We start from the raw sequence: 58,348 nt of genomic DNA on the forward strand, positions 1-58,348 counted from the left end.
GAAAAGCCTCCCTGACCAGAGTGAATCACCCTAATCACGAGTACTCTGATGCTGCCGGGTAAAACCATGTTGATGGCTCGCAATAAACTCTGTAAAAGCTGAAAAGTCTGAGGGCTGCCGGAGAGCTTTGAAGTAAGATCTCACCTCCTCACCTACCGCCATGTCACATCTCCTCTTGTTTTGTTCTTATTAGGGAGCCAGCAAACACTTCAGGCACATCAGCCAGAACTAAGTAAAGGAATAGTTCAAAACCTCCGCTGCGTACCTGAGTGTGTGTATTTGTTTATCCTTGTCATACGTATACGGCTAACAGGGCGCCTTGTCAGCCAGCAACAATGCACAATTTCTAAATTGCATCTGCAGAGCTCAGCTTCCAGCTTGTCAAAGCTTGTGACCTAGAAAAGGCGGCAAAAAAAACAACAAAGTTTTTTGGGTCAGGAGCTTTTACCAACGACGGTCTCTCCCCCCCTTTCTCAGGTAAGCATGCAGAAAGGATTCTTGGACTGGCAGGTATACGCAGGAGGGCCAGTTTTAGAAGGCATCAAATATTCATGGGAGTCTACGAAGTGCTGGCCAGGATTCATGACCCGCAGGTATACGTTGCTGCCTGTGCTCCTGTATCACCGTGTGGCTGCATAGACCCTGAGGGGCTGGAATCTTCATAGTGGTATGATTGGTTATGTGTGTGTGTGTGTGTGTGTGTGTGTGTGTGTGTGGGGGGGGGGGGGGTCGAGGCTCCCCTGCGCTTGGAGCCGTCTTTTGGGCACAGTGATGTTATATCATGTGTCAGGCTGAGAGTTCATTGCTCCCACCAGTCGGCAGAGTGCTTCATTTGTTCATGAGGTGTTTGCTCAGGTGTATTGTCTCTTGGCTTCAGACTGGACAGGAGGACATTCAGGTCATCATATCCCATTAACGGAACGGGAGCTGGTCCTGCGAGGGCCTCAGTGGTGTGTTCAAGAAACTTCTAGCCATCTGATTCTCCAAAATGAAGCCAATGAGAGAGAGAGAGAGAGAGAGAGAGAGAGAGAGAGAGAGAGAGAGAGAGAGAGAGAGAGAGAGATCTCATCCCTTTCCCCACCCTCACTATTCACCCACACCTCTCGTCTTTTTTTCCCCATATCTAGGCGACTCCAAACTCCAACCCAGTTTAAGTAATTGATGGAGTGGAGGAAGGAGACATTCACTCGGTAGAGCAGCTGCTGTCAGCCAACAGGGTTGTAATAAGGAAACGTCGCCCGAGGGGGATCGAAGCAGACACGAGAGAGCAGCAGCGGAGACGAGGAGAAGGCGAGGAGAAGAGGGGGGGGGAGACTGCTTCAGGTGTCGAACGAGTCGCGATGGAGGCGCGCGGCGTGCGTGATTAGAGGGGAGCTCACCGCTTCTGGAAAGCGCTCGCTTTGTTAAGGTGGATTACAAAGTGAAAAAAAAACCCAAAACAAAACGCCTTAGTCTAGCTTTCTACTTCACGTGACTGGATTACCTCAGAACCATGAACGTGTCGCCTCCGGACCGCAGGAAAAACGTGCGGGAGCTGGCTTTGGAGATCGGCATCCGAGTTATGCTTTTCGGAGTTTTTGTGTAAGTATGCAAAGTCTCGAAAATCTGTCATTTGTGCGCCCTGGCCCTGGCGGTGTCATTCGGTTGATGTGACTGTCGTTACCCGTGTGCCTTTTTACATGCTTGAGACACCGAACTGCTGCGTTCAGGGTCGTTTGCGGCGGTTTGTGGCGCTGGCCGGCGGTCCCCCGTGTTGAGCCGCGGAGCTGGATACATCGCTGCTAAACGACCAGGACAGTATAGACAGACGCTGCGGTAACAGGTTGCAAAAAAAACAAAAACAAGTTTCACTTCACGTCACGAATCAGCGCGACACTATTATTTGATGACTCACATTATATCCCAGATTATCACAGCGGCTGGTTAGAGATGGTTAGAGAGACAGAGGCGGCTTCTTCGACCACTTCACTCCACAATAAATAGATCTAATTGAAGCAGCCCAACACAGACACATTGAGATCTATGTACAGTACTTTTTTTTTTTTTTTTTTTTTTTGGCAGCATACACCTTGCGAGAAGGTTGTGCCTCTCAGACGCACCCTTCAAAAACGAACAGAAATATAAATTATGAATTTGTCTAGCCTGGAGGCGCTAAGCATTGTTTGCATCACGATTGTGTCATATTTATTTATTCTCTGCTTCATGTGATCTGATAAAAAAAAAAAAAGCCCCGGGTCTCCTGTTGTCTGAACTGACTCACACATCGCTGCTCTTTCATACCATCCGTGGGAGAAAAAAAGAAGAAGAAAAAGAAGAAGAAGAAGAAAGAAGTCAAAAAACCAGCAACGCTGTCTGCATAGTCTGTGTACACACTGTCGTTAACATCTGTCCTCGGGCTACGTGGTCCAGCTGTATGTGTGCGGGTGCTGTCACCCTTTAAAATGATTGCAGAGCCAAGAAGAGCGTTGATGCTGCATGGTGCACGGTGTTATGCACGGAGGGGGGGGGGGGGGGCCCCCCTGGAGGGATAAGACCAAAGCATGAACCGTGCCTCACTCATGCAGACCCGTCTGCGAGACTCTCTTTGTGGCTGATTTGTTATTGCGTTATACGGAGTGCTCCAAGCCACACAAAAAAAGAGAAGAAATTTCACACAATATCATCATCATCATCAACTCGCTGCTGTGCTGCCACAGAAGCCCCTGTCACAAAGTCCTTGATCGCTGTAATGAATTGAGTTTTACTCACGAAAGCACGCTGAAGGCTCCTATGCCGAATTTGCCAAGTAAACTTGAGTAAACTTGATCTGCTTTGTACCTACGAACTGTACAGTATATGCCCTCATTAAATGAACTGATTGTGGTTCCATTTCCTCAGCGTGACACAGACATACTGGTGAAACACAGAGCCACCAATTCCAAATTTGATTTTGTGGCTAATTGTATTTTTGGCCTCTGTGCTCAAGATTGAGGGGCTTTCATCTTTGATAGCAAAAGAGCTATCATATGTTTTGACAGAGGGAGTGGTTGGTCTAATAGATAGGGACTGATTGTTGAGCTATAGCTTTCTGCCTGAGGGATCAGAGAGCGAGAGCTGCTCTCTGGCCCTGTGGGGCAGCGGTCCCCTGTTCTTGTTACACCTAGTAGCCCGAGGTGAAGGCAGGATAATTGGGGTCAACCAGAATTCTTTTTCTTCACTGGAGGTGTAAAGGACAGTCTTGTGTCCGCTGCTTAGTGTAGATGTAATATCCCTGTTTCCCTTGTCTTTCCTTGGCGTCAATGCTCATTTAAAATCCTGCTTCTACCGTTAGAAATTCATCTTATTGCTTTCTACCTCTGCAGCTCAGTATTACATTTGGAAGAAAAAGAAGGAACCCATTTTTCATTCGCTGTTCATATTCCATCATATTTGTGGACATGTACCGAGGGTTGTTGAAATTGAGTTCCTTAATCCTTTAGTTTGGGCTCACGAGCAGATATGGAGGCATCAGAAAGGCGTCTTCAACAAGAGATACCTGCAAGTTCTGCCATTTTTTTGCTCTTTGCATCTAATGTAATAATTCTCGTTGGTCACACAAACTGTTCTTGTTTCTCTCCGCCACATCTCTGCACCACCGTTTACGTATAAACCAAAGTGCCCTGAATTCCCTACATTATTCACAGACACATTTCGTCAAAGATGACTAGCCTTTGAGGGAATATAACTTTTTTATTTGGCCTTGCTTGCCAAGCTGCCTGCCTGTTCCAGGCCTCAGGAGGTGCACTGACCTTAAGCAATGGGCCAAGTGTGTGACGTGAGGTCGACCCTGTGCCATCAAACAGCTAACGCCATGCAGTCATAGCTTAGTGGGCACTCCAGGAGTCACACATCTAACCAGTAGCAAAGCAAAAAAAGTTCAATCTAAATGGAAATAGATCTTTGACATTCAACAAAATGGTGTGAGAAAAAGATAAAGATATTTTTCTTCTCAACACAGAAAGCGAGGATAATGAGATGGGTGCTCTTTCACTTTTCTTGTAAGCCGGAGCAAATCAAGCCAGAGCTTAGGCAAAATACCCAAGAAGTCATTTCTCCCTTGAGTGGTCGTGTGGCTGAGCTCGTGTCCTAAATCAATCAACGCAAGTGTTTGTGCCTTAGCACGTGGGTGGACACTTGAATAAGCCAGTACATATTAGAATATTGTCTAAAGGGAGAACAGGAGACAAAACAAGAGGACGCAGGGACGAAAGGAAACAGACGTAGGTGATAGATAAGACAGAGGGCGTTAGCAGGATCCGGATTGTTTTAAGATTTGATAAATTAAAACCCCTCTGAGAACTCTAAATCAGTGCCATCTAAAAGCTAAAAGTTTGTACACAACTGGATAGAATAGATTCGTTCATTCAAGTTTGGACTCTTGTATCGCAGAGAATTATGGTGACCGAGGAGGAATTTTGTTTATTACATGTATTTGCATTGAAGCATGCCAAAAAAGACGAGCGAGATACACTCCGACATTGACAATGTTCTTGGAATTTTAAGGATAAGGATTTAGTCTGAAACAACACTGGTCATCCCTCAAAACAGAGTTCGGCTCACTGCGAATCATCCCCTCCTCTCAGAGGACGGCTTAGGAGCAGCCCTGGGATACGGCCCAGAGCCTTGGCAAGTCTCAGAAAGCCCTGTGAGATGTTGGGGAAGAGTAGAATGTCAAGGTCTCAGGCTGTTTAAGAATAAGCGGATTGTTTAGAATGCATGTTAAGGATGGGGGGCATTCTGGTTTTTCGAGGAGAAAGTCTCTTCGTAAAGGATCGGTCACAGTGTCATAAGGGCCTCTGCTGCTGATATGAACTTAAAAAGGTATTTCTGATCAAGCAGAATGTTGCAGTCATTTCTGCTATTGTTATTGGATTAGTGATGAAAACGTTAACGTTGAAATGCTTACGATTTCAGCGGTGGATTTGGCGACAGTCATGGTTATCGTGGTGACAGTTTTAATGGCACAACAAGCACTCGTTGAGCAGCTACTTAGTCAGAAATACAACAGGAGGGCAACTGGTATGTCTGTTCACTGTGCAGCCAAACTACTGATGCTTTCATCAAAAAAAATCCCTTCAAGCCCTTCATCAAACAGCTCACTGTGGCTGCTCCCTCTTGTTCCATTAGCTGTACCCCCGTTTGCAAAATCTTAAAACGATCGGCTGATGAAATAATATAGAAAACGAAACGTGTTCAGTGCTAACCACAGTGGCAAATACGTTGCGTTGTCTTTGATAGCCTGTAAAGAAAGCAAACAGGAAACAGTGACTTTTACCTGTTCAAGTAAATCCCTAGTGCTTAGGTGGACAATCTCAATTCAGTGCGGGAATGGCGGACTCCGCCGCTGTCAATAAAAACTGCAATATATTATTTATGCATTGAACAACTATTGCAGGAAACATGCGACCTGTTTGATTTCATAAAAACCTTAAGTATTCTTAAACATTTACCCAAACTTCACTCACAGCATTTCTGAACAAAGTCCAGTGGTTTTTAATATAGGATGATAGTAAAGACATTTCCCTGAGAGAAAAGGTTCAGCCATAGGCCACAGGTGTGAGTGCCACTTTAAAGCTCTATTAAACAGTGTTTAATATGAATCCCTGTAAAAGGGTTGCTAATACTTACAATCACCATCTCCCAAAATAGGCACTCCACTCTGCAGCCCTAAAGCTTTTAGCTTTTTAGCTATATGGTTTAGTTCCCAATGGCTCCCATACCCATGGGCAAAATCTCCAAGTAAACAAGATCACGTTAATAGAAAGAGCTGAAAATGAGCTGCTGAGGAAGAAAGTACAACATCAAGCATCAGGTGGTGAGAATAAGGACTCCAATGTATACTTGTGTTGCTCACACATCCTCTGTCGCTTTGATTCTGCTGGTCTGCTGCGGTCAGAAATGAAGAGAGTAATCTGATGCTCGTTTGTGTGACTATTCCGGTGCATTCTCCCGCTGCGTTTCTTAATTTTGGCAGCCAACATCTGAGGCACTGAATCACAGGTCATCCAACCGGTAACCCTCATCATCTCGGAGATGAAGTAAAAATTGAGATCGCAGGCTCGACTGTGGCTGGAGCGACGTGGAAACACATTTCGGATCGGATGCCGTTGACACAAATTGACCAGAGACGGCGGGGTAACAATGACCGTAGAGACTGCGGCCTCCAGGAATGCCCATTCATTTGATCTTCGTCTGAAGGGGCACAGAGCCAACATTCATTGCTGTACTTCATTTTGCAAAATCAACCTGATTAATTACTGAGTAGCCTTTGAAAAGCGGCAGTCTGTTCAGGTACATCCAATTAAACCAAACAAAAGAATAATTGGAGTACAGGTGAAAGCATGAGGGGAAAATACAAAAAGGATTTGTTTAGTGACCACGATGAATTAAGAATCCGAGTAATGGAGAATAGATGGGGAAAAAAATGCAGAAACAGAAAATGACCAAGGCGGAGAGAGAAGAATATTTATGTGAAGAAAGGATGGACCGAGCTGTTTGTGTTTAGCAGAAGAAGAGCATGGATCAGCAAACTCTGCAGGTGCTGTGGCAGAAATAACCATTATTCCAATGAGAGCAGAGGCAGCCGACTATCACAGCAAGACCAAGGATTTCCTAACAGCCCAGTCTGTCACCGCCCTAAGCTACTCTGGCATTTCATTCCCCGCAATCGTTTGATCAGCTCATTATGTCTCGCTGTCCCTGCTGTCATCTATCCAACCCCATCTCTTTATCCCTCCACGGGCATCCGATCGCTCAGTTACTCTCCGTGTGTTCTTTTCACCATTTCATCTTAAAGGGAAACTGTGTTTACTGCGGTTGCCCTGTAGGTCAACTTATCCATTAGATGGCGAAATTATACCGTAGGAAGAAAAATAATTCCTCCACTATCATTGGATGCATAGCCTTGAGTTTATGTTCAGATGTTCATGTCCCTGATGTGATCGTCAATACTTTGGTCCGTAACTAAATACAGGCTGAGTTGTGCTTTGTGTTAAGTCCTAATTAGCATATCTTTAATGTATTACGCATAATAGCATATGCTCTATATTCATGCCGGGTTGCTCTTTCCATAATAATATACTATAATTCATATGTAAACTAGAAAGATGCGCTTAGTAGACTGCAGATCTCCGCCAGTTGTGTCTGCCAACAACCACGGCTGTATTATGTGATTGAGTGCGTTAAGACAGCCAGAGGCTGTGAAGTGAAGTGAAACAAACTTCATTCAAACCCAAAAACGAGCGGCAATGCATGAGGCCGTCAGCTCAAAGCCATCGTGTAAGACATTTCGTACAATCTTGCAAACTTGCTGCGAGTGTGGGACAGGTAATAGAAGTCTTGAGAAAGTGTGAGTCACGACGACTATGAGAGGTACTTGAGCACGCAGCCAATTGATCACCCAAAATATGACGCAGTCTGCTGCAGCAGAGTGCGAGATTAGCCATGGACAGACGATGAGCTGCACGTTCGCTCACTCACAGATGCACACAACTGATCGCATGATCCTCCTGGTGGCAAAAATTAATATTATATTATATATATAGTCTTCAAAGTAACTAATAACTACAGCTGTCAAATGAAATAAAGTGAACAGTGCAGCATTTCCCTCAGAAATGTTTGGAGTAGAAGTATATAGTGGAATGAAATAGAAAAACTAAAATAATGTACTGTATCTCAAAACTTTAAAAGCACAGTACTTGAGTACAGTTATCACCACTGCTCGCCGAGTTGCAACTCTACACTCAGGTGCCAGTTTATAAGCTTCATGATGGTGCAGCTGTCTGCATTAGTTTTACCTGAGTGTACCTAATGATCTGGAAACTGAGAGCATAGACTCGCCGAAAATAACACGTTTGGTCAAAAGACAGATTCGGGTCAATATGAAATGAATCAAAGCAAACATCTTTGCTGTGAGTTCATAACATCACATCTGAAGAAGATTTCCTCTCTTATCGCAAAGAGTTGTGGAAGAAATCACAACCGATTCCCTCATTTGTGTGGCGTAGTCATCAGTCAGGCGTAGAATTATTATTTTCTCACATTTTCTGGCAGTCTTGACCCAAATCTATCCGAACGCCCTGCCCACAGAGCTCGCATTACAAAGTGAAATGAATGTAATGAATCAGACGCCGCCATTGTTTACAGGGGGGCATTCATCAAGAATCCAGTCATTCACACTACAGTCACAGTGAGGGTTGTGCTTAGGCTGATGGGCTTTAACTAAAATGGCATTTTCAGCTGTTTACAATCATACACTAACATTTTACAATGCTGATCCTTTGGCAGAAGTGAAGAATAATAGATATCGTTTAAACAACTCCAAGCCCAGAAGATGTGAATGATGGCAATAATATTATATAGACCAACTGTCCGATATTATGTGCTGTAGCCAATCCATTTGTCTAGAAATGTCCTGGGAAAAATGTCCCCAATTATGATGAAATATTTAAACCGCAGCTGGTGCTCAGCGGGCGGAGGCTGAGCTGAGGGGGGAACGTTGTAGCCCTCGGCGGTGTGGGCGGCGTGTGAAAGGGACAGTTCCCGCACTGCTTTACACTTCCTACCGTCGGGATATTTCTATTCTTATCCATTCTCAGTCTCTCTCTCTCTCTCTTTCTCTGTCTGTCACCTCCTCCCTCCATTGCCCCTTTCTCAGGTATTTCCCTTAGATCGGCCCCATTACTGTCATTTCCAGCTTCATACTCTTATCTGTAAAAAGACAGACGAGGGGCTGAGGAGATGAAAGAGCCTTTGTCCAACACACACGTACACACAAACACACATATGTCTCCTGGGCCAAATCTCTAAATATATAACAAGCATGCCTCTTTCCATCTGGAGAAGCCTTCATTTTGTCCGTGTGTGTGTGTGTGTGTGTGTTTGTGTGTGTCCCTCTCAGGCCCCTGGGTTTTGCTGTCAGACCAGACTCTTTCCGTGGTTTCCTAAGTTTAGACGGTGTAGTCATAGCTTTTTTTTCCCCCACACAGCAAGGTGAATAACATGCAGCAAACACTTTATGTTACGGTCGCCTAGAGGGAAGAGGTAGAGACACAACTCTGGCAACTTGTTTAACTAAAAGGTCACCAGCCATTGTGTTTTGAGTTCATTAAATTTGCATCAGCTTCACGTTTGCCGAACGCTGGGAACAGACGCGGGCGTTATTGACAAATGGAAAGACGAGGCCCTCCACGTGCAACAGCTCGTTATATTTCGACCCACGGACGCAGGTTTTTAGTCTTGACAGCAGCAGGAGGAAGCTTGAACAGCGGACGGCGCACCGGGTAACAGCTCGACAATGATTGTGGTTGTGTAATAAAGGCGAACTCCAAATTCTCACGGTGGCTTCTCAATGATGACGTCGTTGCTGATCAGAGCTCTGTGTGGGTGCGTACGGACGGGGCTCGACTGACATCTCTCTTTGTCTTTATTAGCTTGGTTGGCTTTATCATACTCATTAGTGTAATTCCCGCATAGCTTCGCCCACCTTCAACCAGAGCAAAGGTCCAGTCAGACAGAATATCTGAAAACCTGTCGGGGGGGGGGGGGGGGGGGGGGGGGGGGGGTGTACAGGGCCTTTAGGCTACACCGTATAAGCTGTATGATACATGAACCAAAAGGGTTTTTAGCTTGCGTATCCTGTCTGTGTGTTCAGATTCATCTGAGTCATGACTCTGCGGCACACCTACAAGAACATCCTGCTGTTTTTAGAACACCATCATGCACCTGTCCCTTTTACCTTGCAAACTATCTTTATCTCACCTTTTCCCTCCACGTCCTTACTGCAACCCCCTCACAGTTTGAAAACACCTGGTTTAAAGCCAAGGTCAAAAGTCAAGACTTTCATCTTTTTAGCCGACAGCACATGTCTCTGTCTATTGGGAGACAATATTCTGCATGTGTCTGACAATAAAATAAGGAGCTACAAGCCCCACGTGGCTCCACCCAGCTGTTCCCTAACAGAATTAAAGAAAGCACTTGCAGGGCCGTGATTCATCCTTACATCACTGTACTTGCATGTGCAGTGGGAATATTTTTATATCAGCGGGCATTGTTTATTTGCTCATGCCGAATTGTGCAAGCCCTGCGGCTTCTAAATCAACATCACCGTCCTCAAGATAATGAGAAAAAAAAAAGATCAAGATGACATAGGGATTTTCTGGAATACAAATCCAAATGGTAGCCAGACTCATCCCAGAGAAGAGTGCTTGGGAGAAATCAAACAAATAACCAGGAATAATAGGATGAGAATAGGATAATTCAAGCCGTGGCCAAAGAAACTCAAACAGCCCGAGGATAGAAGAGTGAGAGTCTCACAGAGAGAGAACATTCAATATATACACATTCTAGATCAGCGGATTTTTGTTTTTGTGTTTGTTCACGTTTCTGAGGAAAAGCCAGTATTTGTGTTTCGGATTTTCTGTGTAATTTTGTTGTGTGTGTGCACAAAATGCATACACGGTTACCCGTTTATGTGTGTGTGTGTGCATCTATTAGTGCACCTTGGCTGCTGATGCTGCTAATGACCAGCTTCAGCACTCTGCAGACGCCGTTGAGGGTTGTGTATGTTCACGCTGGCTTTGAACGAATAAAGACCACGAGGCCGGAATCTCTCTCGCCCGTTGCTGTCGACTCTGACATTTCACTGGGATGAGCAACGAGCATGACAGCACTGATAAATGTCGCCGTTGTGTCCCAGGCCAATATTTGTGTCCAACACCACTGCCAGTGTGAGTGATCAGGGTGTCCATGTGTACATCTCACTACCTCCCTCCCTTGCTTTGTCTTTTCTCCAACACTCCAAACACAGTTAACTTATGCCTTAACTTAATAAACTACACACACAAGCAAAGGCACCCACATGCTCAACCGCCCAAGTGTAGTACCTTTTGTTGAGATTTGAAAACACTCTCTGTAAAAAGAAAACGATAGTGTTTGCTGTTATATATTTTACGGTATATTTCCGTGATCAGCAAAATGGTTAGTACATTTAACAGTGGTAAAATGTATTTAAATAAATGCAACTTTTTTATTTTGGCTGATATATTTACAATGTTTCACTGTTACTAAACTGTATTCTACCTATTTAGAGTTTACGCTCTTTTACTGTCATGGTATGACGTTTTTTTTGCCGTGATCAGTGCACCTTTAGGTGATACCACAGATGTCAATTATTCAGCCTGCAGAATTCGTAATGTGCGCCGGAGCAGGTCTGTTTTTTTATGTTTTTATAATCATCAATTTCAAAAGCGAAGCGAATGAAGTGACAAAAAAACGATTTGTCCTCCAGATTTAAACAATTCAAAGTTAACTGATTTATACATAACTCCCTTGTGTATTCAACTTCCGGTGATTGCGGTTTATCGAAAGGTTGCGGGATAATTACAGAGTGAGCGTAGCTGGAATAAAATGAGATACAGCAGGTGCACATTGTTTGATTATATCCCAGTTATTAAAGGAACAATCCACCATACAACAAATCAGCACTGTTAACCAGCCTGTTAATGCATCTTGTTTGTGCAACAGGGGAGTTTGACTGCAGAGTCTCGATCTAAAACATCAAGTATTACTGGCAGTTACTAAGAATCTGGCTTCTATCTAGAGAAGCTAATCTTTAAATCACATGAATAGACTGAGATGACATCGTTTTGAATAAATGTTTGCCTAAATAAAATGAAATGTTGGCCAAACCAGAGGCATTTTAAGGATGCTGTGGAATATATGACCTATACTGTAATTCATAGTGAAAGCAGTAGAGTTCAGCAATCTTGGGAAGAAGTCTTATTTGCTTTCTTCCAGAGAGTTAGATGATGAGATTGATCATACTCACCACCAGTCCGAGAGGGAAAACATATGAAACGAATGGCTTCATGTATATGAGATGCAAAGTCAGGTACAGCAGAACACTGAACTACAACACTTCATTACAGAGCGACTCCTGTGCACCGCAGAGCTTTATATGAGCACCCAAGGGTGACAGTTTCATCCACTGTATACAAGAGAGAGAGAGAGAGAGAGAGGGAGAGAGAGAGAGAAAGCTCACCATATCTGATGAGCCGACTCCAATGGGCGGGTAAAGTTGATGCATTTACTCAGCAGGCTCAATGAATATGAGCCTCGGACCTGCGGAGCGTTTGACAAGCCTGCTGGCAAATCATCTGCTCTTAGCAGACCTGGCTCGATTCTCTCCTGCTGTAGGCTGGAAACTTATCTCGCTATGACACCCCACACATCACCATCATGCTTCCTTAATTCCCCAATCCCTCTTGTGTCCCCTCGGCCATGTGCTGCCAGCTTCAGACCGCTGCGTTTCCTAATGCCGGTCTCCAATATGAGCCTCTGACCTTTCTCCACGTGTCTCCGGAACCGTTATCGCGAACAGACACCCGTAGTCTGACCAAGCCAGCCCTCGTTTCATTCTCATTATACATACATGGCTTCTTTAACACACATTCTTGAAATTAGCCGGTGTGAATGGGTAATTAAAATCAAAATGACCCTGCATTTTCCACCAGAGTGTGTAGCGTGACAAGAGAAAGGATGGCTTTTTTTCCTTTTTTTTACTCGCCCATTTTGCCAATTTGAGAAGGGATATCTCCAGGGAGGCCGGCGCTATAGCTGAGTGTCACTCAGCATCTCCCCCCCCCCCCCCCCCCCCCCCCCCCTCCCCTCTTCCCTGCCTCTGACAGGACCGTTGCTGTGCATTCCTCACACGTTCGGCAGAGGCCGGGACTGTAACCGCCAACACAAACAGAGACGGAGAGAGAGCGGCGACGTGACATTTATTGCACTCGCACAATTCCGACTTGCAGAGTACAGAGTACAGTACGCGACGCCTCTAGGAAAACACATAATGTCTTCTTGAACGCCTCGCATTAATTATGCGGATCGAATATGATCACATTAGCTATGCAGTTTGCTTGTGTGGGGAGTTCAGATGAGGATATGAGTATAAAGAGCGTAGGTGTGTGACTTCATTTGTTGGCTAACAATGTAATGTACCCATTAGTTTCTTTTTTTTTTTAAGCCCTCAGTCCTCCGGTCTCACTGTCTCCAAACTTCAGCCTTCAAAACCCATCTTAATAACCAGTCTCTCAGCCTGACCTCCAGGCTCAATAACTTCTGTTTCCACAAATTCCCCTGCAGGGTGGTCCAATTCTATCAGGAAAAAAAAACAAAAAACGCAGCCTGAAATGTCATGAGGTCTCTGTAATCCAATGGGAATCCTCCAGGTTGATTGTTACTAGCCTGATTTGAAACCGCCGTTCCTAAAAAGCGCTCTTATCCCCAGGCCCCCCCCCGCAATCATCACCACACATAAGTGCACATTAGCTGTCAAGGCAGCAGTGCTGTGCTCTGGTCTTCGGGTCCGATATGAATGAAATAAAGCGACATAATGAAATCAAGAACGTATCCTCGATCGGTCGGCTCCTCTCTTTCTCCACTGTGACCCACCTCTAATCGAATTGCAGCAGCGCTTTATTAAATCACAGATACCCCAGTTGTCTTTATTTTAATCCAGCCGTGCCAGAGGAGTTCAATTTGATTTTGCAGGAAAAGTATTTCTTCTTCTTTTTTTTTTCTGCGTGGAGTAAGAAAGGGAAACTTAAGCAAAAACCTGTGCTGTGCTACTTTTCCCCTTCCAGCAGTGTTGACTGTGTAAGATAGGGATTTGTCAGAAACCTCGGCTCACCTGCCGCGACTCCCATCCACCAATCATTATGAACTTCTCTTTTTGAGGTTGAAACATTGTGACAGCACATTTCTCAGAACGCAGAACTCCGTAAAAGCTGACGTGAGCTGATGTGCTCCGTGAAAATGTACCTATTTAGATATGCCTAATGGACTTATGGGTAAAAAAAAATGTGTTTCTGATTCACTTTACTAGGTTAGTACAACACAGAACAAAGTATTCCAGAAAGTGTACTTGGGGAATATGCTTATTTGTTAGTTAAGAAGATCAACACCACTCTCCACTAGGTGTTTTTTTAAAGGTGCATATTTTGTTACCTTTGGACAGAGCCAGGCAACATGTTTCACCCTTGTTTTTATGCTAAGCTAACAGACCACCAATAGAAAAAGAACAAGCTTATTTCCCAAAACGTCAACCTGCTCCTTTAATACCTTTTACTAATATTCCATTAGAATAATGTTGACTCATAGTATCTTAGTACTTATCCTGAAGGCCATCCTGCCCCTCTGGTTCTTCATGCAAACATATGCACTGTGTTATGATCTTCATACCATAGCGTCGTCAACACTAAACATCAGTGTTTATAATTTATCCACGCAGCCGGCCAACAGTCCGCTCCACCATTCTCTCTCTTCATCACTTATTATTTCCGCTTACATCTCTCCTCACATTTCTTCCGATACATATTTGTTTGTTTTTTTAGACGTATCGAGGCCCAAGCTCTCAACATCCACCACTGACCTTTTTAGCTTTTATTGACCAGCCCAATTCTTCAGCTGGATTTAATGGCGGGTAAGAGGAGGAATGGGAATTTACCAGCCGGTAAACGAAGCAGAAGATGCAGTGAACAGAGAAGGATGGGAATTTCCCTCAGGGCTCGACACATGCTCTCATCCTAATAGCTTGTAAATCTCATAAGTCACTTTTTCAATAGCGCCTTGCTCGATGATTTAATGACTGGAGTAATAAGTAGGAAGGGGGGGGGGGGGGGGCATGGCAGTGATGACTGCCCACCTCTGATATGGAGAAGATGAAAAAAATTAATTTCAAATTCCGTCCCCACAATCTGGCAGATGGTCGGCTGCAAGTCTTCTCCCCTCAGTCCCTGAGCTGAACACACGCAGCTCGCTCCTGGATTGCCAAATGTGCGCCTCGCGAGAGAGCAAATGCAATCAAATGTGAACGCGCACAATGCCGGCCGAGCCATCCCTCCTGGATGTGTCTCTGGGTTGCATCAGGCACCGTGGCAGTCGTCACAACCTGTGAACCGCGCCGGTGGCAAATGCAACAAGGCGAGGAAAACGGCTTAACCTCACCACTTAGGGAGGGACACGACGAGCCCCCGAGCTGACTATTGAGACATTCCAACGGACCTCTTGTACCATGTATGGGGGCTCTGAGCCCCCCTGTGTCGTCGGACGTGACAAAGCTCCACCGGTGTGAGCGACGCAGTGCTCAAGCTGCTCTGTGGCCTCCTGCACTTGTAGATAAATTCTGCGTGACGGCAGTTTAATAAGTGGCTCTCTGTGTTTGGCTCAGACCGCTATAGCAGATATAATGCGATCAATATTGATGAATGCTCAGCTTCTGTTTGGATATATCTGTGATAGGCTGAAAACAAACACACACACACACACACACACACACACACACACACACACACACACACGCACGCATACACACACACAGCCAGTGAGCCAAAAGATTACTTTCAAACTTAGATTTGTGAAAACGGGAGCTTGCCTGAAGTTAATCCAGCTAAAGCTATTCCACTCTTCTGTGTGCATCATTGCTCCACAGCATCTCTAACTAATTAAGGAGGAATTTCTTGACTTTTGTTTTTTTTTTTCCCTTCTTTTGTCACGCTGGCACAGCAGAGGAAATGTATTCCCAAGGACAGAGCCACAGATTCTGCCCACGGTGCATTGCATATCAAGCGCTCTCCAATCAGCTGCTCGCACTGGTCTCTCCACGCTGTTGTGTGCTGAATCTCCAAAAGTGTTTCAGCGATTCAGTTTTATTTCCTTGGCTGTGGCTCGCGCTCACCAGATTTAGAACTGTGCATCTGGCAGAGATGGATTGGAATTGGTGATGATGAATTGGCCCAAATTGCAGAGCTTTTTGATGAAAAGGGAACGGGGAAGAGGCAAAAATCGGAAACCCTTCCTGAGTTAGAAAAGGGGTCAGATGTAAAGATTTAAAGCCTAGACTAAAGCACAGTCATGGGGGTGTGGATGTGAATGTACTGTGCGCTATCAGCGGCTATCGCAACATCTTCACATACTCAACCACAGAGCCGCTAGGATGCCGGTTAATCCAGAAAGTTGTGGCCCCTATAGAAGTCGTTATGCCATCGCTCAATAATGTCTCTACACAGAGCAAACAGAAGCAGATAAAACAGAACGAGGTGCTCCCCAGACAGCCAGCAGGCGGTGCTGAGTTCAGGGCTTTTTTGTGCGCCTCCGTTTTTATGAGCACTTAGAGGGCTCATCTATTCTGGCCAGAGAGCAGGTGAGAGGGCCGTAGGTCTCACTGGAGTACTGATTAGAGTTTGCCTTTGTAGAATTTCTTTACACACTTCTTACTCTGCATTTTGGAGAGACATGGTGGGTGTTGAATTCTTTATTTCCTCTCATCTCTGTCTCTTCTCTGCAGCTCCATGCTCTCATGGCCATCTGCAGAAAGTGTTGAAAGGAGGTGCAGATGTAACAGGAAATAAGCCACAAGCGAAAAACCATGTAAAACAAAATATCACTTCGGCTGTTATGTTACATTATTGCCTTGTCTTAATGTGCCAGTTGTGTGTTTGTTTCTGCTGTACTGCAGCCCACCATCACCTTCCACCCCCTCCGTCTCTCTCGTTGAATCAATGTGATTACATCCCAGCCGGATAAATTGGGGTTCACGCTGTGTACGTCGTTACCTCTCCGATCTCTGACATTAGCTGCGCTAATGTGACGGTAATCCCCATTGTCCTTCCTTCCCCGCTCAGTCAAATGCATCCTCTTGTCTCCAGCCTGTAAATGCTGCACTCCCCCACCGCTTTCATCTCAGCCTGTAAATTACAACGATAGTCAAATTTGTTTCCACAAAGGCCAAAGCCCTGCTATCCACGGATGAAAGCCTTGATTAATTCCAACTACGTTTCGGAGCCTGGAGCCCTCAAAGTGCACCGAAACCCCCACTGGAGTATTTCTTTTAATAAAGTCCACGCCTGGAAGAGAGGAGATGAGGCAAAAAGAAACTCGAGCCACGGCAAATCCTTTGAGGGCGGTATTGATTTGTTGCAGGAGATTGGATACAAATTCTCCAAAAAGTAGGAGGAATATTATTACATGTCCGACAGGCATTTTAATTTTGACCTTATGAAAGGGATCATCCCCAGCGAACACGGAGATGGTGAAAACATCTGAAAATAGTGAAACTTCAGGAGTGTATTGCCATCTGTAGCTGCATCCTCTTATCAAAAATGGGGGTTTGATTTCATGAAAATCTTCAGCAATATAACTTTAAAACCTGCACGAACGGCCCATGGCTTTTAAATAATAATGTTTCCCTCTGCAGCAGGTTTGTTGTGCGTTGCTATGTGCATTCTAATGTGAAAGGAAATATTGTGAAGATGAATTTTATCTCGGTAGTTACCTTGGGGGGAGCATGTGCCTCAGACTCATTAAGACGTCAGGGGTGGGATAGCACGATAGTACGATAAGCCTTGCAGAGTGACAGATAGACCACTGCTGTATTTAATGACCGGAGAGCTCTTGTGTGTGTACGTGTGTGTGTGTGTGTGTGTGTGTGTGTGCTCATAAGCGAGGAAGTGTGTGCCTATCCCTTTGCTTTTCTGTCCCTGTAACTGGTGTCTGGGAGGGACGAGCTGGGAGCAGTTGTTGGAGCGTATTGTGTGTCATATTAGCACGGTTGGGTTTTGTTTTTGTGCAGGCGCATACCGTTAATGTAATGTGGTTGAAGTGAATCATGCACACGGGCTCAGCAAGGTGTAAAATGAGCCAGTAATGATTAGGCTGCTCTCCCGCAAAAAACATCATGACACAGTTATCAGCGGACCAACAAATATACGTTCCACGGGGTGTAATACGGCGCACGTCTTTCAGAGGGATTAAAAACAGATAATTGGTTTTCCTGGTCCTTGAAGAGAGAGGGGGGGGGGGGGGGGGGGGGGTGGAAATGAGACATTTTGTTTCTACGCGAATCCATTTTAATCCAGGAGAGGTTTGCAGAACATGCGTAAGCCTTGTAGCCTTTTCACGCTGCCACAGTTTCACACCGAGGAGGAGCCGCACAGGATCCAGGAGCTCCACGCTCCTCGGCTCTGCTGGAGCAGACGCGTGATGAATGCCTTGCTGAAGGGCATGTAGTATTCGGGAGAGCATCGCTCAATCTCTATTTCCACCATAGAGTGAAGCGGCTCACCTGGGGAGCAAACAAAACCCAAGAAACTTTAGGAGACTTCAGCTATACTTTGCATTTATTTTATTGTGAAACTTACACTGGCCTGTATCTCTAGCAATGCCTCCATCGTTACCCTATTTTAATTCCAAATTTCCCCCAAATCTGTAACACTTTGTTCCATTTGTTGCATGGGACAATATCCCAGCAACACTGTAGTTTAAAAAAAGACATTTGCTGCTGTGTTTGGTGTTCTTAAATATTCTACGGACCTCGGAGGTACAGTAGAGTATCTCACAACCCCGACTGGGCAGCAGAGCGGCCTATTGAATTGTTTAGGAGAGCAGTGGCAAGGAGACTTTGTTGAGACGACAGAGAACAAGGTCGTCTCTGACAGATCCCCGAGAGGCCAGGGAGTTTCTGGAGGAAGCGGGAGCGTGCTAATTTGTACAGCCGAGTGAAGGTGAACCTCGGATGAAGACGCTCCAACTTAAATGGCCTCAGATGTGTTAATCCTCGCGAAAGAACCCGGCCTCCTCTTCTCTTGTCCCCTGCAAAATGCAGACATTTAAGCCTAATCGGGCTGTGCAGCTTGAACGCATGTTGCTCTGTGTAAAAAGCATCTATACTTAAATGCCTAAAAATGAGTAACTGATCAGTTTTCATTTGTTCCTTGCTGCAGATTTACAGAGTTTCTGGAGCCCTTTGAGAGAGTGATTCAACCAGAGGAGCTTTGGCTCTACAAGAATCCTCTGGTTGAGTCAGACCACATTCCCAAGAGGGTCATGTTCGTAAGTACCTGCTTTCTATTCATGCATTCCTCTTTTGACAGACTTGATTGCCAGTAAATAGATGGTCATTGTTGCGGTCTACATGAAGTGCATCCTCTGCTTAACTCTTAGTGATCGTGTTGCGGTGCAGGAATCCTTGCAAAGCCTCTTCTCTCGAGTCGAGGCTTGAGTCGTGTTGATAGATGCGAGAAGGGCTCTATACAAACTGCGGTGATTAGTGCTTCCAATGTAAATATAATCTTCTCTCGGACAGAAGTGGGCGGTGAAAGGTTACGATTTCTTTCTCTGGCTCGCGCTGTAAAATGCTGAGCGAAATAAACCGAGAGAATCTCGTGGAAAACACATTTTGGCTTCAATAGACTTGAAATACAGAGCTCATTCCAATGTTGTGGTGAGTCATACATTGTTTTCAGACTCGGATGGCGGACACTAGATGGGTCCAATTTTCGAAGTGTGATTATGGTGAAATATGACAACGCCCACAATGCCAAAACAAACAAGCTGTTGTTAGACCTGATAATACTGCACTATTTCCATCTGCCTCCAACGTAGACAGATCTAATGACTCGAAATATTTGGGAGGCAATTTTAACAAAATCATTTCTGAGTTCAAAAAGGAAAAAGAAAATCAACAATTGAAGACATGTGCTTATTTGCTTTCCTGCCATTAAATTGATGAAAGGATTTATACCGCTCTCTTGTCTGTACCAAAGTATGAATCTATAGAGCCAGGAGGTCGATTAGCTTAGCATTAAGAGCATCCAGAGCCAGGACAATTTTTCTGAGCTTTTGTACCTTGAATAAAGGAACGGAACACGTTGTGCAGAGCGTGCACATATTCAATAGGTACACTTATATTGCACAACACAGGAGCTCTGTGGACCGAACCAAGGCAGCAAATTTAATTTCTCCTTTCAACTTTGACCAAAGCAAGTGCAGACCAGATCTACTCCTTCTGTTCTTACCTTTCACAATAAAAGCCCTAGACTTATAACTCAATTGTTGCTCTAATCAATACCTTCTAAATGTGTTTTCCATATTGGTGCTCAGTCCCGATGATGATTGCATTATGTACCCTTTTCTCTCATATGATCAACTCTGTTTTCAGGCTTCTCATGGCTGCCGCCCTCTTTAAATGGGGTTGTGACTTTTAGCTGAATAGTCCAGTTGCAGTTAATCACTTCTCTGACAGGCTGACATATTTAATCCCGTACAGCTGGATGTCTAGTTCTGCATGCTGTCTTGTCACAAGAACTCGTAGTAGGCACTCACTCTTAAATTAAATAATTAAATCAACTTAACAGGCAAAGACTTCTCTGCGATTGCTTGTTTAACTCACGTCTTTGCTAACTGACAGCGCTTCTTTGACTGGCGCACCGCTCCGTCCTGCATTCCCCCCCCCCCCCCCCCACACACACACACACACACATCAATCATCTCATTATGTGCAGAAACAGCTGCAGAGGTGGTGAGCACTAACTGTCAGTCATTACACGCCGGACATGACGGCAGCTCCTCTAAACTTTGTCTGTGACAGTAGGTACTGTACGTCGAGGCTCTAATGGCGTTGGTGACAGATCAATTTAACCAATTACAAGGGAGTCTAAACAGCAACAGAAGTGGATTTGCGCTTAAATAAAACACTAAGCTTTAAATCCCTCATCATTAAATCATTTGTTATAACAAACTCTTGAGTGTATTTATTGTAGAAAAGCCTCCACCAATCGGGCAGAAAACACACAAAAATGCCTCATATCCTTCCTCCGCCACTCGTCTGTGGTGCTGAGCGTCCAGCAACAGACAAACCCTTCAGCTTATCTCCAGCTCATCTCTCTATTATTTCTTGTTTTCCTTGATGTTGACAGTTCATATTAACTTCAACGTCCATAGATCTTTGCTAATGGCAAGTCCCTAAATAATGAATGGGGGAGAAAGCCCCCCCCCCCCCACCAAAACCCCAGCCCACGTGCTTCTTATAGGGAAAATGCTCCCAGTGCCGAGACCCAACAGTCAGGCTTCTTCAACGTCATTGTGCTGACAGTAGCCCTGAAGGTGTGGAGAATTTATCTGGCCATTAAAAATAGTCCATGGAGGGGATTTACATGAAGCTACGCAGTGACTCACTGCAACCTTCATTTAGATGTGTGCTGGTAGCGTGCGTGCAGTCTTAAGAGTCACTCTCTCATTATGGAAGGGGCAGGAATATTCTCTAGTGCTCGTAATTTGTTCGACACAATGATCTTAGAGGTCATATCCTCTGATCAGTGAAGCTAAAGGTTGTATTTCTGGCTGTTGTCTATGCAAACGGGCTAATACTGTAGCATACAGACCTCAAATCAGTGCCTGAAGTCAAATTTCATCTTTGCTGTTTCCATTTTATGCAAAGTTCATGTAATTATCAGGTAGAACAAACAATGTCCATTTCCAGAAAAGATATTCAGAGTATTAAAATAACAGAAAATTGGTTGAGAATGATTTTTTTTACTGGGGATCTCCCTGAGAGCTGCGTACTGTATGTGAGTCCTCCCTTCAGGCGGAGATAACTAGGCTACAGTTATTCACAGACCAAGGGAAGTATGACCTTTAAAACAAATGTTTCCAGTTACACTTACATAAGCTTGAACAAGGATTTCACGGTTAAACAGATGAGCATATAGCCTTTAAAAGGGTGTTAAAGGGGACATATCCTGCTCATTTTCATGTTCATACTTGTAATTCGGGTTTCCACTAGAACATGTTTACAAGCTTGAAAGTACAACAAAAAAAAACATTATTTTTCTCACATTGTCTGTCTGAATATACCCGAACTCACCCTCTATCTGAAACAGAACATTTTTGTGCCTGTCTCTTTAAGCGATAAAAATATGGCGCAACATAGCAAAGATCTCAAGCCGGAGATACTCAGATAAGGGGGGCGGTATAATCTAAAGAACCTTCAAGTGACAGGAAGGGAATCGCATGTTTTGTGTTCTGGGCAGCCCACGAAAAAGTGACTGGGTTGTCTTCTTTCACAGTTTGTGGGCTGGTAGGGACTCCAGATACCTAAATATATGAGCACATGCACTAAATAAAGCGAACTTTTAATGACATGTCCCCCTCAAGAGCACCTAGAAATGTGAAAAAGATAATGAACATTATTTAAGACCTTGTGCTAAAATGCATCTCTTTGTCAATGAAAAGACATCAATGCGTATTTATGAGTGTCTTTAAATTTCCACATGATGTTTATGGATGCTTTAATGGGTTTGGCAACTCAAACCCTGATAAGTAGCCTACTGCTGCTGCTTTCCCTATCTGCATTATGACTCTTCATATTTTTTTTAACTGTTACATACTCCCAGGAGCGCCAATGTATAATTGTAGGTTATGAAGAGCATCTGAAAGTTAAATACTGGGGTGACTGAAATATTGTCTAAAAATAGCTGACCCCCCCCCCCCCCCCCCTGCATGCATATGATTCCCTGGATTCCCTCACAGCGACACAGTGATGGGAGCTGCTGTGGCTGAAAGGGCACTGACACTGCATTTTTTTTTGGCAAACATGACGGATGTCACTATAACTGCTGAGTTGCCACAGCTTCGTTGCTTTGATCCAGTTTTGCCAGGTAACATTTAAGTCCATACGGTATATGAACCTGTGTCTGTCTCTTTGTAGGTGCAGGTGTAGGTGTGTTTAAGCCACCGGGACATATAATAGCTGCTCATTCTACTCACTATGTGGCGAACAGTGAACGCCTCATTGGAGCAAGAGTTAAATGTGTAACCCCCTCTGTATCACACTGTATATCATGGGATGTTGTCCATGATACAGTACGTCTTGCATGGCTGTTTTGTACTGAATAAGGCTCGGCTTAAGCACTTTGTTGTTCATTGCTACAATATGAGTGACATTTTGACTCGTTCGTTCAAAAACTTGGAATCTCCTTTTACAGTCAGGTGACTGAGAGGACGTCTCTATATTTCTGAGTGGTCTTTCGTGCTTTCCAGTTGTAGAAGGGATTAACAGAGCAAAAGCTATTCTTAAAACGTCACAATAGAAACAGATGGTTAGTTTAGTGTTGGAACTGGTTCAGGGAATACCAGCTGGACATACTATGGTATGTATTTTCCCTCGTGTTTCCCATCCCCTGTGTCTCCTGTCCTCCTCACATCTGTCTCTGCGTCTGTGTGTGTGTGTGTGTGTGTGTGTGTGTGTGTCTCTCACTCTCCTAGCTCCTGGCTCCTCACTCAACCAGCACACCTGCTGCTAGAACCTTATCACACCTCCCGGTCATCTTTTCCTCCTTCCTTCCTGCCTGCCGATCCCCGAGCCACTCATCCTCGTCCACCCTGTCCAGCCTAGTCTGCCATCCGCCATCTTCTTCCCTCCACTCACCCACCATCCATCCATCCATCCCTTGTTGTCCTGCAGTGAACCTCCTCAAACGTCATCTACCTCTGTGTCAGTGATCCTGGGCTTGGGTCCACCTGGTAACACCGCAACACTGAACCAATCACAGCTTAAACCTATTCGATCTAACCACAGAAGAGACCGCAGAGGACCCGGAAGAAAAACAGCTTCCAAAAAATATTAAGAGTGCAATTGCAGCGTTGTGGTTCAGTTATGACCTCGCTAGTCTGCACTGGGAAACAAATTCAAAATTCAAGTTCCAACTGTCGTCTCGCACCTCTGTGCCCATGTCATGACGACATAAATACATTGTAGCTGGTTTCATTTCTAATTCTCATCGTAGCTGTTGTTGTGATTACATATTTGAAGCCAGCTCCTATAAAGAGGAAAGTGAGGTACACAATGAGTTGGCAGAGCTACACTGATGTACACTCCTCTGAACTGATGAACTCGAGCACTCGAGGGAAATCTAGTATGTGTGTTATGATAATGTTCTGGAGCTCTGCCTTCGTTTTTACTACCTCTGTTGCTTAAGGCAAAGAAAATATACTGCATTTGGCCGAAACGTAATTAATCCATTGCGAGGCATGAATAATTACCGATGTGCCGGGGAGGCCCACATCTGTTATCAAGTGAGGGACAAAATTCTTCTCTGTGCGGACAAAAAGAGGCCCCACTGAACAACAAAGAAGCCTTTTTTGGCCCTCCGGTTTGCCTTGTTAAAGCAAACTCTGAATAATGGATAGGTTCTTTCATTCCCATAGGCAAAAGTCATGTAACGCTTAACCTGCAAAACGGATCCCCGTGGAACGCCGCGGCGCATCTCTAATGTCACAATAACTGTCCATTTCTCGTCTCTATGTCCTCCCAGGCAATTTCATTCCTTACCCCACTGGCGGTGATATTCGTGGTGAAGATAATTCAGCGGACGGACAAGACAGAGCTCAAAGAGGCATGTTTAGGTACGTGAAGCCAATTACTTCAAATGTCACAAATGTGTTGTTGTTAGTCGCACTCTTAAGAGAAGTCATCAAGCGAAAGCTTCTCTATTTATAGTTGCCGCACGTATTGTTGGAGTTTCTTTTCATACAAATGATCTTCTTTCCCCTGTTCTGCCTGAATGTATGTGCTAAATGGTCACCACAAACTACTTCATTGTGCTTAATGGTGCCGATCTTTCAATTGTGCGACCGAGTGTTACAGTCGATATGCCGCCACACGAGTTAATCTTAATCACAGAAGCCGCGAGTATTTACACACATTTTAGATTTCATGCTATTTTCTCACGGCATCTGGGCATTTCTCTCACGCTGATTTCTGCCCCCCCCCCCCCCGTTTGCCATTTTCCCTCCTTGGGTCGGATGCGACGGCAGAGGACATCAGAGAGCACGGAGGAAGTTTAATCTAATTAAAGAGACACACAGAGATGAATCTGGTGGCTCGGTGCATCGGTGTGGGGATTACAGGGCTCTGTAGAATTTAACAGGCCCGTTATCGCCTGCAGAGAAGCACTTCTACTCGGCTTTATAGTCGTACAAATCAACATCCCGCTGAAGAACAAAGAATAACAGGGAGCCCCATTACTCTGACATGGTCACAGTTTTGAACATGGCTTTCGAATCAAGGCTACCTCTAGACCTAATAAGAAAGACGGATCACAGGAGCAGTTTTTTGGGGCTGGGTGTGCAGTGAAGAAGTAGCGATACAGACCCACTTATTTTGTCATCTCAAGCTTAAATCATAGCTATTCCCTTTATTTCTGCAAAGTTATTGAGTTCAAAGTTGCCCCCGAGGGTCCTCTAATTCTGAATTCACGAATTAAAACTTCAAACAGGCCTATTTGTGCTGGCATAATTTCAGGGTTTTAGGAGTTAGATCCTCACCCCTGTAATACCGAGGGGACTTTTCTAATATTGTGCATTTATTATTTGAAACAGTGCGCTCACATCCGCTCCTCTTTAATCTTTCTTTGGAGTAAACAGAACACAGTGTTCCCTTTGTTGGAGTCGTCTAATAACCCTTTATCATTCCCAAACTCCTGCAGCTTAATTGCGTAATCATCCCTCAGTCACGATATAATGCTGTCATTTTGGAAATTTGATCGTATTTTTTCCAAAAGACTACACTCTGAGAACGGCACGGGGATGATTCTGCATTGATTATTTTTTATTTTGGTTTGCGAAGCATGAATGATGCTGTTCATCATCTGAATGTGAGATCTCATGGCAGGCAGAGGCGTTATTGTTTGATGTGTGTAGAGGGACGAATCTTCCAGTTACTAAGACAATGAGGGCGTCATCAATAGAGGGAGTTTGTGTGGTGCATATTTGGTCGAATGTGTCAAAACTTCAACCTGGAGTTTTGAGGATGAATGTCAATAATCGAGAACATTTGTACGATTTAGACGGTGGCAGTTGCTTTAGGATGTCATATTGTTTTGACTGACAGAGATTTCATTCCAATCAGCTTCAACAGCAAATCAGATTGCTCGTCTATATGAGACGCTACCTCCTGTTGTGCAATCACAAGAGCAAACTTAAGTGACTCAGCCATGCACAGACCAATTTGGCAAAAGGCCTTAGCTGGGGGACTTTACATTATTTTGAGGAGGAATGCAATATCAGCAGGTGCACTTGTTGCGAGCTTCAAGAAAGGCCAATCACGTCGGTTCCTTTCATACCCTTTAAGAATAACAGATGCAAAAGGCTGAACTTGATGCACGGAGTCACAAAGCAGGAATATACAGCACATTATACCCACGTTAGTTTACAGCATCCAGTCTCCTTCAGCTCGGAGTTTCACAAATAGTACGAATGAATACTTTTAACGACAATCAGCGTACTTCCCCAGACTAAGCTATATATATGAGCTGGAGCGACAGATTTAATCAATAAGCGCCGCCCCATCTCACGAGCTATCCGACGAGGGGAACACATCGCAATTTAATGTCCCAATTTTTCAACTGGTCAAACGGAACATGTCTCATTTTGGGCTTTCATCTGATTTGCACGGAGTTTGCCCAAATTAACGAGCTGTTAAATAACATTGACACTGCGCCCGTCTCAGCAGTTCGGGAAGATAATACTGCTTGAGCTCCGGCGACGTGGGGTGCATTCAATTGACCCTCAGACTGCTGGGATTAACCTGAGAGGGCAGCGACTCTGACTAATGATGAGCCCCGGCGGTTTGCCTCACAGCTAATTAAATGAACGTACAGCTACACTGCAATGCCTATTGCCTACCTGTCAACCAACAGCAGTCCTCCTGTTTCCCATTACCAAAGTTGAACTGAAGCACTAATTGCTTTACAGTTAGATTGGCTCTAAGTAGGTGCATTCATTTTGCCACCACCACTACAGGGATACTTTTTCTCCCCAATTAAATATCTGGCTCTCTATAGCAGTGGCTTAAAGTAGTTACAGTGGGCCCCCAGGGTACACTATTATGACGGGGCCGAGTGGCCTCAGGCTTCATTTCATTTGGCTACACAAAGGACGTGATTCCTCTATAGGTGAAAGAAACTTACCATGAATTTGTATATTTGTCTTATTTCTCTGCGTGCGTTCATGAATCTGCTCGCTAAGGTTGCTGCTTAGAAATTTGGAAAGGCTGAACGCATAAATCCTGACAACCATCTGGGACAGCGGCAAGGGAAATTCCCGTGAACCAAATTGGCTCTTTTATTTGTACATTACATCAGAAGAGTGGGCAACCTGCCAGAACATGACAGTTAAATCAATTGTATCACCGCAGCCTCGCTGTTTTTATGAATGCTCCTTGATGCTGATTTGACTGCGTGTGTGTGTGTGTGTGTGTCAATCTTCCTCCCCCAGCTGTGTCCCTGGCCCTCGCCCTGAATGGAGTCTTCACAAACACCATCAAGTTGATTGTTGGCAGGTACGCTTAACATCACGACGCGTTTCTCCGGCTCCGTTAGTAACTCTACATCTCTGAAGATCACGTTTTGTTTCCAGCTTTGACTCACTAGATTGATAGACAACAACCTGTTTGTCAACCATCTTTTTGGGGTTTGTTTTTCCACTTTCAGACCCAGGCCCGACTATTTCCAACGTTGCTTCCCAGACGGACAAGTAAATGCGAAGATGCTGTGCACCGGGGAGCCAGATCTAGTCTCCGAGGGACGCAAGAGCTTCCCCAGCAGCCACTCCTCCTGTGAGTACCAGCTTTCAGTCAAGGCAGATGCCCGCCAGCGCCCGCAACGCACAGTGCCAAAAGATATCCGAAATCACACGCTGGCTCATTAAAATTGCATGCAAACTGTGGCTATTCACACAGTTTGAAATCTCAGTGCTCTGAGCAACATGTCACCAAGTAGATCACGTCTATGAGTGCTGACTGGTTGTTCACGAAGGCATTTAGCTCACATTTCACAAGTGATGATCTCGTTGCCGCCTCTCTTCAAAAGGTGATTACAGCGTGTAAGCAATGAGTTATCATTCAATTTACGCATCCCGAGGCGCCTTGTCGAGACGCTCTCGGGTTGATTGATTGAGTCAAGCGCGTTCAATCCGGCTCATTTGGTGATCGCATGGGAGTTGAACGCACACCCACCGTTTCAGCTTCATGAGACTCCCCGCTGTGTTCAGCTGTGCAGAGCTATGTAGGACGCTGGACATATTTTTCGACCATATTTTTCGACCATATTGCTTTCCAAGCTGTTTTTCACTCCAGCAGCGTGTTAAATAATTCACATGTTGTTCTGTTGTCCAGCAGATGAATGTTACGCGGCGTTCATGGACTGTTTGCTGTGGGCCGGCCGCACAGATGCTGCATAGCTTGCTCAGCGCTGTGTGTAAAGACGACATTCAAGGAGACACACGTCTTTGATAAAAAACATACTCGTGAAATTGCTTTTCTCTCGTGCTCCTTGCGACTCAGAAAAGTCAACCAAGAGTTAAATGCTTCCACTGGAATTACATCGAACCTCCTGCTATCTATTATGCTAAATGAAAAAGAAAAAGAAAATCTTTATATCCTCCAGCGAGCTGTGCCCGGACTGTTGCACCCTTTATATCTATCTTGTTTGCTTTAGTTCAAAACCCTTATTGCATTTCCACTCTGCACATTGACCTTTAACCAGGCCATTATGTAGAATTGTAGAAGTATTGCAGCAATATGTGTTCATACGGAAATGGTTGCATCCAACTGAAGCATTGTAATTTTCACAATTTAAAAAAGATATGAAAATCCCTGGCACTGTGAACATTTTGAACATTTGAATTTCCTATTCCAATTAAACTTAAAATGTTTCATGTAAGTTCAGGAAGAAGACGTGCACTGGAGAGGTGGAGGGCGTATGTGTGTGTGCAAGAAACACTTGCAAAATGGTTTGTGAACGTGTTAAATTGAAATCCTGCTGTGGGTGTGACTGCCTTGAACTACCCTGTAGCAGGACGGACAAATTAAAACCCGGGATGAATCGGCCTTTTCTGTGTTTTGCACAGATGCAGCAAGATGGATGAGACTTCGCCGCTGTTGTAATTTCATGGTCCAAGTCTGATTGCAAATCGATGCCTTGACATAATGTTAAAGTTGCACACTCACAGCTTCTCAGACACCTGCTTTAAATAGAACTGCTTTGAAGTCCTGGCTGTGTCCCATTAAAAGCGGAGAGGGACCTTTCTCTGTACGTCACTGCAGCGCTGTGTATGGATTACATCCATCCCTCGCGGCAGCCCTAATGGCCTTATTTTGTTGCGCTGAGAGTGAGAAAGTGATTGAGAGAATTGTGCGACGGGGACACAGGGAGCACCCGCATGCCAGCACGTCTAGAGAGCAAAAGAAATCCAATTTCCTCTCTGTGTCCCCTTTCAGCAGGACCACTGTTGTTGACCACCACGCAGACGTTACAGAGCTTCTTGCCCAGACGGATGTGGGAACGGACAGGGAATAGGGGCAAGCTGATAGCAAGAGTGAATGTAGCCTTAATCAAAGTGGCATCTGGACGTAATGCACGGACGCGGACTATCGTTAAAATAAACTCAAAACGATGCTGGATTATCCTTTAGAATCAGCCAGGACGAAAATATAAATATGCACTTAGGCTTCAGTGTTTGACAGCTTTGTTCTAAAGCACAAAAACTATTATTGCATTTCAAAGTTTTTAAAGCCACTCAGGTCCTCTGTGATTTGATTTATTTTCTTTCACCTCATAGCAAAGTAACAGAGGAACCCAAATTGGAGGAGACAGGTCCCAGAAAGAGAAAAACAAACTCCCCTGAACCCACTGCACCATTATAGACTGCTGTGAATCAAGCCGGCCCAAGAGCATTAGCTGTAGGTTATCTCCCTCTTAATCATATTCATTTCATCATCCCCACTGTGCATATTAATATAAATAAATTATATTAGATATGATCAATTAATATGCCCTTTTAAAAAAATAATGCATCCCGCGAGACGGACCTAATCACATCTCTGAACCTCCACATTGCTTCTTTCACATGCACACAACGATCTACATTAAATTAACCGCAGCTTGGGATGTCCCATCCAATTAGTTCAGCAGCTAAAGAGAGTTAGACTTCTGCAAAGTGTGCTCTCGTACATTTACTGTTGCCCGCTGAGGAACACTTCAGGCCGCCTTCAGTGTCCGAAGAGGTTGAGGAACAGCTTGTGTTTGGAGTGCTGCAGCAATTATGCAGCGCTAATAACGAGTTCCTGTTGGGCTTTTTTTGCATGTTAATGGAGGTGACAAATTCAGAGCTCAAGTGGTTGGTTAATATGCATGGCTTGTGACGGGAGGCAGAGGGGTGCCCTACGGGTTCCTGCAGGGGTCAAATGTCAAAACAGAAATGAGAGTGAAGGGAGATAAAAAAAAAAAACAGAACCGCTTCTGCCAGAGGTTGGTGAGACACTTTGTGTCTGTGTGTGGTCAATGACAGACATTTCAACAGAATGACCAGGGGGAACGGTAAAGAGACTGATATTACCACAATAACTAGACTTTGCAGAGGCTTTGACCAGAGCTTGACTCCACTCTTTGAGTAGCGCCAAACCCTATACTTTAAAGAGCACTTATTGACTTTAAAATGTGTCCTCTGTGTTCACTTGATAAAAACCTTAACAGGTCCAAGAGAACACCTTCTTTTTTCACTACACAGTACTTCTCCTCTTATCAGCCATTCCTTCATGCTACATTTCATTTAGAACTGTTAGCATCCCTGCGAGGATTTACTTAGGCGCAGTGTTACTTTAAGCTAAATGCTAAAGTCAGCATGCTAACAGTACATGCTCTCGGTGACGATGCTAACGCGCAGATGTTTAGCTGGCATAATGGTTACCATGCTCGCTCCCTTTGTTCAGCTTTTTAGCATGCGTACATTTGCTTAATAACAGTAAGCACAACGTAGCTGAGGCTGATGGGAACGTCATTAGTTTCAGCAGGCAGCAACCGCCAGTTCTGAACAGTGAAACCAGTTTGGAAGTGCGTTAAACGTTAAACGGCTATCAGGGGACTCCTCTGGTTGCAAAAAGAAGTCTTTGTGACCCTCACGTGATTTTTTTACATCAGTAGACATTTGTAACATGAGTTTATGGTCTCTATCTGTAGTTTCAAGTCTTCTACAGTACAGCGTGATGTTCATTTAGTAAATGATGGTCCTATTTAGAGTAAACTTAACTATAAAGCAGGGTATGCTTTCGGGCCTGGCTACCTCGTGACAGTCTCCGTGTTTTCGTCTTACAACTTTAACCCTTTCACAGTGTGTTTTCAGTTCATGAAAGTTAACGTGAACATTTTTGGTCTCTGAAAAATATCTTATTCAGCATTTGGCTGTACTTAGCTCGTGTCCCCACCAGTCACAAAAAAAACCAAGAAAACCAAAGCAGCCTATTGGACAAATTCAAATTTTGACCTGATGATGGCGATGGAAGGATATTCAGAGGATCACCAAAGTTGTTGTAATTTATCCTTAGTGGAACACCAGCTGTTGAAATATTTCGCTGTTGCAAGAAATGTAAGCTGTGTATGTGTGTAAGACTCCTGACGACTGAGTTATTGCCATTTCAATTCATCATGCTGCTCTACCACCACCACCGTTAGCCGCCGCATGCATCTCCCAAAAGGAATACCAGGCTGTTTTACAAAAACTCTGCAAGCTTTGTATGTTCCCAACAATCATTTGTGGGAAGTAGTGTAGCTCCCTCGAAGCTATACGATTCTCAGTAGGATTCACACACGATGCTACACATGCCTCCACCGTCACAGGGAGGATTTGTTATTCTTTTCATACTGGTTTTTATATGCCTTCACAATATATCTACACACATGGAATTACTGATTGGAAATTCTTCATATAGACACTGGTATTCCTCAATTCCACCATGTTTACAGAAATCACCCGTTCAGACTTCTGCACTTGCATCTTCTGAACAAACCTTGTGCTCGTTTGAAGATGAAAAAAGCAATAGCACTGCACTTATCACTCTCATTAGGCATCTTTGTTTTGTCTCGGGGGAATTACTCGTCAAGGCTTTTTAAACGCACGAAGCGGATTCATTACCGAGATGTTTTCCCCCTTTATTGGCCTCCTCTCTGCCCTTTCAGAGAGTCCTGCTGCCTCTTGGGAAGCATCCTTCAGCAGTCTACTGGGCACACCTAGTATTCACTTTATCACCCTGCCGCTGCAAATGTTAACTATGCAAATTTTACTCATAGAGTTTTAGATGCGAGTGAGGGACACACACTTAATGTCCTCCCTCATGTTTTATGCATATCCCCAAAGCAATTCTAGGATAATCCTCAAGATGTTGACTCACTGTCTGCAAACATATTGTTTGTATGCAATGCGGAAATGAAGCATGCACGTTTGCTGCTACAGTAAACAATTCCTCCCTATGAGACCTTTAGAAATACAATGCAATTTTGCTTAGTTTAATTAAATATCTTCATATCTGTGCTACAATTCTGAAATTAGTAAACAGACCATTAGAGAAGCCAACAGAACCTAGCAGCCTGTCAATCACAGTAAGCCCGCCCTAAAGCATACTCCGCTTTATGGTCTGTTTTACTCTGAATGGGACCATAATTTACTAAATGACCATGAGGCTGTATTGAAGAAGACTTGAATCTAGCGACCATAAACCATTACAATGTTTACTGAGGTAATAAATGAGAGGTAGGGTATTTTTCTCATAGACTTCCACGGCCGCTGCTGGTTAGTAGAGAGAATGCAAGTTTTTAAGACACTTCCGCAATGGCTTCACTCGCCAGAACCGGAAGTTGTCGCCTGCTCACCACTTTACATGAAAGCCCCACACTCAGAGAAAAACAAAAACAGAAGCACAGAGGTTTAAATGGACCATGAGCGTGAAACCAACAATGTCTAATAACCAAAAACAAAGTAAGAAAACAACAATAAGCACTGTATTAATGTTCAAATAATACAGATGGCATTGCACGTTGAGATAAACAAATACATCTTTGTCTCTTATCATTATAAAATTGCAGTTAGATCAGCTCTGTGGGGAAACTGAAAGGGAGACCAGGTGGTGTGGAAACGTGGGATTTTCTCATGTGTAACTGCGGTGAGTTTTCCACAGTTGAAATGTTCTTCACACTGAGTCACTGGTTCACGGATAACTTAGCTCTGTCTGTCCAAATGAGCAATGTAATCGTCTTAGCTATGGTCCGAGAGCTATTAAAATGAATGATGTGAGCTGCTGTGTTTATTGGAAATGTGGAGAGGTTGCCCAGACGCGAGATGTATGGGCACTGAGGGATGCTCAGGACCTCAGATGGCTTGCTCACCGACCTCCGAACAGAAGGACTGGACTGATGAACTGAGCCAGCAAGCATGAAAGTAACGTGCACATTTGTTGTCTGTTAAACTCCTGTGGCACACTTTGTGGGGGCTGATCATCACGACTCTGTGCAGGATAGGGTTACACCGTATACTACAGTGTGTCAATTCATGTTTTGCATATTTCATAATGTCCCTGCTCTCCATGTAGATTGATTAAAACTGGTAGAATGTATTAACTTGGTTAATCTAGCCCAGGGTGAATTATGTCTCCCATGAAGCTTTGAACTACTGGTGCACTTTAAAGCTTAAACTATTGAAAGGGACCACTTAGCCAAATGCCACTTAAACCACTACCAGTAAGTGAGATTGTATAGGCCACCCAACTGGCCCGCACAGTCAGTAATACAGGATCCATTTGATTCACGTCAGTTGGGCCTCTTCCAGGAGATGTTAAAAATACGGGTGTCGTTCAGAGATGGCTGGTACAGGTTGATCATGGGTTTTGTCCAGTGACATGTAAAGTTTTAAACAACGGACCAATTGGCGACCAATCCCGGGCTAAAATCTGTCTTAACTTGTCCAGTGTGTGCTTTACCCTTTTTGTGGTTTTTCTTTGTGTGTTTTTTTGGACCATATCTTTGGACAGTGTGTCCAGCTTGAGAGCTTATATGGAAACTGTAACTGTTGGCTGAGTAGCAACGACAAGAACACATACAGGACACCAGGCGTACCTTTGTGGAGTCCAATGAGATTCATCGCTTTTTAAGTGTCAATTTTAAAGTAAAAATGCAATCAAGTGAACAACATTATAGCCATCATTTCCGAGTTGTGTGACACTGTATAACCCATTATCAACCTGTACCAGCCATCCAATATATGGGGCTAAATTGCCTAATGGACAAATGCTGAGTTCTTAATGGAGCCAACTCCTACTCCCCGACAGCAGGGCAGCCACTGAGAAGGCTGGACCTCTGCCTCGTTCTCTCTCTTCAGGCTACACACGTGTCCTGCATTAACGACCAGGATTCTTGACCAGTTTGTGGGCTGAGGGACAAATGTGCTGTTTGTAGCAGCACCACCTTTTTTTTACTGCTCCCCACGACTTACGATTCATATAATTAGAGCCCCGCTGTTTCTCTTCCACCAACCACCATCAACTCTGCACAGCTGGTCCAGCGGCTCAGTCGCATTTGTTTTCTGCTTCAGGGCTTTAGCTTTCACCGTGACCTCAGACTCTCCGGGCCTGTGCGAAGGAGCTGCTGGACGAAATGAGCATTTTGCATCAGCTATGTATTAATGCATCAGCCCCCATACTAATCTGATGTGAAATGTGATGTCATTTGGGACTGACAGGGCCTCCTGTCTTATCTCAGTACGGCAGTGTTTGCATAGAAACGGGTCATTATGAATCTCATTTGGTTCTATGTATTGGCTCAGGGATGCACACTGAGAGACAAACTCCAATGCGCTAAGAAAGTCTCCATCAGCGTTTGGGTCGTGACTAGTGTGGCCGTGTAGATGTGGATGTCGTGTCGCACACAGTGATTTAGTTTGGAGGAATTTTCCGAACAGACTGAAGTTTCATCCCTCAGTGAGCTTACCCGCTAGCGGCTGGCAGTGGACAAACTGCAAGTCTCCCATCTGCCTTCTTCATTACCTTGTTCAGCCTAAAAACGCTTTGTCATCACAATATAGCTGTTTGTTTATTTTTGCACTGTAACTGTTTTAACACACTTTTCCATCATGCAGTGTAATTGACTTTTACAAGAAAGTCTCTTGAGAAATGGTCACGGTTTATGTTTTTGCTGATACACAATATTATTTATTATCTGAACGCTGCGTTTCATGTTCAATCTTGAACTTTTTCTCTCTGTCTGCCCACTTCTCTGCCTGCTATAGTTGCATTCTCCGGCCTCGGCTTCACCTCCTTCTACCTGGCGGGGAAGCTGCAGTGTTTTACGGATCAAGGTCGAGGGCGTAGCTGGCGTCTCTGTGCCATGGTGCTGCCCCTCTACAGCGCCATGATGATCGCGTTGTCCCGGACTTGCGACTACAAACACCACTGGCAAGGTCCGCAAAACAGCTCAGACACGGGACACAGGGACACTGCGTTAATCAGAATGACTATCGGCTTTTAGACTAACATCGTGTTAAATCTGCTTGTGTCAGCCTGAGAAAGGATTGTTGTGCAGAAGTCTGTTTCAATCCCACCTGGCTCAAGGCGCTTTTATAATTACAATACACATAACTTAGAAGGCAAACTCGGGGTGACGCTCATTTTAAAACAGCTGTACTGCTGTAATCACATTTTTACCTTAATCAGCATGGCTGGAAAATCAAGGAAAGGCTTCAAACTGTACAGTAAATCCGACTGGGCAGCTTGCTTATTTGTCCAACACACTGAACATGTTGTCGCATCAAGACTGCTTTCTGTTCGCTGCAGCATAATGACTGAAACATGCTTCAGATGACAGCGAGGTGGCGTTTAATTCAGCAGCCTGGGAGGAAAATTATAATTACAAGTCTTAGTTTTGCATACGGTCTGGAAGAAGTGGGGGGGGGGGGGGGTCTGTATACGTGGGTGTGGGAGAGGATATGTGGTAATATGATGGCAACTCTGTCATATGGTGTTAATTAGTTTTTAGGCAGCCATATGTTCCCGGGGACCAGGGCAGCTACAGAACAGACAACTCTTTTAACAGCCAGGATTTATTTACATCAAAAATGCAACACATGCAGGAGTCACAGGCAAGCCGACCACTCTCTGAGTCCTCTTAGTATTCCACGAAAACCGGTTCCTCCTCCCTCTCCCCGGCAGACGGTAAGTAAACAGCAACGGTGCAGCCCATCAAACTGGAGGGGCCCTCCGCCTGCACTCAGTGTAAACACGAGTTGAGAGCCACCATTAGACTGGCTGCTGAGCCGTGGATTCTAATATCCCCACCAACCCTTTGCACCTTGGAGGTGCGCACTGTCCTCCAGCAGGGGGGGGGGGGGGGGGGGGCTCTGCCGCTGTCTCGATGAGGCCACCAGACTTATGTATTGCATCAAGTCACAGTCTATTAAATTCATAAGGGGGTCGATGGGACATTCACAGCAAGCTCATGCATTGCTTAGTTTATGAATGGTGGAAATCAATTTCCTATTATATTCCTTTTCACACAGTAGGAGAAAATAAAGGGAGCATGTCGCGCCCTGTGGAGAAATATGATTTTGATATTACGGAATCCTCTGCTTCAGCTGTTCCAGCCACCAGCTGGTTGAGTCATTTTGATCTATACCCAGCAATATAGGCTTCATTTCCGTGGCACCGTGATATTACATGATATATATCGTAGCTTAAAAAGGGGAGCGGGTATAATACGCAAGTGCTCAGCGCAGATGACAAAATGACAGAGACAGCCTGTCCAGAGGCAAGCTGAGCCTCAGTAGAACAGATCCATCGCTTTGCCTTTCAGTTTGCTTTCATCACGCTCTGTAAACCGCTCAGGCGTGACGAACGCTCACTGGAACACTGTTCCGCATACAGCGGCCTACAGTCATTGCCTAATCGATTGTGCTCATTCGAAGAGCAGGTGGTGTTGTTTTTTTCTTCCTCCACATGGGCCCTATTTAACTCTTTGAGTGCATATCTTAAGATATATGTGTTTTTTGTGACTTTGCAGACGCCTTTGTCGGAGGAGTGATCGGGTTGCTGTTTGCGTACTTCTGCTATCGCCAGCACTACCCGCCCTTCCTGCACATGGACTGCCACCTGCCTTATGCCAGTCTGGCTGCCGCCGCCCACGCGCCCTCGCATCCCCAGGACGACCCGCAGCCCACAGACAATGCCACCACCCTTCCCCTGGAGGGCTTGACCGAAGGGCCGGTATGACTAGTGGCCGCCACCGAGACTCCCCCCAACACCCTCACCAAGCCAGCGAGCCCACCTCCTCGTGCCCAGTGACTGACTGGCTTTCGTACACATTCCAGTGGACAATAATAATACACCACCACCCGTCTCCATGCTGTTGCACCCCGTCTCGGTGACACCTGCATTCATTTGTTAATTTTTTTTAAATATCTGGCTCTCGCGCAGCAGCCTTGAAAGTCTATATTTAGAAGTGATGTGTGAGAGGAACCTACGAATATGGGACATCACCGCAGAGAGGGAAGAGAGAAAAAACATGTTGAAAACCTGAGGAAACACGTCTCGCTAATGGCTGGGAAGGAAGATGAAAATATCGGCAGTTTTTGCTGGATTTCTTTTTTTTTTTTCATGAGAAATGTTGTCGGCTTGTTTCACGCTGGGATACATTTAACGACGTTTGGCTGTTAAAGAACGGGCAAGTCCCATGAAATGTCACAGCAATCAAACCAGTTTAACGATCAGAATACCGTATGTTATATGTCACACGAAGAAACAAATTATGGGATATAGCGCCGGAAATCCACTGGCATTCTGTGTGTTTCAGTTCGACTTTTAGATGCATTTTCATTTAAAACACAAGGACATGGGACACTGCTTACAGTTATTTTTGGTTGTGCCATTGCAACATGAATATATACAGAACAAACAACTCTTGGAGAAAAGCACTGCTCCATGAAAAAGAGAGGATCCAATGTTCCCAAACGTTCCTCTTCTACATTCACCCATTTGTTATCATCCCGTTCCTCCTAGTTCTCTCGGGGTTTTGTATCGTTTCCCAGTGCAGTCCTGCATATCGGCCCATTCTCAATTCTCTTCCCCTCCTTGTCGCCATCCAACTTTATTTTTCACAATCCCTGCATTTGACGCGTGTTCCCTCGGAGGTTTCACGGGGACATGAACCCAAATTGTAGCTCAATGAGTCCAATCGGAAACAAGCAGGTCGAAGTGTGTCGGGACAGGCGCAAGCTCCTGTCTGATTCAGCATTAATGCTCATTAAGGGGGGCTCCGCCACTGATGCTCATGAGCACATTAGGACTATATGAGGTGCCCCACTAGCATTGCAAATGGCTTTCAGCCCTACTGTGGCCCCGCAAATAGACAATCTAGCATTCAGGAGACGACAGGCCTGAACCCAGGGGGCAGCGATTGGGATGTATTATTCATCCGCATCCATATTAATATTTCCCAGCCTTAATTGAGGTACAGCACGTCCAAACAAACACCAAAGTCTTTATTTCCTGCTTGGGTTGCATGCACCCTGCGATGCGTTATTAAACGAGATGACACATTCCCTCTCATCAACCAAGCAATTTGTTTCTAACAAGTTTTGTCAGGGAGGATGGGTCATTTTGCTCCCATTGCTGTGACATTAATGGGAAGGTACAATCTCAGCCCAACCTCTAAACCCAACCAGACTTCATGCCGTTGGAAGGCAACGATTCTTTATAGCGCTGAAAGGTGAAGTGTTCAAATCGGGAGATGGCCCATTGATACGAAAACGAGCAGCAAGCCAAATGTAGGATGTTGATTTGTAATTGTCTTATCTTGCATGTGTTATCTTGCAGAATGTTGGTCGAGCCTGTTTGTACGTTTGTGTCCACTGTCGAAAAGACGTGAGCGTTTTTATGTAGAAAGCAAACAGCTGAAACAGCCGCACCTTCAGCTGCTTATTGTTTAAAAAGAGACAAGGAGAGCTTTTCTCTGATTGAAATCCTTTGAAACATTATTTACTCAAATCAGCCACAATCAAGCCTCCTTCACTAAAGCAACCCATCGGCAGCTTCTTCAAAACTGCGTGTGTGCGTGTGTGCGTGTGTGCGTGCGTGTGTGCGTGCGGCTTTTTTGACGAGGCCAATCCCGCACGGATGCAATCCAAAATAAAAACTTTCCACAGAATGAACTCTTCCCCAGAGAGGAAAAAAGGTGCTCGACTCTGCACACCAGACTCTGTGACGGGACTTGACGAGACTCTGAGAGTTGACTGGAGAGAAACTTGTAACCTCCTCGCATGGTTCTCGCACCTGAAGATCTGCGACTGCGAGAGTTTGACATCTTGAGGCAGATTTGGGGATGAAATGATTCGTGACACGGATTCGTTATGTTCCGTAGACCTGCAATTCGCCTGACTTGGCAGCCTGATGTTTGTACTTTGTCATTTTAGTATTATTCTATTAGATGGTGCAGTGTATATTAGAGAAAAAAAACCAATGTTGTTCAGAGGTCATGTCTGTAACAGTATTTTCACTTTATGAACAAAGGATTTCACGTTCCCACTTCAAATCATTCCACGATTTGCTATCATTTGGTGCTATGGATACTGTTGTAGCAGTAGGTGTCAGTCTTTTCAAAAGGTGAATGTGTCATTTTGAAATGAAAGTTCAGTACTTTTCTACAGAGACCGAAAAAAAAAGATGATAATACAGTCCATAATTCCTTTTTTTTTCCTTTTTCAAATCAGATGCACAAGGGCGACCGGTGCGTGATATTCTGTGAATTTTTTATTTTCAATCATTTCACCTTCCCAAGGACTCAAGGGATAAAAAATAAAAAAAATAAGAATAATGAAATGATTATAAAATTATAATGAATAGATGTCTGAAGAATCTTTGTTCATGGCATGCCAGTTCCATATGTGAGAAAAGAGTGTTTTATATGAATAAGCATGTCTGGCCTTGAGAACTCTTTGAGCTGTGTTTTTGCTGTTTATATACTTTATGTACAATAAAGGACTGCAGCTGTGTGAAACGTGTCCATGCAGAAAACAAAGAAGCCTAATGTACCTTGTCTAAGTGTGATCGTTGGAGCCTATACGTTCGTTGCTGTGACGGGGAGCTCTGAGCCTCCCTCTTCACTGGGATTCAACGCACTAATGGGAAACAAATCAAGGTGTGAGGACGTTTTATGTGAAAAATGTGCACCCTGTAATCAGACACACAGGTGTCACAACGTTATTCTTATCACATGCAAATGAACAATATGACATTATGCATCCACAGATGTTTGAAGGAGCTAAATCCCAAGTTCAGCTCAATGAATATATGCTTCAACGGGCCTGCTGTCAGATGTGCTACTGAGGCAGTTGAGAGTGTGTGTGTGTGTGTGTGTATGTATGAATGTAACTCTGTGCTAAGTGTGTGTTGTGCTTTACTGAATCGGTTGTGTTGCACTTTGTTTCGAGAGTTTCCAATAAACGTGTGTATGCTTAAGACTCCCTGTTGCCTTTCATTGTCGGCGTGGAATCGGGCTGCTGTCAACAACTTTGTTGTTGAGTTGTGTGTGTTTTTTTTTAGCCAACGGCAATGTATCTCGCTCTCCATCCTTTTTGGTCCCGACTCACTGTCCCTAGAATAAATTCAAATGACTTATTTCCAAGAAACTAATGAGCACATCTCTGGTAAACACAGGATTCCCAGTGCTGCTGTTGTGTTATTCTTAGTGGAGAACCTCAGTTTTAGGGCTGTTTTGATTAAATCCACTACTTGATCAGTTGGCAAAATCGTATGAGTGTTAATCGACTAAGAATTGATTTTGGTCGAGGACAGCCCGAGCCTCTTTCGTGTCAATTAAACATGAAAAGAAAACTAATTGAGCTGGTCAAGCTGAATACTAAATACTAGCTGCCACTGAAAGCATGTTAGCAGCAGCATGTTGTCAACGTTTAAACGTTTCCAATAGCTATCAGCCTCTGTGGTACTTTGCGTTAGGTGCTATTTAGAAAATATTAGCATGCTAAAACAAAACTATAGTTATAGCATTACATCAGTATGTTGGCATTGTCATTAAGATAAGATAAGATAATCCTTTATTAGTCCCGCAGTGGGGACATTTACAGGATCACAGCAGCAAAGTGGACAGTGCACACAAGGTACATGGTAAAAAAGAAACAAAAGCAGCAAGTATTATAAATAAGTAATAAACAGTAAAAAAATATCAACTAAGTAAAAAAAGTACAAAACTCCACAATAACTAAATATAACAAAAACATTCCATAAAATAAACTTTAGCACTCAGCTTAAGACATGCCTGTGTCTAAAATCAGCATCAGACCTCTTTATTATACACATTAGCAAGTGGCCTTCTGCACTTTAAGAACTTTTTGAAAGTAAACCAGTTGACTTGATTTTGGTAGTTGTACGCCAAAATGATCATCCTCCCAATGCATTACTTTCAAAACAGATTATAGCCTTTAGTTTGAAATACATTTAGTAATGCAGTTTTTTCGAAAGAGCTGAACATTGAATCCCTGAATGCTTTCATGCAGGCTTTTAACCCCTGCGGTCCTTGTCACTCATACAAATGATTCCTGCTGAACAGCAAGGCACCACAGATCAATAGCGTTGTTACTCTCAGACATTTTGCCCTCTTCGGCTGATGGAAACCTGTGTGATGTTGGGTAACAACCCATTCAATCAGACCCAGGAGCGCTGCGGCAGCAGCCACTTCTGTCACAAGTGGAGAAAGTTGCCGTGCTGGGAGAGCCGTGCACAACTTGAAATATCCTGGCTTCACCTCACACTCCAAACTAAACGGCAATTTGGACCGCGTTTCTAAATAATTGCCCCAAAGTCTTTCTGCATCTGGCAAATATGACTTACTTTATCAGGAGTTGACAGTGAATTGTTGAAATGGCACAATGTTTTCCTGAGAGTCTGGGCTCCTGCTTGGTATTATAGTTGCACAGTAAAAACACCCACGCAGCAGCAATTACACAGACAGCCATTGTATCTCCTGAGCAACCCTGAAACCTTACGAGAACCCACGTGTTTAGAGATCATGCGCTCTATTCAGGTATATAATGCACCAAAATACAGTTCAGCATTGCAGAAGACTATTTGATGAAGCAGTATTTGCTTGCCTTTGTACAGTAGAAGAGATCTTTCAGTATGAGAATAATTAGAGTTCTCAATGAAAGGCAAGTGTGTCATCCCTCAAAACATCCATATTGTTTTCCTGTCAAGGACAGCTCCTCTGGATGAGCAGCGCCGATATGGCAGTCAAATCAACCTGGACCTAATGCAGCAACAGTCTAATACCACTTAACATTGCAGTCCCCTTCAAAATGCTGCATACTTCATCACACTCAATGGGGTATATGTAAAAACTGATTTCACGGTCCTGCATCGTTGACGCCATTCGGAAACAGGGGTCGGTGGCATGGTAATTAGATACTGTACACATTGTACATTTTTTAATCAATAAAATAAATAAGTATATACATTTTAAGGTGAACAAAGCTGCTGCTTTGTTGCAATGGTTAATCCGTGCTTACAAATGTTTAGCTGGTAAAGGTCTTGGTGTACTGGTGGTTCAAACCCTGGCTCCAGCTCCGGCACCACTAGTTGCAAGTCGATGTGTCCTTGAGCAAGACACTTAACCCCGAAAATTGCTCCCGTAGCTGTGCCTACGGTATGATAGCATCGGAATTGTAAGTCGCTTTGGATAAAAGCGTCAGCTAAATGTAATGTACTTTAATTTGCACTTCCATAGTCAGGAGTGGTCATTGGGCGTTTAGTGGCTGTGCTCCTCATGCCGGATCTTGATGTGTTAAATTAGAGGAGAGCACCTTTGGGTTTTGAAGTGTTTCTGCTACGTGTAAACAAAGATGCATTTTTAGTTAATTTCACTTTTTCGAAACAATCAAGTTTTTCACAAACAAACCTCGGACTCATTTGGAGTTCGAGTTTTCTCTTTCGGTTGTGAAGTAAGTGATGCCCATTGTAAGGAAGTGTTTCATTACAACTTAAGCTTTAAATGATTAATGCTTTTTTTCCTCCCCTACACTCTACTTGCCTTTTTGACGATATGTCTGAATAATGAATGGTTCTGGATTCCGAAGAATGTGGCAAAAAAAAAAGGAGCCATCAGATTGGCTCATAATTAATGGCTCAGCCGAGGAATGCGAGACTCATCTGTTAGAAGTCTCTTCTGTGGAAACTTTCCGTGTCGCTGGGGCTCCCCAGAAAGTCAAAAGTTTTAAACAAAATAGAAAATGTGATATGAGTGGACACAAGGCACACTAATGATATGAAATGAGGTTCTCCACAGGTCTGCCGCTTTAAGACAAGTGCTAACAGCATTAAGAAACCAGTTCATATTGTATTCAATATCCTCTGGGTTGAAAAAAGCTCTTCCTCCCGGTTACTATTTAATATTATTATAAAAACTGTATTTATGTCAGGTAGCACGCAACAGTAGACTCAGCGTGAAACATAGCAGAAGTAGAAGCTAACATTCATAATAGATCAATAGCAATGAACAGACAGCTGTAGTTGTACCTTTCATGCTCCTGTAAATTCCTGAGGGTACTGTGCTATATCGCACAACTCAGTGATTTCTGTCATGTCTGCCTCATTAATACACAAGCCACAATTCTGTCAAAGTGCAACATTCAGTATAAACCCTGAAGGAAGGGCGTGGGGAAAGCGAGCGTCTGGCTTGCTCTCGTTAATGCTAAGTCTGGTTTTTGACTCACACTCAGAGCAGCCTAATCAGCGTCTGGCTATTATTATATCGCTCAGAAACGTGGCATACGAGTTAGCAAACCACAAACGTACTTGAATGGAAGAAAAGGGGCTTTTTATTTTTTCAATCTTGTCAATTAATTATGAGAATGGGTTTGAGAAACTTTCTCAACTATTCTTTTTTGGTGCACATGTCAACTTGAACTCACTTTAAGCAATACTTAAAAGTGACTTCCTCATGCTCTTCTATGTATAAACAGGCCCAGATTCCTTTACATCTGCTGCGTGGCTTGATTGGTCGACACGTCATCTGAGAAATATCAGCTCAAATCTAGTAAATGTCAAGCAAAATCAATTTCTATGCCTCTATGCCTTATTGAAGGCCGTGTCAGTGAGATGACTGCGTGTCCAACATAGAAATAGAAAAGGAGATGAACTGACATTGAACTGTTTTCTGTGGCCATTTCACTAGTACAACAAATGGCGATTGTTGTTTTTCTCTATGGTGACATGGTATTCAAGACTAGTGTCCCGAAGTTGAATAATTGTTACGTTGATGATGTTTTCCCGAAACCAAACTAAGTGGTTTTGCTGCCTAAACAAGTTATACGTTTCCACAAGTTAATACACTAGCAAGAGCTCGTGGTCATTTCGCATATTTCTGATGAAGCTCAGGCTGTTATATTACTATATCACGCTGGTTTTCTGTGCCTAATCTGCTTGAACTATTATCAGAAGAAACAAGACATTTATTCTGTGATCCTATATGATTCTATTACTTTCACATTGCCTCCTCTCTGTCTGCTGAACCTCCACTGTATTCTGTTGACTTTACTCCCACACGTTTCCTTCAGCGGGAACACACGGACCTCTGTGTTATTGTGCAAACAGTGAATGTTTACCCTCCTGGAGTTCAGAAGTTTCAATCTCAGCTGAGATTTATTGTTTTTCTGTGTGTTTTTGTGTTTTGTTGTGCAGCAAAATGGGATTTTGTTGTGTAACCCTGTTATACAATGACAATGGATGACACTCTTATATCCTCCTTTTCTGCTGTGGCTGTTATTGATGGCTGAGGTGGGAAAAGAGCTACGTGACCCACAGAGAACTAACCCAGTCTCTATACTTCTAAACTTTTCACAGAACACCAAGGTTTCACAAACTGGTGTCATTTAGAGTTTTCTTTGTTACGCAAATGCTTCAATGTGGTTGATAACAATTGATATAATGGAAAGATAAATCATCTAGACTTAATGAAAAAATCTTTTTTCACACTGTAAGCTGTGTTAAATGAGTTTTCCACCCATGGAAAAGGCCCATATGACAGACCAAACTAAAGACATCAGGCTCCCTCTACAAAGACGTCAGTGCGCCGTTCATGAAGAGGAGTCCGCTGTTAGAAATAGTGTAAATCAATAAACATAATCTCTGTGGTAACACTGTGATGCACTACTGTGGCGAGCCAATACTGTCAACACCACAGACGGCGTTCCCTCCCGCAGCTGAAGTGACTGGCAGCTTTCCTGGAGGAGAGCTAAAGGATTACACACAAAGAAATATCTGCTCTGCTCCAGGTGCTGCAGCCCACAGGTGAATTGCATTATGCTAAAAGCTTCTGACCTAGTTGTGAGAACTTTCAAGAAGTGGAAGACCGGCTCAGCCTGCCTCATATACAGTGGGTACGGAAAGTATTCAGACCCCTTTAAATTCTTCACTCTTTGTTTCATTGCAGCCATTTGCTAAAATCAAAAAAAGTTCATTTTATTTCTCATTAATGTACACTCAGCACCCCATCTTGACAGAAAAAAACAGAAATGTAGAAATTTTTGCAAATGTATTAAAAAAGAAAAACTGAAATATCACATGGTCATACGTATTCAGACCCTTTGCTCAGTATTGAGTAGAAGCACCCTTTTGAGCTAGTACAGCCATGAGTCTTCTTGGGAATGATGCAACACGTTTTTCACACCTGGATTTGGGGATCCTCTGCCATTCTTCCTTGCAGATCCTCTCCAGTTCCGTCAGGTTGGATGGTGAACGTTGGTGGACAGCCATTTTCAGGTTTCTCCAGAGATGCTCAATTGGGTTTAGGTCAGGGCTCTGGCTGGGCCAGTCAAGAATGGTCACAGAGTTGTTCCGAAGCCACTCCTTTGTTATTTTAGCTGTGTGCTTAGGGTCATTGTCTTGTTGGAAGGTGAACCTTCGGCCCAGTCTGAGGTCCAGAGCACTCTGGAAGAGGTTTTCTTCCAGGATATCTCTGTACTTGGCCGCATTCATCTTTCCTTCAATTGCAACCAGTCGTCCTGTCTCTGCAGCTGAAAAACACCCCCATAGCATGATGCTGCCACCGCCATGTTTCACTGTTGGGATTGTATTGGGCTGGTGATGAGCAGTGCCTGGTTTTCTCCACACATACCGCTGAGAATTAACGCCGAAAAGTTCAATCTTGGTCTCATCAGACCAGAGAATCTTATTTCTCATAGTCTGGGAGTCCTTCATGTGTTTTTTGGCAAACTCTATGCGGGCTTTCATATGTCTTAGGGCCACTCTGCCATAAAGCCCCGACTGGTGGAGGGCTGCAGTGATAGTTGACTTTGTGGAACTTTCTCCCATCTCCCTACTGCATCTCTGGAGCTCAGCCACAGTGATCTTTGGGTTCTTCTTCACCTCTCTCACCAAGGCTCTTCTCCCACGATTGCTCAGTTTGGCTGGACGGCCAGGTCTAGGAAGAGTTCTGGTCGTCCCAAACTTCTTCCATTTAAGGATTATGGAGGCCACTGTGCTCTTAGGAACCTTGAGTGCTGCAGAAATTCCTTTGTAACCTTGGCCAGATCTGTGCCTTGCCACAATTCTGTCTCTGAGCTCCTTGGGCAGTTCCTTCGACCTCATGATTCTCATTTGCTCTGACATGCACTGTGAGCTGTAAGGTCTTATATAGACAGGTGTGTGCCTTTCCTAATCAAGTCCAATCAGTTTAATTAAACACAGCTGGACTCCAATGAAGGAGTAGAACCATCTCAAGGAGGATCAGAAGAAATGGACAGCATGTGAGTTAAATATGAGTGTCACAGCAAAGGGTCTGAATACTTATGACCATGTGATATTTCAGTTTTTCTTTTTTAATACATTTGCAAAAATGTGTTCTGTTTTTTTCTGTCAAGATGGAGTGCTGAGTGTACATTAATGAGAAATAAAATGAACTTTTTTGATTTTAGCAAATGGCTGCAATGAAACAAAGAGTGAAGAATTTAAAGGGGTCTGAATACTTTCCGTACCCACTGTATTTATATATTCCATCAACTCATCACTCGACAGTATATCTACCCCGGTTCTTCATCCACTCTTCGCCAGATCGTTGTTATAACCTGTATTTTGCTCGTTCTCGGCAGCTCTGTGGAGTCTATTTCAGAGTTTATCCAAGTGTTTTTTTTTCATTGTTTTGACCTCGTCTTCCCGTGCCTGCAGTTTGGATCATCCTCCCCGTTCCCCAGTCTGCCTGCCCTGCCTGGTTTCCACCCTCGCCCTCGGATTCCCCCGCTGTTCCCTGACAGTTTTTCCTTTGTGTCCTCCCAGAAATAAAACCCTTACGCTCTCGTACTCCCTGGTCTGTGTCTGGGTCCGCCACCGCACTCCGTGACACAGTGTCTTCCTTTTAGATATATCGCACTTGCGAAGATATCTTTATTAAACAGAAAGGGAGATGTGGAGTTGCTCCTAAACAAAAGGAGCAACGGAGAACATGAGAGATTTTAGCTTTCCCAGGCATGTAATCCTCTCGGGTTTAAATTAAATACAAAGAACAACTGGATTTAAAGTGCTGTGGAATTGTTTAAAGAGAGATTTTAAAATTCTGTGTTTTGAGTACAGAATCTGCTACTTTGTGTTGAGAAATGAGCCGTAAACCTGTTCACCTGTGTTGTTAACATATCTGAAAAAGAAAACATGAATAGTTGTTTATAATGTAAATCTATTATTTATGGCAAAAATATTTCCCTTTCCTTGTCTATTAAGTATAATATTCTGTAAAACAGTTTTTTGAAACGGTCATTGTAAAGTTGTCTCAGTAGCAGTTATAGAGTAATGCAATTGAAAAATGTTGGAATTTTTAGAGATTTGTTTTAAGGAAAAGTCCTGAAAGTCTGTTTGTCTTCATGACCCTGAGATCCTCAAAACCCAACCAGCACGTTTTGAGTTGCAGGCCTACATTTTCCCTCTTTCTCTGCTCCTCAACAACATTTTGCTGATAAATAAATGATTTACATTTTTGGTAACAGTTGCACTTTGCCAGCATTGATGATTCATCTCAGGAGCTGCATTTCAAAACGACACGTCTGCCAAAGTCATACCGGCTCAGCTGACAGCACGATATTGTAAATGATGAGTCTGGGGGGGGAGAAAATGATAGCAGGTCATTTCTATCTGCAGTAGCCACATGGTTGGCACCTTTACGGGCTGAGTGATGGGCACCAGGTAACTTATTTTCAGAATGGGTAATTTCGTACGAGGAGTCATTTTTATGGCCATGATCTCTCCCAGATCAGCTTCTTTAAATCTGTGCTGAGAGTAAAAGTTTAATCGACTCAAGTGAAATATGGCCTTATCTGCTATCTGCAGACCCGCGGGATGAAGGTGCCCCGGAGAGGATGACGGGTTTATCTCGGCCCCACCAACCTCCCCGGCACCATGACGGATGACTCCTGTATGCTTTCATGTAAAGATGAAACGCTAGATTGTAGGTTTTCACAATGAAGCGACGCGGCAGGTCTTTCGAAAATCTCCAGCGTGCTCCAACAGAATACGTGTGCTCGTACAGCTAGAATCGAAAGAGATGAAGTGAGCAGGAGAAAAAGCCTCGAGTGGAATAAATAAATATTTCATGATCACCAAATGTTATGGACCAACATGAAGCAGGCTGGTATGGATATGATTGCTAATGCTGAAGTGGAATCCAGGAGTCCACAGTGACCCATACATACGGGAAATCCAATCTCAAACATCTAAAGCTATTGTGAGAGATATTCCATGTTAAATCAAATCCTCCTCGAAGCACATGTTGGCAGCGTCGGATGTCAGATTTATCTTTTTTACATTCAGCACACCAGCTGAGACAACATCTGCAGTCATTCACATTCGCCGCATGCACTGTGAGGAACTTGGAAAATAAATGATACCTTTCCAATAGCAGCTCATCATGAAATAATTGGATTTTCATTATGTGCCACAACTTCAACTTGTACCACTTCTGTGATTATTTGGGTTGATGTAAAAGGCAAAGTTCACATAAAAGAAGAAAACCATCCCATATGCTCACGGAGAGAGTTATTGGTTGCTGTAAATGTTCTTCATGCTCATACTGGCCCTATAAACACGGGGGACAAAACCCACACTCCTCGCCCCGGCACAGTGTTAGCTACTGTCATACATCAACTTATATATTCATGGAACATCTCAAATCCACATTTTTTATTCATTAATCTACGACATTCACAAGTGCAAAGTCAAATTACAGATCCCCCAAAAATATGCAGCTGCCTGTCTGTGTGAAGCTTCATGCCAAAAAAGCCCTGAAAGTCATTCTTTCCCAGCTGAATGACTGGAGGAGCATCAGAAACCACAGGATTCACAGACACAGTAGCCCATGTACTTATCTGGGTGAGTGCACACCCATGTATATCTGTGTCTTTCCATCACCAGCCAGTCTGCCTGTGAGCGGGACGGATGTAAAGAGAATAACTAGTGTGTCATGAGTAGCACCACCTGCCTCTTAAAAGCAGAGAAACATCAATAATTCAACAAGTACAATTGTTCATCGCAGATTACAAACCCGAGTGTCTGGTCGTATCTCCGCTTTACAACATCCTGCCGCTGTGTTTTTCACTATCACACGGAGCTCTGAGTTCTGACAAAGATATTTTTCTTGTATCATAACCCTAGTCACGGCTCGTGGGATGGATGCCGTCACCAACGGCGTAAATATCAACAGTGCAACTGGTGTAGCTGCACAAGGGCCCCGGAAGCTAACCTGACCCGCCAGATGGTTCTGAGTAACGGACCATCTGGTTCTGCGTGACAGACCATCTGGCGAGTCAGGAAGCCGTCATTGGAAACTATTTGGAAAAAAGGCAGGTGCTTTCAGAAAAACACGTGGCAGGTGATTGGAAGAAGCATCTGTCAATCAAACCCTTCCAGAGGCGTGTCGGAGAAGAGCGAGAACATCTTAGACACTAAGAAAAGCCCTTCGTGCCGTTCTTCGCTCTTCTTTCAAGGAAGAAATACTCTCCAGTTGTGATATAACTGATGCTGTTTCAGCTGCGCTAACCTCTTCGGGTACTTGTCATTGTTGTTTTGGGCCAACAATGTCGCCTCTCCGTGCCGAGAGGTCCGTGCTCCGGCTCACCGAACACAAACCCATTATACTTGAACCGTGACAAAATGGATTTTCCTGCGAAATGTGATCCAGAGATTCTCAAATGATCTCAGAACATTTCGAGAATCAGCTGCCGTGCAAGGTAACCCAGAAGCTGCTGGGGCCCAAAAATCACCCAGTTCTAGCAGCAAGAGAGCGTCCCTTAACATCGGACCCTCACTGCATCTGTTTGCCCTTTTTAGCACTAATATGTCATGTACTGTAAACTAACCACATTTGGAAACACATTTTATAATGTGATATCTACTTGGTATGACAGCCAACAGCAATTGTGAAACGTTCAGCTCCCCGTCGATGTCCCTCCAAGCAGCTGCCACCTCATCTAGTTTTTCATGGTAGAATGAGGTGGTGTTGCGTAGATAACTCCTCATTGCAACATTCTTGCCATTCGTTGTCCATTCTAAAAGAAAAGCACCTGGTTCTTGAGCGATGTTGTTGTTGACTGTGCTGAGCGTGGGCCAGTAGGCTACCCTCTCTCCGTTACAACATTTGCTGAGCAGGGCAGGGCTGTGAAATGTGTGTTGAAAAATGTGGCATTTCGGCTGCTGTCCGTGGTGCTGATCCGTGGCTGGTTTGCAGGATGGGAGTTGCACGGTGAGCCTCATCACGGTGGCAGAGCAATTGTCTGCTTTGCAATCGTACTGGAGTGGCTGTGTGTGCCTGTGTGCATTGTGTTTGCAGCATTGTGTTTGCGTTTGGGGCAAGGGCCCAAGAAAATCATTTTCACAGGGGGACAATCACAATTATGTCACGCTGCTGGCTGTTACCTACTACTGCGTGTTGCTAAATAAAATACTGTGGATTTATCTGGAAACTACCAGTCCTGGGCCTTGATTATAGGTTTTGGCAGATATACTGTTCAGTCCAACTGTGTGTTTAATGTGATTCGAGTGGCTGAACATCTTGATTGTTGCCTCACTGTTTGTTTACAAAATGTACTCTATTGCACTTTGGTGTCTGCTGCATTAAAAGAATATAATATGCTCATATAACATGTCCAGTGAGAGGCAGGTTAACGTACTCTCGCTGTGTTTAAAAAGCCTGCACTTAGCCTGCTCCTACACAAGTGGGGTTGAGACAGTGCAGGTAATGACTGTATAATGGTGAGCAGGTGAAATAACCTCCATGTCAGACTTCATCAGTGCGCTGATAATGGGTTTGAGGTGAGACTTTGGCCCTGTAGAAAGGCTTTAAACTGTTTTCAGTCACTGAACACAATACAACATGCACTGGTTGGTATCACACCGCTTTGATGGGTGCAAAGCTGCTAAACTCCGGGGAGGCAGCAGAAACAAATGCATCTTTAACTGCAACAACTGATTCGTGCACACCCAAAAACAACAATGAGTCCTCTAACACGTTCGAAATGAGGATGATTGCCGCAACTTCTTACACCAAAGTCATTCAGGTTTATGCACTATTTCTTATAAGATAAAAAAACAACAACTCGGAAACGGTTGAGCTGAGAGGTTATAAAAAAAAAAATGTAATGGTCCTCATTCAAGAAGCATGACTGAAAAACACCGTAAATTGGAATACTTTTGATTTGTGCAGTATTTAAATAAACCCCCAAAGATCTTGTGCTAACTACAAAGACTCATCTTGCCCGAGGCACAAAAACAAAAATGGTCTCAAAAATACCTGTCCCTCAAAGAAAAGTGCCTCATTTCAGCCTGGCAGCTCCACCGCCCCGAGGCTCCCCGAAGCGCACTCGCTCCCGCTCTCTCGCAGGAAACATCAGAGTTCACAGGTAAAAGGTAAATACCACACATGAATGCACCTATACATTTAAAAAAAAATACATTAAACGATGAACTATGGATAGATGCTGCTGTTTTTTTTTCAGTCGATGTGGTGATACCTTTCAAAACAAAGCAGCAAAAGACAAAAAGCTAAAATGGCATTCAAGAAATACATTTTAAGATCTGGGATGAATGCAGCACATCACTTCAAAAACAGAGACGTGTTGAGCAAAGGGACTCAACAGACTGCATGAATATTTAAACTGTCCCCCTCCTTATATATTCCTTCTATCTGTTTAATTGGCTTTCAGTCCTTTTGCCTGGTTCCAGTTGATGAATCACAGATTTTTTCTCCATCTGAAGAGCTTGTGAAGGTGAGTTTGTGAAAGAAGTTAATAAGATTTCCACCCACGAAGAAAGCAATAGTTCTCTCCAATTGTGTTGTGTTTTCAAAAACTTTTCATGTCATTTTGGGAGCAACTGCGGTCAAAATCAGATTTCCATTATGAAACAACGTTTAAATAATGTTCTTTAACAAAATGTGCAAACTGTGTGATGAAAATCAATCTTCAACACAGATAACTGCATCTCCTCCGCATCAATCAGGCGGCAGAATTGTATCGACTTTGTTTGCATTGGGCCCTTCTCACAGAAAAATGATGTTCATGGAATCTCTAATTGCCTTGGTTTATTCATTTTATGTACACACACACACACAGACACATGCACAAGCAGCCGACCAGCCCTCTGAAGTGGAGATGATGTGTGAATCTGGGGCATGAACTGACTGATGTTCAGCGCTGATGGGCATTGGCACCGCTACTCTGGCAGACCCATGAGGTGCCCGCATGAGGAGAGAGGGACTACAGCTGGCCTGGATTAGATTCTCAATCAAGACCAACAGCAACCTGGCTTCAATGGGAAGAGGAACACTCGGGCCATCCGGGGACACTTGGAGAATACTGACGATGCTGTTGTTTTCTACTCTGTGAAACACTGTAAAAAATACATTTGCAGACATCTGAGCCAATCTGATGCTGTGATGATAAGAGAGTGTGTGGTGGGGGGGGGGATGTCAGATTCGTGCAAAGAACGGGAAAAAAATCAATGAGAGATGACTTCACAGTTAACTGAATCCGTCTCAGCTTTTTGTTCTACTCGTGTTTCTATGGCTATACTGTGCAAAGGGTTAAAGAATGTGAATCTTTAAGAACACGGCAGGATTTTTCAGTATTATCACATCATAGAAAAGTCACCCTGCCTTCTCATTTAGTGTGAAACGATTGGTGTGAAAGGTTGGTTTTGCCTGATGTGTTTGAATGCCTCGTCATCTGCCCCAAGATTCCAGATGTTGCATTTGGGACGTGTACTCCAACTCTTCGTACTGCCTTTATTCTCTCTGTTAAAGCCATTTGAACACCACAACGAGTCTGTTTCGATGCTTACCCCTGTCCTGTTTGTTGCGGATGTAAGGTATACTCTTAGAAAGAAGTGCTGCTCTTCCACAGCCATGGTCATAGATAAGGCTCTAAGACAATGCAAGTCCCCATTCACACCCACTTGCCTGCCTGCTTACAAGAGGCCATGAAATGACAATAGTCAGCAACTTTACTGTTTATGCATGCAGGTTTTACAGCAAAGTTGCGGGCCGTAAAACCCAAACAATGAGGTGAAACACTAAAACGCTCCGCAGAGCTGAGAGTAACTGCAGAGTCGGGTAATGATTATCACTACAGGCGACAGCTTTCACATACAAGCGGTGATGTAATCCACTCTTACTGTAGTAGGCTACTAAAACTATTGATTATAGCTGTTTAAATAAACACAGCAGATAACCCTGACTCCTCTGTGGCAGAAAGTGTGTTAACCAGCAAAGGGATCTCCTTAGTGCGAGTATGACAGGTTATAAAAAAAGAAAGCCTGTGACCGCCGCGTGCATTTGGATGATGGAAACATGACTCCCCCTAATTCATCACCTATAAGTGTCATTAAGGGAGGTCCTGTGCTCGTACATGGGCAGCTTTCAGAGGCATGAGCTATGAGCCCGAGACAGCGCTGGAATGAAGTCGGCAGTCCATGTTCGATTATGTTCTCCTGGAAGGGAAAGGTGACAAAGTTAGTTGGAACCGCTCTACGTGCAGAAAGTTACAGCACTTCAGCTGCTTCAATTTAGAATAAGTGAATATGTAAACCTTTGACCAGCTATGCCTCCCACGCAGCCGGGTCGACTGGCATGACCGCCGGTGCTCTCAGTGAGCTGTACTCGCTCTACGATTGGATCCCATTTGAATGAAATAGTTTCCCCAGCTTTGTACGCCACAGTTAAAAGCACTCATACACAAATTACGGAGGAAATGCATTCTTACAGAATAACCGCGCTTTAATTGTTAGGGCATGCATGTCTACTTGTTGCCTTGGTTACTACTCTATCAGTGTTAATGAGCTGCAGATCCACTCCATCAGCCTCGCTGTCGTTGCTCCGCTATAATGGAAAATCCTCACAATACTGTTCAGAGAAAAGACCACTTCCACCGTGCTTAACCTTTAAGAAGGTTACCGTGTGGAGTAATAAGCTATGAGACATCCAACCTGCTCTGACTGAATTTGCTTGCCTCGGCCCGTTTCCTAATGGAGAGGGCTTTGTTAGCTGCAGAAAATGCCTTCCTTCTGCCCCGCAAACAGGACAGATAGGCTTGTTTATCCAGTCATTTCCACTTATTCATGCCTCTCATTCATCTGAGGGGCTTTGTGGAGGAGTGAGTGAATGATTATACCTTCAGGCTGGTCGAGAGAGCACCTATGTTTATTGTCATATATATATACAGAGCAGAAGACGTATTGTCCCGGGCTTTTTACTGGGGCTTCATTAAATGAAGCTCCAGCGTAAGTTCAGACAGGAAGACTATACTCATTGCGTGCCTAAGCCCGTAGCCTATTTACCCTACATCCGCCATCACTCCTCATGCAGGCACACTCATCGTTTCCCTTGCTTGTTATTGTTTGGGGCTGTCAATCACGATATCAGCTGGTCTCTCTAGCCAATGGCACGACGACACGAGGACGTCGTTAGCCCATCATCTCGCTGCTGTCTTTCTTTAGATATGATTGTCTCTCTCTACCTTCACTACGTTCAGGCTGCAGTTGCTCAACCCTCCGCCTCCCCATCTCCGCCCCAATCTTCGCAGCTTCATCAGCTTCATCAGCTTCATCAACCCATCATTCTATCAACCTCATCAGCCACCATCACACCACCCGTGCCTGGACTCCATGGGGGGGGGGGGGGGGGGGGGGGGACTCAGGGCAATCACAACTCGAGCACAAATCTCCTCAAGCGCCAAAGAATTTCTGTGTAACTCATTAACGCAGCATCTGTCGTAATAAATGTTAACTGCTAATCATTCACTGGTCTCTCCTGATTGAAAATGTGCACGGATCATAGCGGTGCTTTTCAAATGATTTCAAGTCCATGAATCTTCAATGCTTTATACTTATTTCATCTGGCAAGTGATACAACTCCTCTGCTGATCAGTGTGAAAAACACGTTGTTTTTTTGGCACCTGGGAGCCTCATTGTCTTCCTCGTATCATCTCACACAGAAATGCGTCCGTCTTTTGAGAATGTGCTCGATATTTATGCGAGCCCGGATATCAAATTAAGGTTTTGTCTTGTTTTGTCTGTCATCATTCTTACTTTGAAGCGATAGATGTATGAATATTACACCTGAATGCATTTTGTAATTAAAGATCCAACTAAAGGCGCTCTAACTCCCCAGTTTCATTATCTCCACAGCCTTTGCAACAATCAAGATGCAGCTGCAAAGATACAGCAGCACACATTTGTTCCTGTCCAGGTCCACGGCTTAACTCGGCACAGACAACCTCAGCCATATTTCATGCGTCGCTAATCTTCTTATTCCACTGCCAGTCGGATTACCTGACTGCTGATATGTTGAATAAACCTCGGCGTGTTTTCCCTCTCCTTCTTCCCTCGAGTGCTCTTCATCTTGTGAGTGTGTCCGGGCAGAAGATGCACCCGGTAATCATTTAGTCGCAGCTAAATGCACAGCAAGGATTGCGCCATATCCAGGAATTCCATCTTACACCCGCCATGAATACTTTCTGAAGACATCCACACACACACACACGGGAGAAGCTTTGTTTGCGTAACTATTGAAAGAAACCTTGCAAAAACTGAAAATGCATAACAATGACATTTAACCAAGGTTGGATAACCTCCTACATCACACACAGTGCTGTGTTTGTTCTTTAGATTAAGCATGCATGCATAATTTAGAATGGGGTGTTTCTGCTGACTTTAACCTTGGAGTGTTAATTATTGCAGAGCATCCCAAATGGCCTCTCGCAGCTGCTCCGTATCTCCTGTCTTAGTGTGCGCTCGGTGAGCAACAGTTGTGAGAAGCTGATTGGAAGACGCCGGCCTCAGAGTGTGTTGTATTCTGGCAAAGACAACAGCCCTTCCTCAGCATCCACTTACGCACAACACCAGAAACCTGCTGGCCTTGTTCATTCCTCTCCCTCTGCGTCCAGCATCAGCCTTGAAAATGCATTCGACCCGGCAAATAAATAGTTTTCTGGTAATTTCATTTGTTCTGCTCTAGTTCATGCAATTGCTAAATTGCTGCTCATTAGAAGAGATGCGGCCACACAGTGTCCTAGGTCCATCCTGTTCCCCTGTGTGCGGGAAACGACTCTGCTATTAAGAGGAGAAGCTTTAAGAGTGGCCATTAGTGAGCGTACAGTGGAGACACATAAAAAGCAAAATGGCACCACACTTTCTGGCAGAGAGGTTCAGAGTTACAATATTCTCTCCCAAGCATCTGGATGGCGGAATTACAATTTGTTTTCCACTAAGAGACACCAGCTTTATCACAATCAAGGTTCTGGCACTAGTATTCAAAAATAAGGACTTCAGCAGTGTTGACAGAAACCTGAATTTGTTTTTAGCTGCCATTAGAACAGACATGTTATTCAATTTGAGCTGCTTTTCCCATTGGACGCTTGAGCTGGTAACCTTTTCATTTTGACGTCCCATGACACAAAGCAATATTGGTCTACTGTAAAGTAATGTGTGTGCATTGACGAAAAAAAGGACGTTTTTGGTCTGACACTAAAAAAAGTAGAGGTGAGGCTGAATGTATTGCCATCACCTTTTCAGTTATGTGGTCATAAACGAAAGCACTGGACAACTTGACATTTTAGCCTGATGATGGTGCAAGATAAAAAGTCAAGAGGATCACCAAAGCGATTACAATTCACCCCGAGGGGGGCTGAAGTATATAGCAAAGATCACCAACGTTAGCTGTATCTATCCTCTGGGAACCCCGAATGTCTGTACCACATTTTGTAGCAATCTGTTCAGTAGATGTTGAGATTTTTCACAGGGTCAGTAAAAACTTGGCCCGTTAGCTCACCAGCAGAGCCCAGCAGCTCGATACTCAACACTCAATTATTGAGCAATTTAGGTGCAAGCAGTGGACAACATTCACATCCCTAGATTCTTGGCTAAAAACACACACAACGTTGGTTGTCGCAGCACTTTGTATTTTCACCGTATGATCAATAGATAATGTGTAGTCTTGTCCGAACTTTAACGACTCCCACCTAACCGACTGAGTAGCTGAAAGGTCAGCGCTGCTTCTCCCATCGACACTAGTTATTGCTGCTGTGAAATGTCTTCCTGCGGCAACCTGGCTCTGAATAATTTCCCAAGTTCACTTTAATAAGCACTCTGCTGAGTTGCAAGACAAACACGTACTTACTGGTGTATACAGTACAGGCAGCAAAAGGGGAAATATTTGTCTTTTCTCCGGCTCATGGTGAGCACGCACTGCTCTATGTTGGTCCGTCTAAATGTTAAATTTATTCATCTCACCCTGACAGCTATTTAAAATTGCAAACTTATTTGAACGACAGCGGTTGTGCAATAAAATATTCATATGCAAATTCTATTTTGCCATATTTTAGTGCATGCTAATGGCTACTAACAGCAAAACGGCATTCAGGGGTAAAATAAGGCTTGTTTGTGTTAATTTCTACTGACAGTGTCAGGCAGCACCCTGTCTTTATGTGCTCTCATTCAATCAACCTCTTTTGGAAGGTTATTCACCCCTGATTCTTAATACGCCACCTATAAAACCACACAAATTCAGCATATAATGGAAAAGCAATCCATGCATTAAGGCTGATACGTGTTCTAAATGTATTGGGAGTCTCCACAGCCAAAGTGTTTTCCTCGAGGGACTCATTATTTACTTATATTTTCTCCACAGTCCAAGATCAGAAAGCAAGAGACGGCGGTGACCTCTTGAGGTGCACACCAGATCACATTTTGAATGTGCTTCAGCACCAACATGGGCTGCAGCAAATTGTATAGAAAGTACATCAGCAACACATTCGAGTTGGGTGTCATGTTTTATTCAACACTCCTGAAAAGAAAAGACCTCGGAGGGGAAAACATGTCAGTCGGGGGGGAGAGACAGGAGGGAGTCAGCAGGAATCTGCCTATTTTCTGACATCAGTTTAAGCTGGAGGTACACACACTGTACTCCTTTGTAGTCATTTATCCGTCTTTAAGGCAGACTATATGTGGGTCAAATTGAAAGTCCGTTCCTTTTCCACAAGATTGTTTCTCTTCGCCAAAAAACTATTTCCCATTTTGCTTCGTCTGCGTTCACAGGGTCTCTGCTCTGATGTTTTGCAGAAGCATTCTCCAGCTTTCAATTGATTA

At 44.0% G+C, this 58,348-nt stretch overlaps 1 protein-coding gene across 1 annotated transcript; it reads left to right on the forward strand.

Annotated features, from left to right (window-relative positions):
• Nucleotides 1-1,492: 1,492 nt before the first annotated feature.
• Nucleotides 1,493-36,937, forward strand: plpp4 (phospholipid phosphatase 4; the record flags this gene model as incomplete). The annotated part of the gene is made up of 7 exons (XM_079168331.1): nt 1,493-1,581; nt 18,798-18,906; nt 24,168-24,258; nt 27,130-27,193; nt 27,345-27,469; nt 34,963-35,133; nt 36,729-36,937. The coding sequence occupies 7 exons, from the start codon at nt 1,493-1,495 to the stop codon at nt 36,935-36,937; spliced, it is 858 nt and encodes a 285-aa protein (XP_079024457.1).
• Between the last annotated feature and the right edge of the window lie 21,411 nt (nt 36,938-58,348).

This window comes from Pholis gunnellus (genome assembly GCF_910591455.1).
Source record: "Pholis gunnellus genome assembly, chromosome: 11".
Classification (NCBI taxonomy): domain Eukaryota; kingdom Metazoa; phylum Chordata; class Actinopteri; order Perciformes; family Pholidae; genus Pholis; species Pholis gunnellus.